Raw genomic sequence first — 72,089 nt, forward strand, 5'->3', positions numbered from 1 at the left:
GTTTCTCTCTTTTTCCAATGTAAAAGGAAGGTAGAAAAAAAACACTCAAGTCTTATTCAATAACCTAATACTATATATTCATCATCATCATCATCAACAATCTATCTATTCTCATCTCTGTTTTCCATTTTTCTTATTACAAGCAAATCTATCTTCGCAATGATGTCAACTCTGATCTGGACTCTTGCGAGGACCGAGATCATCATCATTATTACTATATATATATATATATGCACGCACGCTGCTTATGCTCTTGTCATGTGTTGAATAGTTAATTATTATCGGATTAGATTAACGGCTTTCAATATCTTGGGGATCACATGCTAATGCAATTATGCGGCGCTTCATTCCAATACCCATCATGCATGCATTCATTCATTCATTTTTCAACTGTTATATTCTTTTTAAAGATTTTTTTTATATTTATAAAAACATTAGTCTCTTAATATTCTCCTTCTTTTATGCAACACACATGTACTTCTTAACTGATCTAATCATCTTCGATTATTTGGACAAAGAGAAATGTTAGACCTAACTTTTTAGCAATATTTTAAATTAATATTTTATTTTTATACTATTAAAATTTAGAGTAGATATATATATCTTTTAAAAAATGGTGAATTTGTAGTTAATATATAAACAGAAATAAAGTGTTGTTGGATAGGAAGTCAAATATGTAGGAATTAAGTTTAAGAGATATTGCATTATTATTGAAAAACGGACGTTAGTGAAGAAAGCCATAGCGGTGTGTGGCGGGGCTTAGCTTTGAGAAGAAAAGGGACCGGATAGGGTGAGAGGAGTAGGTTGCCTCCCCAAGCAAGGTCAAATTATTTGGCTGTTCATGTCTTAAGGATCATACCCTCATACACATACATATCCATCTTCGACCGATTAGGCCAGGGAACAACACATACACAACCAACCGATAACTATCTCATTTATTTATTTATTTATCAATAATGTTATGTAACTAACAAAATTTCTTAATTTATTGTGGACAAAGTTTTAAATCTTAAATATTAAATTTTAATAGTATAAAAAAAATATTGGCTAATATTTATAAAAGGTGTCGGCTATTAATATTTTTTAATAACTTAGTAGATAAATATTTGTTAAAAATATAACTATTTTTATATATTTTTTTATATTTGATAGATTTAGAATTTGATCTTTATTAGATTAAAAAAAATTAACGTATGACAAATAAAAAAAAACTATCCATAAATTTAAATATAAACACAACAAATCTTATTTAAAAGAGCGTGTCAATTTAAAGTTTAAAAAAATTAATATTATAACATTATTTACATAAAATTATTTTTATATAAAAATAATAGTTAACTAAACTGTCAAATATATATATGGATGTTAATGGGTTAGGGAAGGGGCGGAAGATTGTCTGCTCTCCGTTCCCGCTCCCAGAATTAATCTCTGTCCCCATTCCATTTTCCGTCATGGGGGATAATTGTCCCCATTCTCATTCTTCGCATTCCTCACGGGACTCCATTCTCCATCTCCCTATGTTTAACATTCATATGAAAATTATAGTAAAAAATATTAAAAAAAAAACCAAAAAATAAACTAAAAAATATTATTACAAATACACAAATATATCTTATCTAAGATTATAAGTAGTCCAGAAATACAACATAGCAAATCATAGTCTATAAAATAAAAATTTTAAAATACAACTTCCATTATAAAGAAAGCAATAAAATAAAGTCTTTAATATCAAATATTTTTTCATTGTCAGCATACAACTTCCAACAAACATTTCCATGTTCTCTGTTAAAATAACAGAGACATAAATATGTTAACATACAGTGACGAGAATGGAAGCAAACACGCAGACGCAGAAGTAGAGAGGGGAAGGACGCCGCGCTTGAAGAGATAGAACGACGCGGTGAAGCTGCCAGGGTGACGACGCAAGAGTGGCCGGTGTCGAGCTGTGAGGGTTTTGAAGTTTGAACAAATTAAAGTGGAGAGTGAGTGACTGGAGTCTGGAGAGTTGGAGTTTGGGTGGGAATAGAGAGTTAGAGAAGGCGCAGCAACAAAGGTGAGAAGGGAAGATAGGGTTAGGGTTTTTTAATGGGTAAAATTACTAAAATACCCCCTATGTTAGAAATAAAGTAAAGATATTTAAGTAAGTTTAACAATTCGGAAAATTACCGGGAATGGGGCGGGGATCCCCGCTCGAGTCCCCGCACCTGTCTCGGGGGAATTTTGCTCCCCATCCTCATCCACACGAAAAAAATTCCCCACCATCGAGACCCCATTCGGGGCGGTTCTCGCGGGGATCCCGCCTCCTAAGAATTTTTTACACCCCTAAATATATATTCAATAAATTTGACTAAATCATTAATTTTTTTTTTGTTTTTCTCTTTTTTTAATACATAATAACGGTTCATAAGATGAACATAAAATGTTACATGTGATACCGTTGTATAAGAGCACTTTTAGTTTAGGGTGTAAAGGTAGAGGAAAATTTTTCATAAATGAGTTTTTTTTTTTTTTTGCTAAAATATAAAGTTGCATATGAAATTCTTAAATAATGCATTATATTAAAAAATTTTACCTCTCAATCTTTTTTATTATTTCTTTATAACGATTAAATGGTAAAACACCCTAAATATTAACTGGGATGTAAAGAAGAATCAAGTTGGTATGAATTGGCATTGTAATTGAAAGTAAACTATTGATCTTTATCTAATTAAGTATAATTAAAACGCTTGCTTACATAGATAAGTATAAAACTAAATAAATTAAATAACCACAAAATATAGATATGTATGAAATGTGATAACGAATTTATAAAATGTTTAAGAAAATGACGTTATACATTTATTTTTGTTAAAAAATAAATAAATAAAACAAAACAAATTAAAATAGAACAATGTGAGAAAAACATGGAGAAGTTATAACGAGTCTAGATAATTCGGCCCATGTGAAATAGTCTACGTAGCAGGTTCTGATCCCGACACAGCCAATGAGAAGATGAGGTTTTTAATTAATTTAATTTTTTATGAGAAAATAAAAATAAAAAATAAAAAAAATATATCAAAGAAACAAACACAGGGCACTCCCTACAATATAATCTGCATATGCATTATCCTTAGCTTCATCATCTTGCCACCTTCTACTTAGTGCGATGTATCCTTCTCTGACACATTACTCCTATCTTTTAATTAGTTCCTTCAATCTTCATATTTAAGGATATTAAAAGTGCCTAATCATTTAAAATAGGTTCACCAGGTCCGAAAAATTTAATGACTAATTCCTCGAATACCAGAGGTAGAAAATAGGCTACTTTTTTAAATAAATAAGTTCTATTTTCATCTTCTAGTTAGTATCAAATCTGAAAAAAATGGTTATTAAAAAACACATACCCTCATCCACTAAAACGATATAAATATTTTGCAAATTTTGATTTATCATTTTTAAGACAAGTTAAATAACAAGTCATGTTTGAGTAGAAAAATTCGTGTATTTATCTAACACATGTAACAATTAAACTACTCTTAAATTTCTTAACTATAATTATGAATTGTTTGCATTATTGTATATATTTGTGGAGAAAAGGATCGGAGAAGGGACGCACTCAGATAGAGATGTTTAAAATGGTTTTTTTTTTAAATATTTTTTATTAATTAAAATTTAACACATATAATCGATTAAATTATGTTATTTTTATTAAAATTAGGTCTGACAAATTAATTTAATCGAAAAAATAGTAAATCAAATCTGAACTGATATAAATTAATATTATTATTTATAAAAAATGACTATAATATACTTATTATAAAAAATGACTAAAATACTAATATTATATATATATATATATATATATATATATATATATTATTAAATTTTGAAAATTCTAAATCCTAACCTACGACGACATAGAAATAAAAGGCTAGAATTTAGGATTCTCAAAATTAATATATATATAATAAAAGTATTTTAGTCACTTTTTATAATAAGAGTATTGTAGTCATTTTTTATAAAAAAAATATTAATATTAATTTAGATCAGTTTAAGATTTGACTATTTTTTCAGTCAAATTAATTTGTGTGGCCTAATTTTGACAAAAATAACACAGTTTAATCGATTATATATATTAAATTTTAATTATTAAAAAATATTTTAAAAAAAAGACGTTTTAAACGTCTTTATTTAAGCGACTCCAAAAAAACGGTTAGAATTTTTCACTTTATTATACTTTTTCCTTTCATTATATTTTATATGTGCATATATACCTTTTTCCTTAATATTACAATAATTTATCTTCTTCATTTTATCTTTGCATATATACCTTTTATATTTAATTCTCCTTGCAAGTCTGTCGGATCATCTCATTCTCCACTATATCCGGTATCCAGGAGTGCTATGCAAAAGGAAAAAGTTCACCGCAAAAAGCAAAACACCTCTCAACTTAATATTATAGAAGAATAAGTATAATAAGAAATTACCTTTTTTAGTTAATAATAACTAATTCTTTATTATAAAATTATTTTTTAATTTAGAGTTTAAAATTTTAGATAAACGGGAATGGCGATGAGTGGTCCCCTTGTGGTGAGAGGTGAAATTGTAGTGGTGGATAAAAAAAAAGAAATAAGAACAAAATAAAGGATAATTATAAAAAAAAATTTGTGAGTGAGTGAGTAAACTTGTTTGGTTGATCTTTATTGGTTTCCTAGTTAGTAGAGTTGATTTTGAAAATAATAAAAAAAAAAAATTATCTAATGAATATCCTAATGAAGACATGCATTGGTTAAAAAAATTAAATTAAAAAAGTATAGATTTTTTCAATACATTAAAGTTCGTAGAAAATTTAAAAGAATTACATTTAACGCGTATGGTATCTATGTAAACTTTTCAATTGTAGTATCTTTAAACAAATCATTGGAATGAATTTTGCCTTGTACCATAAACCATTTTCGTCTTTAACTCTATAAATAATATTCCTTGGCTTTTTGGTGCAAGGTAACTCAATATCTTTCCGAACATTATTAAATAACGTGATGATCATGCAATTAGCATTTCAAAATAATTATCATTTTTATTTTTTAGATTTATTAAAAAATTAATATAATATATTTTAGAAGTAAAGTATTAAATTGGTTATCTACGTTTAGACGTAATTTTATTTTGGTCTTTAAAGTTTAAAATAGTTGAATATAAAAAAATTTCATTTAATTTCAATGTAATCCTACCGTGATATCAAAGTTAAATAAATAACGAATGTCCTATATAATTATGTAGAATATTTTATTAATTATTTAATTTTGATCTCACGGTGGAATTACATTAAAACTAAATAAAACATTTTTAGATTCAAATAGGACACTTTAAACCTTAAGAATCGAAACAGAATTATTCTAAAAAGTAAGAGACCGTACAAATTTAGTACTTTACCCATATTTAGACAATTCGACAATTATTTTTAATGGAGAAGAGTATTATTGTACTTTGAATTAGTCTAAAAACCTTATCTGAAAATAGTGTATTCATCAAGGAATTAGTCTTATGTTTTTATCAAAATGATTTTATGGAAAGAGTTTATGGTATTAATAATTGAAACTGGATATATGAATTGTTTCACCACTACTACTAATATATATATATATATATATATATGGGAATGAACGTTTTGAGGCTTATATATATTAATTGGATCCCGCTAGTGAGATAATGGACTATTTGTACAATGTGTATAATGGGTTATTGAGTTACAAAATGAACATCTCCCATATTATCTAGAATAACAGTACTACTGATTTTGGGGTTCACCAAGACTCGAACTCTTAACCTTTCGTATCTAGCACTCTAATACCATGCATGATACCACTCATCCCAAAAGTTTCAGCTGATGGAAAAAGATAACACTAATGATTATATCTCTAATACTCTCTAAACTTCCATTGTACACATTATATAAATATTCCATTAGCTCCCCATACTTTCCCATATTAATTTTTGTCCAAACCCAACTTTGTAGCGGGGATTGAAGCTGAACTGAATAACGGATATGGAATGTGGTCGGTTGTTAATTAATTAGGGTCTGGAGAACACACAGAAACATAGATATATAGATAGTTGGAATATAATAGGAGTTGCAAGTGTTGAACCTAACACATTTGTGTATTGTGCGCATTCGAGCTGTCTGACTACAATCCACACCAAACAGACCTTCGGTTTGTTTGATTCCATGTATTTCATATAAATACACCAAGTAGTTTAAACTATATATATATTATTGGGATTTGGGAGAACCTACTCCTTTTAAATGGAATGGAAGCCTAGATAACTAGCTTGCATGCCATGGGGACCATTATGATTTATTTCAATTCCAACCATATGATGATTTCAGACTCATACACATCATCATAAGGGAAGAAACTCTCAGCAAACTTGCTGCTTGCTAGTTGCTACCTAGTACCTACATACCTGGCTCTTCATCCCGAACTAAAAGATAATTTGTAACTAAAGGATAATTTTCTATTTTTATTTGGTTTAATTTATTATTTTTGACTATTACTTTAATCATTAATCTAATTTTTTTAAATTTAATAATTTAATAATATAATTTTAATTGACAATTTTAAATATTAATAATTAACTGATGGTAAAAAATAATAAATTTTGTTCTTTAATAATCTTTGTAAAATATTTTTACTTTTTTTTTTAGTTATATAGTGCTTTCAATTAAACTTTTTAATACTATATATACATGTATATATCAACACTGATAAAATCACCGTATATATTGTCATTTCCGCATGAGGAATAAGTACACTAAGATTCTGTGTGGTGAAATATCAATTCTAAAAGTTTAAGAAAATTAAATATCAAATTCTATATCTTTTGGTTATTAAAATTGTAATAGTATATCATAAAATAACTCTCTTAAAATTTTAGAGTATTAAACATAAATCTATAAATAATTTTACATCATCTAATAGACTAATAATAACTGGATAAAAAAGGTCATATCTTTGGCTATATAAGTGTTTTCCTAATTAATTCTTGTTTCTATCTTGTGGCAATCCAACAATAGTTACGGCTTCATTAGAAAATAAATGGGTAGGGTTTGGAAGTAGGTTGCCTCCCGCGACAAGGTCGAATGATTAAGGTGCTGGTTTTTGAAGGGTCATGCCACATATAGTAAATACCCAAATTTAATTATTTCATTATCCTTCCTTCTTTTCATTAAATTAATTAAATGAGGAAAAAATAAAAATAAAAATAAAAAGAAAAGGAAAGAAAGATGATATACAGATATGGACAAGACACGTCCAATGAAATCCGTCCATGTGAGATATTCCACTAAGGTCCCAACACACCCTATGAAATGATGAGATGAGATGAGATGAGATTTTTTAATATTATTTATTTAGAGAATAAAGACGACTAAAGTGCAAAAGAGAGGCAGTATGCTATATTATATGCATGCATGCATTGTATGTATCCTCTCTCTGACAAATTCTTCCTCCCTATACCAATTCATGTAAGCTATCTTTATGCCCAACCACCCAACATTTTACTTTCCTACCCCAACATGATACAAAACCCTTCTTGTTCTTTCTGCCTCTAAAATCCTTCTTAAACATCTCATAATCTATGATATATGTTAAAGGCCATTTGTTTTATCTTCTTCTCTAAACTAAAACTTATTTTGATTTCTAATGTTTAAACATTGTGGGTCATCTGAGTTACTATCTTTGTATTTATTATTTGTGAAGAAACAATAATTTATCTATTTAAAATTTACGTATATGTTATTATATATCTCACAATAATGTCACTATATGTATATATTTTGGATCTTTATGATCTATCTTACTATATTTCTAGTATTATAATAACTTTGTTCTCCATACCATGAATTTAAATACAATAACTTCCAAAATTTAATTAGTGAAATCATGAGTGTGTTTAGTTTTGATTATTAAAAACACTTTTATAATTTTTTATTTTTTTCTAAAAAAATATTTTATAATAAAAAATTTAAATTTTTTATATATTTAGTGTATTGAAAATATAAAAGGAAAATTTCAATAAGTTTTAGAAAAATAATTTATTTTATAGTGTTTTTGAAATATATTTTTAAATAAGTGTTAGCAAAACTTCTATAAAAAATAAAGAAAAATAGAACAACTATTGAAGACTGATTTGCTCCCTTTTTTTTGGTGTGGCAATGGGCCGTGAAGTCCAAGAAAGAAAATTAAATCACAAAAAAAAAATCCCTAATTATGTCTATGGTTACTGTCCAAAAAAAAAGCCTATGCCTATGGTTTCTTTCGATTGTATCGAGGTTCTCGAATTGAATTACCTTTTTTTGAAATAAAAAAGTGAAGGAAAGTAGTGTTTTCAAAATAAGTTTTAGAAAAGGTGAAACTCAGCTAAAGTCAACTTTACATGAAGTTGATATTTGAGAGTTATTAGATAATTTGATTGATTTAACTAAATTTTTATCTGACGATTATCAGGTATCAACTTCACGTGAAGTCGACTTCACTTGAGTTTTCACCTTTAGAAAAATATTTTATGTTATAGTGCTTACGAATTTTTTTTTTTGGTTAGAGAAATGTATTTTTAAAACAAGTGTCGTTAGCAAAACTTCTATAAAAAAAAAGGAAAAAAGAAAAATAGAACAACTACTGGATTTGCTCCTTTTTTTTGTTGGTGTGAGAAGGGGCCGTGACGCCCAAGAAAGGAAAAAGTATCCCTAACTATGTCTATGGCTAATTGGCTACTGTCCAAAAACAATACTATGCCTATGGCTTCTTTTGACGGGTGATTCTAAAAGCGGAAGTTTCGACTATTGTCGGCGCCTAATCTACTAATCTAGTCAGATAGTCTGCTATCCTATCTTAAATTCTTAATCCCTCCTCCCGGTTTTTGGAATCTAAAATCTTTTGGACTCAAAATGATGACAAATAATTGTATCGAAGTTCTCAAACCGAATTACCTTTTTTGAAATAAAAAAGTGAAGGAAAGTAGTGTTTTTGAAATAAATTTTAGGAAAATATTTTATTCTATAGTGTTTTCGAAATATATTTTAAAAATAAGTGTTGTTAGCAAAACTTCTATAAAAAATAAAGAAAAATAGAATTTGCTCCCTGTTTTGTGTGAGAAGGGGCCGTGAGGCCCAAGAAAGAAAAAAACTCATCCCTAACTATGTCTGTGGCTATTGTTCAAAAACAAAAATTGTGTCTATGGCTTCTTTCGGCGGGTGGTTTTACCGTTTTAGAAGTAAAAGTTTCGACTGTCGTCGGCGCCCAATCTAGCCAGATAGTCTGGCTATCCTGTCTTAAATTCTTAATTTTTCCTCACCCTCTTTTTGGAATCTAAAATCTTTTGGACACAGAATACTACGAGGCTCTCATCCTATTAAGCTGGAGGTAAATAATGGTATCGAGGTTCCGAGCCGAATTACCTTTTTTGAAACAAAAAAGTTACGAAAAGTAGTATCCGAAATTGCCCAACAGCTACAGGTTTTACTTTTCACAGACATAATGAGCTAGTGCAAGTTTATCCAAAAGACAAAAAATGCATTTCCAATTGTTGCTGTTATATGTTTTTCTCTCACTCCAAATTTTGGCTACTACTTTATAGCTTTGGGCAGGGGTGTACATGTCCCGGTCCGGTCTGAAAATTCGGCCCGACTGTGAACATTTTAGGAACTAATTTAATGTGATTTCATCGGGTCTAGGATCGGGTAAGGGTTTCAAAAAATAGATCCGGTCATTATTTCGGGTCGGGTCCGGGCCATAGTTCGGCACACCGGAACTCAGTCAGGTGGTCCGGTTATCATACACAATTAATATTTTGTGTTATTAGTAATGGATGATGGCTATTCTTATGTGGATTTTAAATATTATAAACCTTAATATTTTGTATTATTAGTCATTATAAGATTATAAGTTAATGTTTTATGTTTAAAATGCATAAGACTTTCGACTAATGCATAATATTGTGTTATTTGTGTTGATTTAAATATTTGGTGTTATTAGACAATATCAGTATTGATTATGGTTATGTTTTAATTTTAGAGAAGAGTTGGTTCTTGTTATATTTTTTTTAAGTGAATTTAACTATGTGAATTGTGGAATAATAGTTGGAGATTAGGTAATTTTTACATGCTAAAGACCTGATTTTCACTCAGATTTTACCCGGTTTTCACCCGGCGCGAAGGTGCGTAGGTTTCATCAGGTTTAAGATCGGGTTATAGTCTAAAAATTAAGTTCGATCTATATTTCGAGTCGAGTCTGAATTAAGCCAAATCCAATGTGGTTAGGCCCATGTACACCCCCTAGCTTTGGGCATGTTAGATCCTCTCAGTGCCAAAAAGAAAAAAACATGGGGTTAAACTCTATATCTATTAAAAGTTAGGGTTCTTTTACCCAAAAAAAAAAAAGTTAGGGTTCTTGAACAACACACAGTTGCTGAAGTGATCCATATGTTATGTTACAGAATTTCTAATCTCTCACCCAAAAAAAATTTTAACCCAATTTTTATAATTCAGTCTAAATTTATGCGAGACTTCACGTGTTATATTTAATATCTCAACATATGATTCTTAAATTATAAATTAAATTTGCTTCTAAGATTTTTGGATTATTCTTTGTTAATTGATTTTTCTTATTCCCTAATAAAATGAAATTGAATTATTTTAATGGCTAAATGGTTCCTGGTCGCTGATAGTTAGGACTACACGTGAATCGGATCGGATCAAATATAACTTATAATTCTATCCGATCTGCACTGTACTCATCAAATCGGATACAATATTCGCATTTTTTCAAGTCAAATCCGATTCGATTCGATCTGCATACTTGCATGCCGGATCGAATCGGCTATCGGGTATCTCCGCATAATTAAAAAAAAAATGTTTTAAGGTTCTATTTGGTTGTTTTACAAAAAAATCCAAAAATTTCTTTTTTTTTTACTTGTTTAACCCAATTTATTTCTAAAATATTATCAATAAAAAAATTTTTGAATAACAAAAAAAAACATAAGATCTAAGTTTAATTATTCTAAGTTGAAAAATAATATAAAAAATTAAAAAAAAGATATTATAAAATTTATAAAATAATACACAAAAATTCATATCACATTGAAATTTATTTTCTTAAATTATGCTATTTATATGAGACGTATAGATATATACAGATCTGCAGATAATACTGTGCCAAATTCACAATTCAATTCTACCACATAGTACAAATCAAATCTAATCTAAAAATTAGATAATATTCATAAAATTCAGATTGAATATAAATAATTACTACAAATATACGAATATCATCCTATCTATGTGCAGCTGATAGTAGTAGACAGCAGTGCTGATATTTTATGGCAATAATGTCGAATGCTGAAAACTACAAAATTGAGTGGTGATAGTAGGGCTAATATTCAATTACCACTTGATCAGTTGATAGGGACATTTTTGCAATGAGAAGACATTGGGCCACTCTGTTGGACGGATCGGGCACATATATAATGTTAATCGTGCTTTTATTACATGTTGAATTCGAATAACATGATTGATCATCATTGTTACTCTTTATCATGAAACTACTCTTCAAACAACAAAAGCAAATTTAAAACGATAAATAAATAATTATATTTCTAATATATTTTTTAATTATTTTTTTAAATTTGTTTAAACTTTTGCTTAATTTTTTTCCTTTGTCTTATATTTTTTTCTGGCATAATAAATATTAAATTTTAAATTTTTTTATTATCAAAATATTAATACTATGTCAAAAAATTATTTTTTAAATTTAAATTAATAAAAAATATATAAATAATTATATCTTTTAACACTCTTCAACAATAATCATATGAAAGTTGGTATAAGACGATGACATATCTACTTTTAAATTTACTGCTTTTCTTAATAAGTATGAGATATTGCTTAAAAGTTAAAACCACATTTTATTTGCGCACCATTACATTTTTCAGTCGTTGGTGGATGTGTGGACGGTAATCTTAATTTTTATCAATGGCTATTTAATTTGGCGTGTCCTACGTGATCCACCATCACAATTCTTTGGCAATGCCGTATCTTCATTCCAACCAAAAGTAGCCCATTATTTATTAAAAAATATATGTTTAGATAATCTTTAGGCCAATGCTTTATTTTTTATATTCTTAGAATTTAAAATTTCATTTTTAGTATTTAAAATTAGCCAAATTTTAATAAAAAAATAAATTTTATTAGTCATATAATATTATTAATTTTCTGTTCTTAACATATATTATACACAAGTCACTAATTAGTATTTTTTTTTCTTTTCTTTTAACATGTAAGGTAACATAATTGTCCAGTTTTCAGTTTATCAAGAGTGTTTTTGCTTTTTGTGAATAAAGAATGAACAATCACGTCTTTTAATAAACCGTGTTCGGTCCTTATTAACCCTTGTACAAAAAATTAAGTGGTCTAATTTATCCTAAAAATTAATTTAAAAAATTAAAAATATTATTTGTATACTAAAATCAACAATTAAAATTAATTATTAATGTATTTGTGTATAAATACATGTGTGATTTAATTTATTTTTAGTGTATATTTATATTTCAACATATATTTTATACTGGTGACTGACTTTAATAGCTGATTTTAGTATACATGTTGCATAACTTTTAAAAAATAAAGGTTGTTTCATGCATATTTATAATGACTATGATGTTTTTAATTTTAACAAATGTGAGATTTAATTAATACCTGTAAGCTAGCTATCACGTACGATATGTCAATAATAATTTCTTTTTGGGTCATGTGTTTACTCATCAATGTTTCACCTTTCACCAAATCACTTCTGAATTCCGAGTAATAGTTTTGTACCTTCCTATAAATGAATATCAACTCAAAACAGTAGTATATCACTATATCGCCACAAACCCCAAAAGTTTGTTGGATTTTGAAAATAACGCACGTGAATTTTGTGAAAGATAATTAACATAGGGTGTAAATAATGCTTTTGATTGAGGTAGTGACTAGTGAGCCTCATTTATCCAAAAAAACAAAAAAAATATCATTTATACACCAACCAATCTTTACAATTCTATAAAAATAGGATTGTTACTAATTAATCGTATATGATAAAATGTATAATAAAAATATTATATTTTGCTTAATAATTAATTGTTTTAAAAATCATTCAAATAACATTTAAATTAAATATTTAATTACATAGTAAATTAAATTTTTATATGAAAAAAGAGATGATTTATACATGAACCCTAATTAAATTGGTGTCCATAAAATCTTATCCCATTTTTTTTTTTTAAGAAGAATCAGCGAAGAGGCTAGAGAGAGAGAAATTGAAATAATGAGTGAACCAAACCAATTAGACATCACATCAAATAATTCCTCTTTAATAACACTAACTTAAAGAAAATGGTTACCTATCCAATGTAAAGATAATAGAAAATTTATTAAATAATTTAATATATTTAACTAAAATTAATTATTAAAATTAACCACAGTATATTTATGTATAAATATATATACAATTTTTGCTTTTAAATTTTAATATATATTTTATATTTTAATAAAAAAACATTAAAGAGCTATCAGAATTTATTATTTTTAGATATTAATTAGTTATTAATATTTAAAATTATGGGATAAAGTTAATGTTGTAAAATCGAACCAATTATTGAACCGATTAAGTGTAAGGCCTCTAAATTTTTAAAAGTTATTAATTAATTATTTACGATGCATTATATTTATTTAAGATTGTATTTCAGAGATTTTTATATAAAAGTTGAGTGAGCTCTTATTTTTTATTTAGAGTTTTTATAATTAAAAAAATAGTGAATAATTTATATGCCTTAATTTTAAATATTTATATTTTTAACCTTATTTTATAAATGAAGGAGAATTAATTTATTTGTCTCCAATTTTTATTTAATTAGCATTTAATCAAAACTAATTTATAAATTTGTAATTGAAAGGTATTTTAAAGATGGATATTTTATATTTAATTTAATATAATATCTCTTAATTTTATTAAAATTTAACAAAATTTCAATTTGCCCAAAAATCCCTAATTTCACTTTTGTCTCAAATTAAACCCTAATTTGCTAAATATTTCCTAAAATCCTAACCCTAACTTTCCCATTCCCTTTCAGCCACCACACACCCTTCACCCTTCCAAAATCAAACAGAAAAAACCAACACTTTGCAGCAGCAAAAATTAACCGAGAGGAAGAAAAGAGAGGAGAGGGTGCGAATCAGGAGAGGGGAAAGGGGGAGAGTGCGCCGACGAGTCACCACCGCTCGTTGCGCTGCCGTCGTCGCTGATGAGGGAGGAACGAGGAGAGTGTGTCGCGGAGCAGGAGGAGTTATCCGCATACGCCACCGTCGCGCACCACCACCACGTCGCCGACGAAGGGGAGAGAGCGAACCGCGCTGTCCGTGAAGCCTGGCTCGCTGTCGTCCGTGCGCGTCGCCGTCGAGGGTCCATCCACGCCATCGCTGGAGCTTGAACGCCGCTGCAACCACCGTGAGTTATCATCTTCAGATCCGCCGCCGTTTGAGTCGCGAATAGGGGAACGCGCGCGAAGGAAACCATCGTGGAGCTGCCGTCGCCGCCGCGTTGCTGGGCTCGCCGTCGTTCTGCCCGCGCTGTTGCTGCGTTGCCGGAGCTCCTCGCCGCCGTTGCTGGCGCCGGAAACCGCCTTTTAAGTCTGTGTCTGTTGGTAAGCTCTAACCCTGCTTCAACTTCTTTATCCATTAAAGTTTACCTTTATCGTGAGAGTTGTCGCTCAGGTTGTTTGTGCTAGGTTATACGGTCACCGTGAGTCTCTCTGTCGCCGTCCAAGCCGCCATCAGAAGGATCCACCACAGCCTCCTCTATTCTTGTCTTCGGATCAGTACTGCCCTTTTCCAGTTTCAATCCCAATTCTGCTATTTCTGAATATGTAACTCCTCAGTCCTTACTCTGCTTCCATTTTGTTTCTTAGTCTTTTCTATTCTGAATAAGGAAGACCTATATTTCTGTTTAACACTGCTGCTCTGCCTTCCCTGTTTGCTGATGGAATCATCATAGGTAATAGTATTAATGGTACTAACGAGCTATTAGAGTTGCTGCCGCTGCTGAAATTAACAAAAAGAGAAGGAAGTTACCGTGTTTAACCTATGTGAATTCAGCTAGTCGAGGTAGGGTTTTCTTAAAATCTATTTTATATTACAGAATTGTGATAAATAGATATTGATGCAAAAAGATATATTTCTGTGATTATATTTGCCTTGTGGATGTGATGGATTGTTGGACTGGATTATTGGGTGCTTGATTGCTTGAGTGAAGTATGGTTGTTGATAAGACATGGATTTGGAAAGTTATTTACTTGATTATTATGAAAAGTGGTTTTTCTTGGTTTGAGGTTAAATCGGTTTGATTTTGAGTCGGTCAGATTTTATAAATAATTTAATACTTGAGCTAGTTTGACTTTAAAAAGAGTTTTATTATTGGAATTTGTCTGATTTGAAAATACTTTGATACTGGAATTGGTTGAATTTTGGAAAGTGATTGAGATTTGGAAGTGGTTGAGAAAGGATTTGAGAAATGTTGGGATGGGACCCGAAAAAAGTGGCAGTGTCCGAGTTTTAAAGGAAATGCTGCCGAAATTTTATAAAATTGGAAACTTTATTTGAAGTAATTAATTAAAAAGATTTGTTTTTAAACGTTCTACGTTTCAAGATTGATTTATTTATCAAAGAAAGAATTATGTTTTGAATTAGGATTGTTAATGAATGGGATGGAAAGAAGGATGACGAGGATTGATGAGGATTTTCCTTGAAATATGGTTTTTGAATGAGGTTGGGAATGAGATTTGGATTGATGAATGATTATGATGTTGAGAATATTGAGATATGATCTTTGAATTATTTATATGGCTTATGAATTTGAAATATCTGAGATACGAGGTTCCCTGGATTAAGTGCCATGGCTTGCCACCACGTGTACCAGGTTGAAAACTCGATACTCTGTTGACCCTACGATGTAAGTGTGTGACCGGGCACTATATAAATTCCCGGGAATGTTACCCCCATTGAGTAATATTGATTATTTGAGAAAAAGCTATGCATAGACTCTTGGGGATGCACGTCGGGGGATAGTCTAAGTACAATTCAGACTTGTCGGGTTGGCTGGATAACCGACAGATGAGCCTCATCAGGCATAGGACAGGCATGCATCATATGCATTTGTATGCTTTGCTTGAGTTTGAACTTGTTTTGGTCTGCCTAATTGCTAAACTGTTCGTAACTGCTACTTGGACTATTTGCTGTAACTGCTGCCTACTTGTGCTTTCCTTGTCTGCCTTGCCTGTGTTTGTCCTGGCGTGCTACATTTGAGATTGAACTTTGGTGCTATATTAATGATTGTGTTATTTGATTGCGTGGTTGGTTTCTTATTGAAATTTTCTTATAAGAAAGGAAAGGTTTCGGATTTCTGAAAGATTAAACATTGTTTCTTTGAAAAGGTTTTGAACGATTACCTATTAGTTTTTAAAAGATTCATAAGGCAATGATAATCACTAAGCTTGAAAATAGTTTTCTTATAAAATATCTTCTTATGACAACTTTGAAACTCCGTGGTGAGACCGTGTGGTTAGGTTCTCACCCTCCTACAGCTTTACTTTTCAGGAACCGAATGAAGAAGCACTAAGAAGAGTTATACTGCGTTTGGTTTATATGTTGTTGTATTAATTAGATTATTTTCTTCCCTCGTCTGTGTTATTACAATTTTGTAAGAGGGATAGGAGTTGTATGTTATATATATATATATATATATATATATATTATGTAAGCAGTCTTGTATATGAATCTATGCCTGTTTGTTTATTTTAGATGAAGTATGTATTTCCAATTTATAAAGTGATTAGCGATACGGTGTTGAGTCACAGGCTCCTATTTTAATATTTAGTATGTAAAGTTCTTGCTATCAGAGTAGCACAGCCGGAAGCGTGACTTCTAATAGTGAGGGTGTTACATTAAGTGAGTGATTCGATGATTTAATGGTTCAATCGGAATTGAACCGTAATTAAATCAGTTTAATTAAGTATAAAAGACTATTATTAAAAATTCAATATAAAATTTTAAATATTTAAATTTAATAACTTTTAAATTAATAAATTCAAAATTTTTCATAATAATTTATCTATAATTATCAATAAAAATTCACAACTTCAAATATTAAAATTTATGACTAAAGAAAATCAAAACACACATAATTAACAAACACATTATGTTCCAACACTATTTACACAAATTTTTAATTATTGAACCCAAACTTACACAAATTACATTTATGTGTTTGTATATAAATAAATATATTTATGTATAAATAAATATACATTTTGTATTCTATGTATTTTATACTAACGGTTAGTTTTAGTGGCTGATGTTTTGAATTTTAAGAGAAAGTCTAAGGGCAGGGACGGATCCAAGAATTTAGTAGAGAAAGGGCCGAAAATTAAAATATTAGACAATAAAAAATAATATTATATATTTATTAATATATATAATTATAAATAATATTTTTTAATTAAAAAATACTAATAAATATTTGTTATATAAAAAATTTATCTTAATTCTTATATTTTTTATTAGTATATATATTTTGTTGAATATTATTGTAATAATAAGTTATATTTTTATGCTTTATATTATAAAAAAATATACTACAAAATAATATAAATAAGTTGTTCTAATAATTTTATTATATGCATTTAAAACATATTCATGAGTAAAATGTATAAAATATAATTGTTTTAATCAATTTATTTAATATGTATGTTATTCATATAATATCTATGAGAAAAATAAATAAATTTTAAAATAGTTTACTTTCATTATGTATTATAATATATAAAGATTTTTGTAGTTATTATAAATATTAGAGTATTTTTATATGATAATAGGTGAAAAATTAAGAGAAAAAATATTTAAAAAGAAAAAAAAATTTAAATATTTAAAGATTCAAAAATTTATTTAATTAAAAAGTGATTGACAATAATTTTTTTTTAATTTAAGAATTATTACTTGTTTTTGAGTTTATTAATTTAATTATTTATTTAAGATAATTATTTACTCTATTTTTTAAATAAAATTATATAATATATAATAACTTTATATCCTTATAATAGTTAATTTTGTTCAAAAAAGTTGGGAGCAAGGCCTATGCTTGTCCCCTTGGGTTCGTTTCTGTCTAGGGCCAGTATTAAAAACACTAATAATAACCGATTAATAGGTACAAATCACAAATCTTACTGTTACTATCACTGCTCCAATTGTAATATAGACACGTTTAACGTCTAAATTATTGTATTCACGTGAAAATATCTCTCTCTCTAATAAGCCTTTCTAACGAAAAATAGTGATTATAAAAAGAGAATTTGTGAAGACAGAAGCGCAAAACTGCTCTAATTTGCTTCTCTTTGTAGTATTAGGGTAGGGATGGCGTCGAATTGCAACAAGAGCTTCGCGAATAGTTACTTGCTGCTGATGCCAGAAGAGGCGAGTTTGTTGGACTTGGTTCGGATCCTGTTTTCCCAGAACATAGGTCACCGGAAGTGTTTGGAGAGCCACTCGGGGGAGAAGACAGTGGAAAGAAGCTTCAAGCGTCGATTTCTGATAGTTGCGTCCATCCTGCTTCAGAAGTTGTTGATGGCGGTATCCAAGCCACTTGCATTCTTAGGCTCTTTTATTGAGATGTTCATCAACACCCTTAACCTCAACGGTGGCCTCTTCTCCACTCTACTTCACCTTCTTACTGGTTCGTTAATTATTTACTACTTCCAACAACTTTTTATGCATATACTCTTTCTCATCTTTCAATTATTACTTCAAACAATTTAATTTCGCTTGATCGCCTTTCGTACGTGAAAACTTATAATTAAATTATAAAGGTTTAGTGTGACCTGAAAAATATATAAGATCAAAAGCACAAAGAAGAGGTAAAAAAAAAAAGTTAGATCTCGCAGTTTAATTTTGTTACTTCCTTTTTTTTATTGAAGTTATTAGATAATTCTCAAAATTGTGAAATTTTACTTACTCTATGTTGGTCCTAAATAAGAAAAAAAAACCTACTATTTTTTAAATGTCCAATATCCATTAAAAAAAAGATATATATTTTTATAGCCACTAAAACAATTATTTTATCAAAGTAATTTTTTTTAATTAATTATTGGCTAGTTGACAAAAAATTGTTCATGTTTTACCGTTGTTAATTGTCCTTAAAATGTCTATTGACAGTGTCAATATGTAGTTGTTGTGAAAAAAATATCTAATAATATATTTTTACTATTGATGACAATTATTGACAAAGAGAAAATAATAATTGTCCATAAAAATAGCATAAAACAGACTATTTTAAAATATTCATTGTTGTCAATAATATTTATATGAACATATTTATGATAATCCATGATATAATTGTTGATGATTAATAACTATAAATTTAATTTACTAAACAATCATGATATATATACATAAAAAAATCAGTTATTTATGAAAAAATATGAATTAAATTATTATATATAAATTTATAATGTGCGTATAGATTTTTGTTTACTAATAAAATAGTTACTTTTAACACGCTTAAGAGATTTATTTTTTCTTATAACCATATTATATATACACCAAAATTTATCATAAAATTAGTTATATGTTGGTATAAAATATATATTAAAATATAAAATATATTTTAAAAATAAATTAAACAAAATATATATTTATATATAAATATATAATATTAATTTTTTATATGCACGTAATATTTTTATTTTTCTTATAGTGATTCACTTGGATTCAAATATTTGATGGATGTTTGTTTAAAGGTTAAAACTATATTCTAGAAAAATATATTTTAAAAAATATTATGTTTGGAATATCATACTCGAGTATTATATAAAAAAACTTGTTGATTTAGTACTACAAATGGTTGAGAAATATTTTAATATTTTCAAGAATAAGTTTTTAATTTTTAAAATAACAACGATGCTAATAAAAGAAAAAATTATTTGACAATAAATATAATAATTTTATATTTTATATTTTATTTTTTTGATATGAGAATATAAATATCCAATTTCTTGGATAAAAAAGTTATGTTTTAGATAATAAACTATTTTTTTAAAAAATAAATTAATAATAAAAATTAAATTTTAAAATTTCACACGAACATATAAATACTACATTTCTATAAATAAATTTAAAAATAAATTAAAATTATTTGGTACAAACAAACACCCCCCCCTTATATTCATATTTTCTTGGAGGAGAAACTAGAAAGCATGAAAGACTACATAGCTAGGCTAATGTCGTAATATTTGTAGTTGAATTATTTTATTTAACGAAAATATTTAATAACAAAAAAATTTAATTAAAATTTATTTTATTTAATATTTATTAATTATTAAATAAGATAAATTTTAACTATTTTTTTTTGTTTTCTTAATATTATCGGTTGGTGAATATCGTGGTTTATGAAGTAGGTACAATAATTACTTTGCTCAATGCTTTTGTGAGACTCTTTTTTTTCCCTCCACCGACACCAATAATTGTTGTACCTAGTCATGCGTAGTGAGCAGCATTTATGAGAACACTGTTCCTAATAGCACAATTTAGCTCCGCTTCGCAACTAATTAACAATATTAGTTAATGCGATTATTAATTAACTTTAGTATAATATTATTGTTTTTCAAATTTTCACGTAATAATATTTAACCTTGAGCATTAGCCAATTTATAATTAATTTAATAATTTTACAATTTATGTATTTTCGTTGATCTTAACTTATAATGATAGTATAGATGTATAACAAAAATATTTAATGTTTGAAAAATAATAAAAAATTGGTTCAAACAATCCTTTTTTTTTTTGTATTTTTAATTATTACTGAAATAATTAAATAATTTTAGATATAATAAATGTGTGATTATATATATAAAAAATTACAGATATTAAATTAAATAAAATAATTTTAAATTATTATTTTTTAATATTATAAAAAATGTTAGAAAATTGATATTTGTAGTGTAAAAATTAGCTATTATTAGTTATTCAAATGTAAGACAAAAAGGATATTGGCTTTTGAAAGAAAGAACTCAACTAACACAAAAATTGAAGCTTATTACAAAGTAAAAAAAATTCAGATTAAAATACTCAACACAAATAAAAGAAAAATATTGATCACCTATTTTTTTTTATTTAAAAATAATATTCATTTGGACATATAAAATATAATGGTTCTGATCTCTTTATCTTTAACATAAATAGGTAAGTTGGTCGTCCCGGATCGGAAATCATCCAAGTTTTTGTCTTTTATTGGAAATTTGGATTATCGCATGAGATTGGGTACTATGAAGCGTGAAGATTGCAGGTATTATGTTTACTTAGCCATGATGGCTTCAAAAGCATCTTACGAGAATGAAGCTTTCCTTGAAGATATTGTCACAAATAAATGGGAGGTATATATATATAAATTAAAGATTTAATTTATTTAATCATTGAATATATATACTTCAATCAATTCATTTCGTTGGATACATTTAATCCTATTTTGATATATCTTCTCTCTGTTCACTTTTTAGATGGAATATGTGGGATTTTATAACTGCTGGAATGGTAAGGACCAGAAGGATAAATCTACCGTAGAAATTCAAATGTAGTTAACTTCGTATAAAGTTAATAGTTGAGAGAGAATCGTTAAATAATTTGATAAATTTGATTAAATTGTTATTTTAAGTCTCTCAACTATTAACTTCACGTCAAGTTAACTGCACATAAATTTTCACCTAAATAGATATGTGTCGATGAATTACTAAAATTGAAGCTTATTATCATATATTATGTTAATAATTTGCATATGCATTGAATTATTGGTAGATTATCAAGGAAAGAGTACAACCCAAGTGTTGATATTTTTGGAGAAACACGAAGATGGTGACACGTATGTGGTGTCATTTAGAGGAACAGAACCATTTGATGCAGACGCATGGAGCACAGACGTTGACCTATCATGGTATGGGATTCGTGGTGTTGGAAAAATGCATGCTGGCTTTATGAAAGCCTTAGGGTTGCAAAAGAATGTTGGATGGCCAAAGGAGATTAACCAAAACAATGGAGACGAAGAAGAAAGTGTTGATGATCATCCCCCCTTTGCATACTATCTTATTAGGGACATATTAAGAAAAGTTTTGAGTGAAAATGAGAAAACCAAGTATATTGTGACGGGACATAGTTTGGGTGGAGCACTTGCAATACTTTTTCCTACCATATTGTTTATGCATGATGAGAAGTTGTTAATAGAGAGGTTGGAAGGGATCTACACTTTTGGGCAACCGAGAGTTGGAGATGAAGCTTATGCAAATTACATGAAAGCAAAATTCAAAGAGAATTCAATTAGGTATTGCAGGTTTGTGTATTGCAATGACATAGTTCCAAGGTTGCCCTGGGATGATAACAATCTCATGTTCTTCAAGCACTTTGGGGTATGCCTTTACTTCAATAGGGGTTATGAACTTCAGGTACGTATCAATATACAAGGAGTTTACAGTGAAATCTTTTGAAAATTGTATTTGTATTTTTTTTAAATACAAATATTTTATTTTGAATTTAGTAAATAAAAAAATAATATTATATTACTAGTAAAAGTTATTATCTTTGGCCAATATTAAAATAATATTAAGTACTAAATTTTAAATTCTAAATTCTAAATACTAAGTTTTAATAATATAAAAATAAATATGGGCAAAAAATGGGTTAATAATGATAAACAGTGTTAGTCTCTAATATTTTTTATAAAAAAAATCATATACTTATACTTATAGCTTTTAAAAGTCATGGTAATTCTAAATGTACCTAAAGAGGTATTTTTTAAAATAATCACACTATGTATATACTAAAAATCAGCTATTAAATCAGTTATTGGTATAAAATATATATTAAAATATGAATTGTGCATTAAAATAATAAACTAAACAGCATGTATATTGATATACAAATACATGGTAATTGATCTTTTGTATGTACATATCATTTTAAAATATAATTTTAATTATTTTTTAAATTAGTTTATATTTATTAAAATTAAAAATTTTAATATAATTTAAAATATTAATGAATATCTAAATTTACTATTTTAATTTGTTTATATCTGTTAGAGTCTTTTTAAATTTTAAAAGTTGTTTTACTATACAAAAGTATTGTAACTTGTTTTTATTGAAATTTATTTTAAAATTAATTTACTTTTAAGCTTTTAGAAAGTTACCTTCTCAAAATCAACTTTTTAGTAGAAAGGTTTTTGAATGTGGTCCAGTGGTCCAACGTCATAAAGTAATGGCCATATTTTCAGGGAAACAAATTAAAATAGTTTTGTTATCTAGTGTATGTGTATGTAATTTTTGCCAACTAGAAATCGACAAAGTCTAGCAAGCTAGCTATGAAGTGATCAAAAGTGTTAAAGTATCTCCTTATTATTAATTAATGGATGCAGATTGTTGAAGAAGAACCAAATAAAAACTACTTCTCGCCATGGTACATAATACCCATGATATTTAATGCCATTTTGGAAATAATAAGGAGCTTTACAATTGCATACAAACATGGGCCTCGCTATAGAGAAGGATGGTTGTGCTTCTTCTTCAGGTTGATTGGCATCTTGATTCCTGGAGTACCTGCTCACTGTCCTCAGGATTATATTAATTCCACTCTTCTTGGATCAATTGAAAAACACTTCAAAGCAGATTGATCGGTGTGTTATTCTGTATTCTGTAGTTTAAACTTTAAATTAAAGCATACATGTACGTTTAGTGTATCGAATTAATATAATGATTTCACAATAAGCCACACTAAAGTGGTACATAAAAACATTTAATTTATTTGTAACTTTGAACTTTGAAGGGCTTTTCTCTGTTTTCATAAATTTCTTGTATGTCAGTTTATCTATATATCTCTCCATAAATTAAATTTCCATTAGTCAACAAAAAAATTTTTAAATTTCCATTACACTACAAGAAAATTTGACTTTTACGTGCCAAAAAACTGAAAAAAATGTGGCCATAGAAATTGACCACGTTTTTAACCTATTGCCACGATTTATAAAAGATCACGTATTCAACCGTGGCTAATTATCAATGGCTATGGATAATTGTTATTTTTTTAAATTTGTTCATTTAGTTTTTTTTCTCTTTTTGGCATTAATTAATAAATCGGTTTTGTTAGATAGACAATGACCTTTGTAAAGGCTTGGTATGTAAATTAGAGATTGAAGTGTGTTTTTATTCTATTGTGCCAATTTTAAAATCGATTGTTTAAATTAGAATAGAACCTTTTTAGTGATTCTTGTAATTTGTAAAAAGAAAGTTTTATCATAATTAATTGATTAAGTTATCGAACGTATGTTAATTTTTTTTTTTTTACAAAAAATAAGAGACTCGAACTTGCAACCTCTTAATTGAGTATAAGAAAACTATGCGATTTAAGTTATAACTTATTAGCAACATATGTTAAATTAAGAGTTAGTGTAAATAATAATAACATAATTCATTTTATCCAATAATTATTAAATATGTCATAGAAGTAGACGAGTTATTTACCATTATAAATAGCTCAAAATTAAACTCATTTAATGGCGATGATTAAACACTTTTTTATTTTTGATATTGGGTTAGTGGTGGTGTATAACCGCACTATGGGAGTGCAGGGTGCTTGACCGGAGTGTGGCACCTAGAAATCGCTGGGTCCGATTTCATGGCCCCCAAATTTTTTTCCATCTTGTCAAGAAATCGTTGGGTCCGATTTCCTTGTACAAAAGAAAAGTTTGAACGTTAAGCATGAAATCGGTGGGTCCGATTTTCATGCACTGCCCTCCATGAACCACAAATTGGACGGTTCGATTTGTGTCCTTTTTTAACTGTAATAAATCGGACCGTCCGATTACTTCTCTTCACCTGAACGCCGCCACACCGATGTAAAACTTCCCATAGTTCCATAACCCAGCATTACACCACAGTTGGTGTCATATAAAAAAAATTACTAGAAATCCTAAACTAATATGGTCAGTTTTTTTTTTATTTTTTTGGTAATGGACTGAATTTGGTCGTTTTCTCTTTGGACTTAATTTGGGTTAGTTTAATTCAATTATCGGGTTTCGTAGAAGTAGACGAGGGACCGGCCCAATGTGGGATCGGATCCGATTGGGCCCGGTCCGCAGTTCCGAAATGCGAATAGTGGGCATTGGGTGAAAGGAGAAGGGTGCGGAGGGAGAGAAGAGAAAGAGAAGAAAGAACAGAGAAAGACAGAGAGAAGGGAGAGAGAGAAACCGAGCGAGCGAGATCTCTGTATTAGGGTTCCCAAATTCCCCCATGTGCAAGGTCAGTGAGCGCCTAATTCACCCAATTTCTTTCAATTTCTTTGTTATCAATTGTTTCTATTCCTAGAAAAAAAAAAAAAAACAGCGAAACATCTCGAAAAGCTGAAATTTGATTTGGTAAATATGCTGATGATGATGATGAAGGAAACTGTGTGTGAGATAGAAGTGTGGCTGTTGTATGCAGGAGGAGGCGAGTGTGAGGGATTTAGAGAGAGAAGAGAGGTGAGAACGCTGAGTGCTCAGCTGAGAGATTCCATTTCACCCCCAACAGGAGAAGGAGTGCCTAGAATTTCTTTTTTATATTTTTTCATTTTCTTTTCTTGTTCCCCCTCCCTTTCTTTGCTTTCCCCACATTTTGTTAGGCACTTTCCCTCTTTCACTGCCCTACCTTCAAGTCTCTGATGGAGCAGCGAAAGCTTGTGGTGAGTCACGTAAATTCAATTTGTTTCTGTTCAATCCTCTAATCATATGTATTTACAAGTGAATAACAATAATTAAGGTTCTGTCATGTTTTTTGTTGATGAACATTATACTCGGTCAGTTGTTCGCACGTGTAGTTATTTTCCCAATTTCTGTCTTCGTAATTGTTTCCTAGGTTTTGGGTATTCCATGGGACGTGGACACTGAGGGCTTGAGGGAATACATGAGCAAGTACGGTGAATTGGAAGATTGTATTGTCATGAAGGTTAGTCTATCTTTACATTTTTTGTTAAGTGTTGCTATTTCATGTTTAATTCACCATTGGAGAATCCACTTGACATACCATGTCAATTGTAGATTTTCACCATTGATTGACAAGGTGGTTTCTCCATTATCTCTTGTTTTCGGTAAAAAAAAAAAAAATGCTTGTTTATTATGAAATGAAAACATTGCACATGACATGGAGTTTACTTTAATCATTTATCCTATACAATTTACGGGAAGTATACTGTGAAACAACTGCCAGAATTAATGCATATGAATGTCTAATTATTTACCACGTCAGTTGTACATGGTTTCTTAATAAATGCATTGTACCACTTAGCTTTACTCTCTTAGGGTAGTGGACTACTGGTTCTCCCTGAATTATTAGCGATCACATCCCTTGAGGTTTCAGGATATAGCTCTTAACCCCAAACTCGTGCAAATATTGCACTCTGCCCCAAAGTTACAAAAATGTTGCACTGCACCCTTAGCACGTTTTAATCTACTTTCTTTATTTTAGGAGCGATCAACTGGACGATCTCGTGGATTTGGATATGTTACATTTGCTTCAGTGGATGATGCTAAGGTAACTGCTATCTTTATGTAGATGATCTTGTGCACACACTATCATGATCTGACTGACTTTCTGGTTGCAGGATGTTCTATCAGGTGAACATGTTCTTGGCAACAGGATGCTGGAAGTCAAAGTGGCCACACCAAAGGTAGTAATCAAATTCTTGTTAGGACATTAAGTCTGTTCTGTGATCATTGCTGAGTTATACTATCCTGCTGATTTTGTAATGTTTCATTCTAAAGGAGGAGATGAGAGCACCAGCCAAAAAAGTAACCAGAATATTTGTAGCCAGGATTCCACAATCAGTAACAGAAGCATCTTTTAGAAGGTACATGAGCATGTTGCATCTTCATTAAAGATGTGAAGACTTGAGAGTGTTGTTTTCAATGCTAGCATAGTCTTATAGCTTTATGTTATTTTCTCCTTTGGTGGTTTTGCAGTCATTTTGAGAAATATGGTGATATAACAGATCTGTACATGCCAAAGGTACTCCACTCCCTGGCATTGTCATACGCATAGATGTAATTGTAGTTAATATGTATAAATTGTATGCATGTACGTTGTTGACAGTTGCCCAGCAGATTTATGCATGATATGATATTATTGTAGTTGTATGAATGATTTACGATTTATTTCCATTTTTCAACAGGATCAAGGATCAAAAATGCATCGTGGAATTGGTTTTATCACCTTTGCAAGTGCAGGTTGGGTTGTGTGCTCTACTCCTCACTATGTGCATATTTTAAGTGAATGGGGTTTATAGTATGCTAGTTTCCTTTTAATGTAACTTGATAGTTATTTAAGAGCTTGATTGACACCTGTTGTACACACCTTTTCAATGCGTACTATATGTGCCTACAGTTGTTGCTCTATATTTTGGTTTGTAGACTCTTTGAGTTTAGTGCAAATGATGTATAAGTCACTATAAGGGAGATGTTCTGTCTTGCAGATTCTGTCGAGAGTTTGATGGCAGAAACCCATGAACTGGGAGGTTCTACCGTGGTGGTTGATCGAGCTACACCCAAGGCAAGAATTTTCATAAAAATGTCTAACCTAAAAATGTGTGTGTGTATATATATTCAGTGCAATAATACTTTTGGATTTAGTTGCATACACGAGTCTTTTGTTTTTCTACCGAAAGGTATTTTATTTGTTTTGGTTTTTGTTATAATTTTAGTCAAATAATATTGTATATGCCATTTACAGGATGATGACTTCAAGCCAGCAGGCAGAATGCCACAGGGAGGGTATGGTGCATATAATGCTTATATTTCTGCAGCAACTAGATATGCAGCACTTGGTGCTCCTACTTTGTATGATCATCCAGGCCCAGTCTACGGAAGTAAGTGTGGAATAAAAGCTCTGGTGTTGAATAAAGATGACTATTGTTGCTACATACTGATTAGCTTATTCTCTAAATCAGGGGGAGAGCCATCTCGTGGAATTGGTAAAAAGATTTTTGTTGGCCGACTTCCCCCAGAGGCAACTTCTGAGGATCTTCGTCAATATTTTGGAAGATTTGGCCGTATATTAGATGTTTACGTTCCCAGGGTAAGATATTTAAGAACACACGAGTTTTCTAAACTGCTTAGATCAACAGTCTTCTTTGATGTAGGATCCTAAGAGATCAGGTCATAGAGGTTTTGGATTTGTTACTTTTGCTGAAGATGGTGTAGCAGATCGTGTCTCACGAAGGCCTCATGAAATTTGTGGACAACAGGTACATTATTTAGTATTTGTTTGTATCTTGGATTGCCCCATATTTTCACAAGTATCTGTTGCCTTTTCTTTGCAATTGAAATTGAAATATGTATATGTGGTGATAGAAGGGAATATATGTTGATTGATGCTAAATGCCTGTCTTTTGAATGCCCATTTGTTATTTGATGTTTGAAGCATGCTGTTGTTGGAATAACATTGGAACACTTTAGTATCTAAAGTTGGTACTTTATGAAAGAAGAGAATAAGTCGTAATTATGCATTTGTGGTTTTGTTCCTATTTATGGAAAGCTATCATAGTGCATCGCTATATATGTTAATTATATCACATGACAACAAATCTGTACCATAGACCTTTATGATACTTTTTATGACATTACATTTTGGATCTTGCTGTGAATGCAAGCTGAACTCGATGGTAATTGTGTGATTATATACACAGTGGCAGATTTGTACATAATGGTGCACAAATTTGTTCTTCTAGTGTTGTTTGTATTCCTTGTGATGGTAAAATTGTGAGTATAATTTCTTGGTTTTAAATATGATTGTGCTAGCATCTTGCTCCTGCAGGTAGCATTAGATTCAGCCACACCTGTTGATGATGCAAGTCCGAGTGAGAATTTTATGATGAATGGCGTGGGTTCTTTTGGGGGTTATGGAGGTCCTATGCGAACTTATGGGAGGATGTATGGTAGCCTGGACTTCGATGATGTGAGTATATACACAGTAATGATTTGATTGACCATGTGAAGAAAATGGAAATTGGATTAATGTGATTTTGCAAGTGCACCTTGCATGCTAAATAAACATGGGCACTATTTAAGTATATATTAAAGTACCATATAGTTGTACGTATTTGGCTTTTGCTTATAATCTATTTTCTTTTGTAGTGGGGTTATGGAATTCCCAGTGGGAGGCCATCAAGAGCAGATTGGAGGTATAGACCATACTAGGAGAGAGAGAGCACAGTTTCATTGGTATCATCACCGTCCGTCCGAAATGCTAAAATAGATGCCAGCGAACTGTTTCTATATTTAATAATTTTTAAGTTGTAGGCATATGGATTGGATCTGTAAACCAGATAATACTATTTCCCCTCATATGTTTTTATTATCATGTATCTTAGTTGTATTGTATTTGATTCATGTCATAAAGATTTGACGTAGTTTATTGCTCAAAGGTCCAACACAATCTTTCCTCTTTTATCCGAGTTTGCAACCGGTATGTAACAGATGATGAAAAAATGTGTTCCGTGTAGTTTGCAGTGTTGATGCTGATTTATGATTCACCATATAAATGTAGTCTTTTGCCTAACCTATCTGTCAAGAAAACCTAGCTTTGATATCAGTCCTCTTTATGTAGTGGAGTAGCTTTTTGGTTACGTCCGCAAAATGTTTTGAACCGCATGGATGTAGTTCATTTAATTGTAACTAAAAGTTTGAGATAAAAACACTTGTAACGCCAGAAATTATGGAAAGGATTATCGTTATAAGAGTTGTCAGACTATCTATAGTGTTATTTTTTCTTAAAAGTTTGTAACGTTATTTTCAAAGCAAGCTAACTTATTTTATTGAATTTGTTTATTATTTTTATGAACAAGCAAACTAAATGATGGTTATATGATACACAATCTTTTAACCTCGTGCAGGCCGAATGGCTTAGTATAGTTAATAACTATGTCTATGTGCGTCTACATCGTGCTCTTAGCCTGACATGATATAAGGAAAATGGATGAAGGAATGTTAAGTGATGGATATTCTTGGTAAAAAAGGGATTCAGGACAGAGATGTAAGGATCTATGCTTAGGCTTGAACCAGTGCCAAATATGTCAAATCAAATAGCAGCAACAAAATGCAGTATTAACATTTCATATATAAGACGTAATTTTGTATTCTCTATTGTGTATATTACGAGACAAAATCTTAATGACGAGAGAGTGTGAATGAATATAATTATGGGAAAAGTATAGGTAACTAATAACATTGTTGAACAATGTGAATAATAGAGTTAAAAGAGTAAATTAATCGTAAATTTAATTAGTTGCATTAAATAGGATGTAGTGTCTTTTAGTTGAAATGAACTAATTTCAAAGCCCGTTGTTTATGTTGGTCAAATAATGACATGAATTGAAATTGAATAAAAAGATACATTAAAATTGAAATAGAAAATAAAAAAAGATAGATTGAAATTAGATACAAAGAAAATTACTTTATTTTTTATCCAATTTTTTGATGCAACAAAAAAGAGACTCTTCAACCAACAAGAGAGGGACTCATTCAACCTCACTTGTCTACACCATAGTTTCATCACGAAACCAAAAAGTGTTTTGGCATTTGTAATCACTCAATACTACGATTACAATAGTTTATGAGGTATTTATAACCTCTTATTAGATTAAAACAAAAAAATCCTAAGTTCACAAATACAAAGCCCAATTTAGTAACTAAATAAACAAAATTAAAATACATCAAATTAAAGTGAATATTCTAAAAATATAAACTAATAATTTCTAAATAATATTAAACTCTTCATATCACGAACATTTGAAGCACATATCACAATCACCCATAAAATATACGTGTTGCAATAACATTAAACTCTTTTAAATAACATACATTTATCTATTTTTATTTTTTCAAATAATAATTTTATAGATACTAATAAGTTAATTATAATAAGATTTAACGATTTATTAGTTCTTGTAATTTTATTAAACTTTTAATTAAATTTTATAATTTAAAAATTTATAATTAGATCTTTATTAATTGTTATCTTTTAGCATAAAATACAAAATATTAAAATATTTACTTTTATAATATTTCATAATGCATTCTATATTAGACGCAAAAATAAAATTTTTAAAAATATTTTGTATTTTTTAACAAAAATAGTTTGAGGGGATCTAATTTATAATTTTTAACTAATATAAAAATTCAGTTATAAACTTTTACATTATAAAGACTTAATTAAAAATTTAATAAAATTATAAAAATTAATAAAATAATTAAATCACACAAAAAATAGTTAAAAATATTATAATTTTTTTTAAAAAAATTGAGAATAATTATAAAAATTTGGCCCTCTAATATTAAAATTCTGATTCCACTGCTGATTGCAATATAAAATAGACGTTAAAAATAAGTTAAATAATGCATTTATACATAACTACTGATTTGGTGGTTGATTTTTGGTGGTCACCTAGTATTTTTGATATGCATATATGGGTGAATCAATCATCATAAGTGCTAAAGCATCTGCTTGGAGACCATAACTGAACATATTTTGGTAATGAAAAAACCTTGAGAGGCTTGGAATTCTGCTGCCCCTGTTGTCCTTGTTCTTGTTTTTGAGGCATTGCCATTGAGCTTCTCATCTTTTCAGCTTTCATCTGCGCCCTTCTCAGCTTGTTTAGAATCTTATCCATTGATGATGATCTCTTCTTTTCCAGTTTCATCTGTATCAAACCTCTTTATCATTAGGAAGAGAAAAGACCTATCTGCATACATTTTGTGAGCCTTCTCTACACAAATTTTATATTGTGTTGAACTAAGGACACACTATGAGAAAGTTCAACTTCAAAGCAACAGATTTTGATGAACTGAAAAACAAAACCTCGAGTTTGCGTATTGCTGCTTCAGCCTTTGCCTTCTGCTGGCTTTCCCATGCAACGATTTTGGCTTCCTGTTTCTGAATCCTGCAATGAAATAGAAGTTCATAGACAAACACACAATCAGAACAACTAAATTATATGTCTCCAGTTCATTGAATGAAATGAACATAACAAATTAACAATGATGACATACTTGGTTATGTCCATGGTGGACTCTGGAATATCCGAACATGAAGTTTGAATTTCAGTATTACTTTCTTGAAAGGAGTTGAGCTTTGTTGCATGACCTTTAGGCCACCTAATAACAGTGGCCTCACTATCAACCTCAACATCTCTAACCTCTAACTTACCAGAATGTCCATGTTTCTGATCCATGGCTGATATCGGTGATGAATTCGCATCATCCTCGCTCTCCGGAGGGCTCATCTGGGTACCCTGATCACGTCTTGAGAAAGGTGACATTATGGGGGTCTCCTCATTCTTAGGGTTCTCATCTGTAAATAAAAGTAACTGAAAACATTTTAAGTATATGCAGATTCTCAGACATCAATACAAACAAGTGAATAAAACTTGGCAAACAGAATAGCTTTTTGCAATTATAGCTAAGAGCTGGATCCAACAATATGAAATATGCAATTTTGATTGGTAACTAGGCTGCCCAAAAACAAGAAGCACATACCTTGAGAATTAGGCGAAGATGGGTCACATAACAATTGATTCCACATCGGAGCCAGAACACCATTATTGTCATTGAGCACAGAACCAGTAGAATATTGTTGCATAACATTGCCGATGTCGAAACGGGGACCAAAATCATTGTCATGCGCATCAAAATGATGAAGAGAGAGAGCATCTGGTGCCAAGACTCCTGTTGTGAAAGGTGAACCAACCATCAAGTTCCTCACAAGCAAGCCTTGGCGCAGTGGAATTGTAGGTGAATAGTTCGAGTAGTAGGATGATGATGATGTTCCTGGAGGCATAATTGGACCACTCTTTGATTTTGGACGCCTTTGAAGTTGTGATTGTGAATATGAGTTTCTGTTGTTGTTGTTGTTGTTGCTGCTGCTGCTGCCATATCCTGAAACTGGGCTACAAATCCATCTCTCAGCATCATCCCATTTAGAAGGCATTGTTCTTCTTCCACTGTTGAATGATGTCAAACCAGAATGCCTTCTGATTCTGCTCGTTTGATTCAACACTACTCTCTCTGAATTCCATCCCTTTTGGCTCCCACTGCTTCTTTCACTATGATTTTGCATATCTGGGCTTAGAAATGAGCCCAGTTTCATGGAGGAACTAGAGCTATTATTACTACTCTTCATGAGAAAAACTAGGGTCAGTTCTTCACTTTTCCTGAAGCTTCATATTTTTGTTGTTGCCAAGTTCTTAAAGAAGAACCGAGGTAGTACAAATTTGGAATAGGGATTGAGTGAACATGTTTTTGCCTTTTTGGCTCATCAACTACTACTTCATGTACAACTATTTTTACTTGGAGGGTGTTGAAAACAATGTTTGCTTATACCTAGGCCAAAAAGAGAGTGTAATGGATTTTGACCACTCATGACTCCATCACTCGGTAAGGTTAGTCCATTTCACAACAAAACAAAGCAACAGGGGACCTGAATTGAACTGAATGGGAAGAAGCCAAGAAAGTTAGATAGAGAGAGATGTTACTGCTGATTTTGTTGCTTAATGTTAGTTAATGTGGCAGGCCAATATTATTGTGATTGTAGAGCGGTGTATGTGAACACTGAACAGGACTAACCATGATAATAATCTGATATGAGATTCAACAAATAATAATCAAATGATAAAATTTTAAAATAATTAGAGGATCCATATTGCAAGATTATGTAAAATGCTTGATAATGATGGGTAGAAGAAGTATTAGGATAAGTTGAGACTTGAGAGGATTGGATGCACATAACACATAAGTCCAATAATACCAATGAATGAAGCCACTTTGTTAAGATAACATTGCGTTGGAACATTGGGTGTGGAACAAGAAGCAGAACAAGACAAGAAACATTAGCTGTCACCTGTCAGGCATGCTTGATCATGTCCTCTTCCTATTCCCTAAACTGATTTAACTCCCCAAGCTAGTAACATGCAGTGGGCCGTGCTCTAAAATGTGGTAAACTTTTGCATCTGAAGGTGGTAATTATTATTTATTATTATTATTTTAAATGGTACAGATTAGAAACTAGATGACCTTTTCCAATCTATAAATTATATGTTATCTCAATTCACAGACGTCTTCTGTTTTGACTTAACATATATTCATGTATATATAATAAGCTTTTAAGACATGATCATTGCAAAAGCGTAATAAGATCTGTGATAAGGCCAACAATTCACATGGGAGGCTTAGTTTAATTGAAAGAACGAAGTTTGGAGTGATGGGGCCATAAATCCACTGTACATTTCACATTTTCACCTCTCTTTCTATGGCCCCATTTTTTGGGGGGGATACTATATTACTATGGACAAAAATGTCATCTGTCCTTTCATCTTCACAGCCACTGAACCAAATTTCAAATTTCATTAGTAATTTCATTACCTTCTTTCTAGTTGATTTCTTTGCAAATTAAAATAGTATTATTACATTAGCTATAAGTAATTTCATTCATTTGCAAAGGTTAGAGAGAAAGTTCTCGGGAATTCAAGAATTTCACAGCTTTCACTCACAAAGCGGTTAAATAATCTTAATCACTGCTCTTTCAGTGTTTTTTAAATTTTAACCTGAATAGAATCAATTAAGGAGAGTTGACTTTGTGACACGTGGTCAACGTGCAAAGATTTTCGGGCCCACCCAAACTCCAAATAGGCCTGTCAATCAATTCAAGTTCTGGATGACAAATGAAGTAAAGCCCAAATTGAGAGAGCCCACAAGTTTTATAAAACTATGGTTAGGCTTCACTTCACTTTTCATTGAATCAATCATTTCAGACCAAAACCTAAAAGTCTTAATAGCCCAAATTGTTTTGGTCAATATGAAATGAAATGACAAATGAGTGATCATGATAAAAAAAAAAAAATCATGAGTGATGAAAATTGCTTTATTAATTAAAACAAAATATATTTTTTTGTCAATTGAACTATTTTATTTTTTGTTTTGGTTTATTTTTAATTTTATTTTCAATATTTAAAATATTAGTTATGTTAAGTCTATATAAAAAATTAAATAATACATATATATAATATTTTTATTAAATATTTTAATGTTTGAAATATTTTATTCAAAAAAATAATTTAAAAATTAAAAATAAAACGAAATAATTTTTTTAATAAAAATATAAAAACTTTAGGATGAAATTAGGAGTTAAGCCTAAATTACTAAACAACATAAAAGTTTAAAAATATCTTTGAACTTAATTTACTTTCACTATGTCACTCCTCCTTGCCGCTACTGACAACGCCGTGGCACGAGAGTTCGACCGGCCTTTGCAAATAGTGTTTGCTTCGTCATCGCCGACCGTCCTCCGCAGCTACACTTCAGCCACAGTCTTCTCTATTGCAGCTCTGCCTCCGCCTTTGCCAAGTTATTTAGGTTCAATCAGCCACCACAATCCACAAGTGAGAGCTGAGAGGACCCACATTGTTTCAAACCAAACAATGAATGCATGCTATCAAAATTTGATTTGATAAAGAAGGAAAAAAAAAAAAACTATTTATGTATCAAATATTTTTATATTTGTATAAAAATTACGATTATTACTGATTAATTACATTTCAAATTATTGTTTATGACTCTTACAAACCGAAAGCAATTTATTGACAATTTGTACACGACGAATTAGTTGCACGACCAATGAAAGTTTTCCTGTAAATTTCAATGCTTTTAGTATAAAGAAATAGAGAAGTAGTTGGTAGCAATTCGAATACAAACAAAAAGACAAGTGTTAGTCACTATTAAATATAAAAATATAAGGAAGATAAGAATGGTGACAAACAAGAGATTACATGCCAAAGTAGTAATTCAAGGAAGCGGTGCGTGTGTGCGGCTGGGGTGCATCTTCAAATCGGGTAGGAGATCTTGAAATCCATATGGATGAATCTTATAACACGGGAGGGCCTCGCACAGCAGTAGGAATAAAAATATCTATATTAAAATAAATATTATTAAGTATTGTTAATTATACTAAAAATATAATAGAAATATAAAAATTAAAAAAATAATAAATATTTTTATTTTTAAAATATTATTTATTATATATAATTTATGAAAAAATAGTTTTTATTTTTAAAATTTGAACTTAAAATATCTTAATTAAATTATAAATAACTTATCATCTTAATTAATTTATTTTTATTTATTTTTATACACATTTAATAATAAAAAAGTGAATTAGTTGGTACGTTAGTACTTATTGATATATTAGTATTTATAATTTGAAATTAGAATTATATATAAATACCAAGAAGAAAAAATTTAAACTTGTATATAAAAAGTACGTTTATATAAAATATAGAAACTTAATTTATAATAATTTTTTTCTCTTTTTTTTAAAATAATTAAATTTTTATATATTTTTTAATTTAATTTTGATACATGATCAGATTAAAGATTTTATGCATCTATTTAATTATGTATTGTAATTAAAAAAATAACTTTTTACATTCATTACGTAAATAATTATCTAAAAGAACAAATATAATTAAATAACTATGTAAAAAAAATATTTTAATATATCAAAATTAACTTTTATATTTTTAAGTAATTATTTTATTATTCATTATAATTTTCAAATATTAATTATCTTCTATTAAATTCGAAAGTTTATTTGTTATAATATTTATGACATAAAATATTTTTTAATCCAAAATAATTATTACAAGTAAAATTATTTAAGAGATAAAATTAAAAAATATTATATAATTTTAAAATAAAAAATATTAATTAATAAATAGATATTATTTTTTTTATTTCAACTAATTTAAAAAAATATTAATAATTTTATTTATATTTAAAAAATTGAGATTTAACTTGATAATTAACTAATTAATTAATTTTAAAAATTATATTAACACTGTTCATTAATTTTTTATTGAGTTAATTTATTTATTTAATTTTAATTTTTATATTAAATCAAATTAAACAAAATAAATATTATTATATATTAAATTTAATAAAAAATTATTATTAACATAAATTTTAAAACAAAATTTTATAAATTTTTGTTTGCAGAAAATGTAATTATATTAAAAACAAATATATATTTGTATAATTTTTTTTTTTTATTAAAATTTAGTGGGGACAAGTGCCCCTGTCTCATGCACCTAGGCCCGTCCCTGCACACATGGTACTTTAAGGTTCTCAATTCTCAAACACATGAATGTGCCACTCACTTGTCACTGACACATGCCTTGCCTTCTCCATCATTGTTCTCCCACTCTTTTTGTCTTACCGGTTAAACTCAGAACATGCTCATTTAGTCATTTTGTATAGATGATATACTCAAACACCACCATGCAATTAATATTTTAAATATGTTATTTGTTATACTAAAATTAATCATTAAAATTAGTTATAAATATAAAATATATATGAAAATAAATATATTTTAAAAATAAATTAAATTAAATATATATTTATAAATAAATATATTAATAATTAATTTTAATGATGAATTTTAATATATAAATAATATTTGTAAATATTTTATCCTTAAAAACACCTTTGGCTTTCTTTGTTTAATGTTTATTCCCTGTTGACTCTTGTTAATGCTTGCTGCACTTACTCTCTCTCAAGCTTTGTATAATTTAACCATATTATAGTATTAATTTGTTTGGTACAGTGGACTCAACACGCATAAGTTTAGCAACGAAGTATACTTCAAATTACATAATCTTTTTATACTTATCTAAAAATTGGAAATTCGAATCTCTCTGTCTTTTAAAAAAAAAAACACGCATATGCCTGTGCCTTCTGTTGCATCCATATTATAATATACACTTTCTCTGTTTTTGTCTTTTACAATAACAGGCTTGTGTCAACAATGGCTTCTACTTTGTATTACAACACTCTCAACCCTTCCACGGCAGCTATCTCAATTCACCCTAAGCAGGATGTGTCAACTTTTGTCACCTTCAATGGCTATCACCACTTTGGATGCAGAACAAGAACTACAACCATGCATCAGCAGCCCAGGAGGAACAAGAAATTGAGGCCTGTCAAAGCCACGGTGGCCGAGGCAGCACCGAAGCCAAAGCATCAAACTGTGGCTGACAATGGTGGGGATCGAAAGGCTCAGAGCAAGAAGCAGCTTCGGATACTTGTGGCGGGTGGTGGGATTGGAGGGTTGGTTCTTGCTTTGGCTGCAAAGAGAAAGGGGTTTGAGGTGATAGTGTTTGAGAAAGATATGAGTGCTATAAGAGGGGAGGGTCAGTATAGGGGTCCAATTCAGATACAGAGCAATGCTCTTGCTGCTTTAGAAGCCATTGATTTGGATGTTGCTGATCAAGTTATGAGGGTTGGTTGCATCACTGGTGATAGGATCAATGGCCTTGTTGATGGGGTTTCTGGCTCTTGGTAACTCCAACTTTTCTTCATATATAAATATTATGTGATTATGAATCCTTTTTTTCAGCTTTATAAATAAGTGATCAAAACAATTTGAGAGAATTCTCAGTATGGCACAACTAGACAACTTATGCACTTATGACTATCAGCACTGTTAGAGTATTTGGCAAGTTACATGTCAAAAAATGAAAATAGAAAGTAACCTGCAGAAAATTTGCTTATAAATGATTCAGAAACTCTCTGGATTAGTACATCCCTTATTTGTAATCTTCACTTCATGGATAAAAGTAAACATATCATTTCAGTTTCCAGCATATAGACAATTTTACTTCCTTAATATTTGATCTAGAATAAACGTTTTTTCTTTCTGTCGTTTTTACTTACATTTAAATAAAATGTTGGCTTGTGGTATCATAAATTGAAATGATATTTTGTTATCAGGTACATCAAATTTGACACATTCACCCCTGCAGTGGAACGAGGGCTTCCAGTCACTAGAGTTATTAGTCGAATGGCCTTGCAAGAAATCCTTGCTCGCGCAGTTGGGGAAGATTCCATTATGAATGACTGCCATGTTGTTGACTTTATTGATCATGGAAACAAGGTAATTCCTAACAATAACAAAGGCTTTTATTGTGGAAGATCTTCTGAATCTTTTATTTCTTTCTTCAAGTAAATACATTGGCAGTGACTAAATATTTTTTTGTTTATAACTTGTGCATCCACCATTACAGGTAACAGTTCAGCTGGAGAACGGTCAGAAATATGAGGGAGATCTATTGGTTGGAGCAGATGGTATATGGTCCAAGGTCTTATTGAATTTCTTTAATTCCAAGCTTTTTCTTTTGTAAGTAATTTAACACCCCCTCCCCCACTAAACAAAGGCCCCAATAGAAATCAAGGTTTACGGAGGAATTCTACATATTTATGGCCATAATTCTATATCTTATTTTCCCCATAATTCTATATTTTGTTGTTTACGAATGAATAGGTGAGGAAGAAGCTATTTGGGGTGACGGAAGCTAGTTACTCTGGCTACACTTGTTATACTGGTATTGCAGATTTTGTGCCTGCTGATATTGAATCTGTTGGGTAAGAAATCTTGCCTTACATGACAATTTGTTCATTTTCCCTGGCCTTCTAAGAAGCTTACTTCTGCCTCCCTTGCTGGAAAGGTATCGGGTATTTTTAGGACACAAGCAATACTTCGTATCTTCAGATGTTGGTGGTGGAAAGATGCAATGGTATGCATTTCATCAAGAGCCTGCTGGTGGTGTTGATGCCCCTAATGGTATGTGCTCTTAATGTGTTCGGGATTTGGCATTCGGCAGAGAACAGCCTCTGTAGATGATAAAGTTTCTATATGTTCAATTTATAGATATAATTCTTAAACTATTCTGTCCTTCCATAAGCAAAACTAATGCTATCTTTGAGTATACAGAAGATGAAGGAACTGATTCAAAAGTTGTATACCTGGAAAGGAAAATTTTAAACTATTAGGTTTCTCATGATGGATAGTTGTATTTGTATGGATATCATCAATAATATTATCAACTTTATGCTGTAGTTTTACAGATGGATACCAAGACGTTTGAGCTGTAATATTATGGAAAATGGAAAGCAAGACAGAAAAGCTGCAATACCCTTGGTTATTTAAGAAAGCTTGTGTAACACAATTATTTTGAGATTAAATGATGTTTGTATTTTGTTGGACTATTATGTGCACCTGAATGCCATTCAAGACCATTCTTCATTAGACTATATTTCTTCCTTGATTATTGACTTTTTAATCCTCTTTAATTTGTTTACATCAATAGACTAGTGTCAATCATGTTGGCCTTGATATCAGATAAGATGCAGATTAACTGAGTTCCATTCCAGTAATTGCAGCACTGAAGATATTGGATTGAATGACCTTGAAAAATAATAGAATTTTGTTTCTTCTTTTAATCATCTTTTGTGCAAAAATTATATGATCCTAACTTCTTAATTCTTCTGCATGGCAGGAAAAAAGGAAAGGCTGCTTAAGATCTTCGAAGGCTGGTGTGATAATGTAACAGATTTGCTACTTGCCACAGAAGAAGAGGCTATTCTGCGGCGAGATATCTATGACAGGACACCAACAATGACCTGGGGAAAGGGCTGTGTGACTTTGCTTGGTGACTCTATCCATGCTATGCAACCAAATATGGGCCAAGGAGGATGCATGGCTATTGAGGTTTATTTTTCCATCTCTCTCAATGAAATCTGAATTTATCTTCATTTCTCAATTAACGTGAGCAATTTTGCACATTTGCAGATCTTGTAGTTAATGAACTTTTCAAACTGCAAGGTAAAAAGTTCTCTGTCTGGCTTATCTTATTGTTACAGGATGGTTATCAACTTGCTTGGGAGTTGGACAATGCTTGGGAACAAAGTATAAAATCAGGATCTAAGATTGACATTAACTCCTCCTTGAGGAGGTATTGGAAACACTCATCTAATAATATTGAAACACATCATTTTATTGATTTGAATATAAGGCTTTTGAACATAATGGTTAATCGTACAGGAATCAATTCTGAATGTTGATTTGATAATAGATATGTTTTGGCATTGTTGCTTTCAGATACGAGAGAGAAAGGAGGCTACGAGTTGCCATTATTCATGGAATGGCTAGAATGGCAGCTATGATGGCTTCCACCTACAGAGCATACTTGGGAGTTGGTCTTGGCCCTTTAGAGGTAGGAAATTCTTGTTCATAGTTGGCATCATGAAGAAGAAACTGAAGGCGACACTTTAAATTTAAATGCTGCTAAAAATAGCACGATTTCTTTCCTCATGCTGCAGTTTTTGACCAAATATCGGATACCACACCCAGGAAGAGTTGGAGGAAGGTTTTTCATTCAGAAGATGATGCCTATGATGTTGAGTTGGGTCTTAGGTGGCAATAGGTAATAACAAAAGCATACATTTCTTTGCTATATATATCATTTGTCATTAATTTCTTTTCCATCGTTTTACCTGGAGTTGTTCTTTCTCCAATCCAATCCACTCATGCAAGATAAAATGAGACAAATGATTACTTTGAAAAGGGTGGAGGTTGAAGAAATTGATAATACTGAAAAGTAATTTTCAGGTTTTGTTTGGAGACAATAAGAATTGAAAAATGTCTTGCGATTTTTGTTTTATCATTTATTTGCAACATGAAGATGATGCTACTTTTGCAGCTCCAAGCTTGAAGGTAGACCAGTATGTTGCAGGCTCTCAGACAAAGTATGCCACTCAAATACAGTTTCCTTTATACTTTGTTACCAAGAAGAAATTAATGACACACCTGGACTATTCTATTGATTATGTCTATCAGATTGTAATATGGATTCTAATAGGCATTTGATTTGGTTATGTATGAAGGCAAATGACCAGTTACACACATGGTTTGTAGACGATGATGCTCTTGAGCGTACTATTAATGGAGAGTAAGTCTATGACCCCATATGAATTTATTAACTAATATCATGCTTAGCACATTGGTCTCATAACTAAGAACCTGATTCCAGTTATGGTAAATAGATAAGGTAGAAGTCTGTGAAGAATGGAGGATAGGAACAGAGGAACTCATTAATAGATTTTCTCTTCTTAGCTCCCTTTTCATCATTTAGGCAGTTAACAACTGTTACTGATTTATAGGTGGTTTTTATTACCATGCGGAGATGAAGGAGGTCATTTGAATCCCATAAGTTTAATTCAAGATGAGATGAAACCCTGCATAATCGGGTATGCCTTCAATTCCATCTTCCTATAATTTAGAGGCTAACAATTATGAAATTGTACTTACTATGCATTGGATTCTGGACAAAAGAGGAAACAATTAATTAGGATGTGACTGTGTATGTACCTAACACATTTTAGCATGTGGTTTCAAAGATTCAACTAATTCTCTATAATATGTTTTCATGCTTTTAGGAACACACAGAAAGAAGATTACCCGGGAATTTCAATTACAATACCCTTACCTGAGGTAACAGAATTGTTCATGAACTGAATTAATACAATGATCTTGAAAATGACCAGCCAAGCTTCTGTTTATAAGGTTTCTGAGACGCATGCTCAAATTCGCTATAAGGACGGTGCATTTTTCTTGACCGATCTGCATAGTGTTCATGGCACCTGGATCACTAAGTAAGTAAAACAAACTTGAGGTTATTAAGTTTGAAGTTCTTGAAAATCTAAATCCAATTCAATTTGTATAATTGCCATAATAATTTCAGCAATGAAGGAAGGCGATACCGGATACCTCCAAATGATCAAGCTCGTGTGCGCCCATCGGATGTGATTGATTTTGGTTCACAAAAGGTGATCAATAATGATACCTGCGTTCTGTTGTAGACTATACTGTAGTACACACTATAAATAAATGCCTTAAGAAGTAGTTGCATTATTTACACTGAACTATTGAGCTAATAATACTCATACACACTTGATTTTGGTTGCATTGTCCATGCTTCAAATTTTGCAGGCTTCATTTCGGGTTAAGGTGATAAGATCTGCTCCAAGAGCATCCCAGAGGGAAGGGGAGCCAATATACCAAGTATGATTCTGTTTATATACAAATACACATCTATGTTTATATTTCTCAAGTTACAGAAGTTGTGTAGAGCACACAGTTGGAAGTAAATTATAACATGTTCATGTTCATTAATTAGGATATGAACATGAAAATGCTACAAACAACTCTTTTGATTGTCAATTACAGAAATAAATTATATAAAATTACTTGATACAGGAAAGAAAAATTAAGTTGTGATAGATATCTTTTTACTCTTGTGGTGGATTGATTTCTTCGTGTGTTTCAAGTATGCATGGTTCCTCAACTTAATTTTATTGTTTCTTATATCATGAGCAAATCTTGCAAGTTTCACAAACCATAATTGGATAGAGACACATGTAGTATCATGCATGAGATGAGATCTCATTGTTTATTATTCTTTTTTATCGTACTTATTGTAAAATTAAAGCAGGATTATATTTCACTAAACGGGTTGGGTTAAGTTAGGCAGCAAACAGAGACTAATAATTACCATGCTTAAATTTATGTTTGAAAATACAGAATCATGATTATATACTTATTACTAATAAACGAATAAATATAACATTATTGTATTCTTAATTTCTTATTACTTAAATATATGTTTGAAAATACAGAATCATAAGGTTTTTTAATTTTTCTAACAACAATCATTCTCTGATGGTCACAGTCACAGAGTGGGTTGTATGTCAGGTCTCAGGTGAATGTTGAGCCTCCCAAACTCAACTCTTTTCGGTAAATTTGAAGATCTGCAAACCAATTGTGACATGCCCATACCACTTATAATTTCTACTTAGACCAATCCCAACATATGAAGTAAATGTAAACAAAAAAGAAAAAAATAAATAAATTAAGAACAATGTTATCTTAATATATAGTAGTATTGGTGCTTATTTAATGGAATCTCAAATTATTGGGGGTGCCTAACTGCCTATGTGACTATGAAGTGATACCTTGTGTTGCTATAGGAATGGGCGAAGCCGAATGTTTTGGGAAAGCTGTCTAAGGACGCTGTTGATTAATTAATCAATGGCAATGGAATAGGCCCCTCGATGGTTACACATCAAAAGTACTTATAATTCAATAATGTTGATCTACTATGCGTTGACATTGACCAGCATATACCCAAAGCTGCTCCTTCAAATTCAAATTAACATAGAAACAAAACTATAATGTGAAAAATGTGATTAGTAACTACAATCACATACTATTATTACACTAACTAAAATAGTCTAAGTGACAAATTAAACAAAAAAAAACAGCATAGGAAAAGAAGAATGGTGGAAGATTCCACAAACAATTTATGGTCAATGTAAAGAAAATGTATAGTCACAATCCAATGTGCACACACAATTGTCATTCTTGGCGTTTATAAAGAGTTTGCCTCCCTCAGCTTTCTCAAACACCATAAGGCCTCTAAAATATGACAACCTAACATTGATTAACAGAGCTTCAGCCACCACCGTCCATTCCCAATCCCATGCATCTCTCCCATCACATCAATCACCCTTGTCATCATCTTTTGAATCTTAACCCATTTTCAATCAACGGCCACCATTAAATGACCGCAATTGGACCCTACAATTGACAGATGATTAAGTGTTCTATGAGAATTTGCAACGGCTCATTTTAATTTATAATATTTGTAACATGCGAATAATTTGTTCCGCAATGGAAGAGTTTGGATCTGGTGGTGTTGTGTCTGAAATGAATGAGACACACAATGGATGCAATAGCTAAAGCCCATGCCAATTAATGACAGTGCATCAACAATGGAAAGGGGGTACGGGCCCATCTGAATATTTCGTTAATTCGTTCCCATCCATCAGTATCGTTATATTTAATCATTAAAGTTTTTAAGGCATCATTCAAACAATAACTAAAATTACAAAAAAAAAAAAAAAAACTAAATTTCTCCGGCCAAAAACGTTTGGTGTCAGACAAATTATCTCCATTAATTAATAATTAGAGACTTTTTTCCAAAAAAAATACACCCAAACTAGAAGTTATTATGTCGATTTTCAAATTAGTAGTTTAAATAGATTAAGGGTCAGTTTGGCTAAACTTCTTAAATAAGTTCTTTTGAAAAAGGAGTTTAAAATATAAGGACTTTTATTAATATTAACTTTTAAATAAGTTATTTTGAGTTTGAAAAGTTATTATAAAAGTTCTTATTTTAAAGTTGTGCATTAAATAGGAGTGATAAAATAGTTTTTGAAAATAGGAGAAGTCACATTTTTTAACTTCTTCAAAAGCTCTTAAATAACTTTTTGAAAAGTTAAAAATTTATCTAAAAAATTGTATCAAACACATTAATGTAACTTTTTGGTGTTTTCCAAACGGACCCTAAGTATATACTGAAAATTAGTTATTAAATTATTTGTATAAAATATATATTAAAATATAATAATTATATTAAGCGTACATTAAAATTAGTTATTAAATAGAATATATATTATAATATAAAATATATATATTAAAATAAATTAAATTATACATGTATTTATACATATATTTATGATAATGTGTAAATAATATTTTTAAAAATATAAAATACATATTTAAAAGTATAAAATATAATATATTACACACACATATATTAAGTTTTAAAGTAGTTTTTGAGATTACTATTTACACTAAGTTAATTCTTAATATTTCAATTGTATTATTTCAATTAGACAAATTTAAAAATATTTAAGTTAATCTCTCAAAATACGAAGAATAGATTTATTTAGTTTCTCACAGTAAAAAAACTAAGATAGTACAATTGAGATCTCAAGAATTAAATGGATACTAACCGTCAATTTTAGAGACATTTTTAAATTTAACTGGTAACTAATTTGGTTACTATTTTATATATATATATTTATAATATTTTTATAATCATTTGTTGCTTGTTATTGGGGAATGGAGACTTGGCAATAGGCACGAGGAAGTCACGTGGATGAGAAGAAGATGAGGGGTTGGCGGTGGAAGGCACATGACAGTTGACAGAGAGGCCAATAATAGTATTTAGATCAACGGTCGGTTTCATGACTCACTGTGCTACGAAGCTGCCTTTCCACTGACCGTTGGAGCGTAACATTATCACTGCATTTATTCATTGATTCCATTTTCTATTCTAAATGCTACCATTTCTCATTATTTTATCGGATTTTTAAAATTTTGGGGTTTGCATGATTCTGTTTTCAATCTCAACGAGAAATGACATTTCTGCTCATGTATAATGTATGGTAAATTCAAATTTAGCTCCTTCATGAGATTATAAATAATATTTCAATAATTGAGAGCTAATTAATGAGAATTTGAAAGTGGAAATGAAAATGAATGGGTGTTCCGTACCAATGGCATCCACGGTGCATCACATGGAGAGGAGCAGTTATGTAGATGAGATGCTCCCTGAAATGTTTACAAAACAAGCAAAGACAAAATCCTAACCAAAACTATACAAACATGAGCTTCATTATTTTCTCATCACCCAACAAATTATTAGCCTAACACATTGAAAGCTAAATGGACGAAGATGCCAAGAAACTAACAAGTAAAACAACAACACACTCATTTATTTCATGCACACCTTGTGCTCTCTCTACTCCTCTGATCGTACGGAATCATCTGCTTCGTCCCAATCACGTGGCCCCTCCTTCCTTCATCCTCACCGTTATTACTAACGTCATCTAACAATTAACCCAAACTGTAATATAATAATCACTAAATAATCAGTTACCATAAAAAGAATTGTATTTTGATACATGGTGATTTTTCACATATTATTTAATTATATTCATGAATTTAAATATTTTTTAAATAATAATTTTAAAAATTAATTATTTTTATTATATGATAATACATAATTAATTATCTATTGTTCCTGTGTGAGTAACTATTTTTAAGGTATAGCTCATCCTTCTGATGCTCGAACTTACTTTCCTTGAATAAAGAGGGTAATATGTCGGCTTCTCACAAGAGTGGCAGCCATGGGTACCTACAAAGGGACTCCAAGGCTAAAGTAAAAAAGAGTGAGTTTATTCAGAAAAGATCTAGAATGAATTGCCTACCTGTGACTTAGTAGGTCACACGTATATATTGAGTTACATTTAGGAAGTTATTCATATCTTTTTACTAGTTTTACGGAGTCTTTTAGCTAATTCTCCGTTAGTTTTATTTTTAGTGGTTTAGTTGGAGATATTTGTGGGGAGGTTATTTCATTGGACGGTTTCTGAATCCGAGTTTTGTTATTTTAGGCCGATTTTGAGGTAACGGGTCATAGCCCCCAAGTTGGACCTGTTTTGAGCAAACGAGTTATAACAAGTTGAGCTTTCGATGTATAGCTCGAAATCGAAAATAGTAGAAACCCCCAAGGTCGATTTGTTTATTGAGAGTTTTGAAAAAATAGGAAAAGCTTGATGTTTTGGCAGTGAAAATACGAAAAGTTTGTGGAGGAGAGAGAAAGTATTTGAAAAGACATCTGCAGTTAATGCGTCTGGGAAAATGAAACGGTTATCAGTATTGTCCGTTGATTTGTGAGGTGATGTGTTGATCAACGGCGGTGGTTTGTTTGGGAATTTTTACTGGTCTGTTGAAGGTGTGTGTAGTGGGTTAGTGGGTGAGGTTTTGGACTTTTGATTTATCCATTCAAGCTTCGCGTTGTTTGGTTATTTGCTGAAGATGAACAGAAAAGGTTAATGACTTTTGATTTAGTTGCTTTGCTGTTTTCTTTCTTTCTGAGTGTTTTCTAGGATGGAGAAAAAGAAAAAAAGTGTCGAAGAGGAGTGTTAGGGGGTCGAAAGGTTAAAGAGGTTGACAAGGACAGTGACAAGATAGTGGAGGAGGTTTTTGTGTGGGATCCACATGATCCTTTTGCTTGGGTTGCAGATTCAGTAAAGAAATGGATGTCTGTTTTTTATGACGAGCGTAGTGTGTCTCAGTTAGATTTTCCATCTTCGTGGGTTAGGGAGGAATCATGTGTTAGTATTAGATTCTTGGCTTGTACTGCTCATGATCGTGTTTACCATCGTGGAGATAGTTTCGGGTTCTTCTTTATGTATAGTTGTGTGTTTGTAGAGTTAGGCGTTAGGTTCTCTTTTTCAGAGTTTGAATGTGGAGTTTTAATGCAGTTGAAGTGTGCACCTTCGCAGTTACATCCGAATTCCTGGGTGTTTGTTAGGGCCTTTGAGGTGTTGATGGATCGTCTTGAGATGGAACCGTCGTTAGAAGTGTTTTTCGCCTTGTTTCAGTGTAACGGTGTTAAGAGAGGATGTTGGTTGAACCTGGCTAGTGTTCCTAGCCGTGCCATTTTTAGCTTGTATAAGTCTTCTTATAAGGGCTTTAAGTCAATGTTTGTGAAAATTGGTGTTGCTGAAAATGAATTTTTCCTAGTATGTTGATGAAATCCTTCTAGAGAAGTTTCCGTTGTTTTGGGTTCTGAGGCTAAGGCAGATTTTGGGAATGGAAACGATGGAGTATAAGAATGAGATGGTTGTTGAGTTTTTAGTGAATCATATTTCTTCGTCTGACTTGTTGTTTGTTGTTGAAATTCTTGACTTGGAGTCGGATAAAGATGCATTGTCAGGGTATATAGGTATTAGTTTGATGTTTTTTTTTATTTGTTCTATTAGTATGGATTTGATTTATGGCTGTGTTGTTGCAGTTGAGAAAGCTCCAAAGGTGACGTCAAGTAGTCTGCAAACTTTTTTCCGGACTAAAAACGTTGAGAGGCAGTGTTCGAGTAGCCATGCTATGGCAGAGAAAGGCGGCGGAGGTTGATCAACCCTCACCAGTGAAGAAGATTAGTTATAAGTGAAAGAGGGGTAATAGTAAGAAGGAGAAGGTTGTGAATGCGACCGAGGATAAGCTCGGTGGGAAGGATATTGACTTGGAGCAGGTGAAGAAATTTACGGAGAACCAGAAAGTGCTCCATGGGTATAGGGATGATGAGGACTTGACCTCATTGTAGAGTGAGCATTTCCCATTGTCCTTAGTAGCTGATGAGTATGGTCAGAGTCCCGCTGACATTAAGCTTGTTCATGATGTTGGGGATGTTGGCATTTTTCAATATCTGCAAGTACGTTATATTTGATGTATTTGCTATTATTGATAGCCTTAGTTTTAGTTTGTTTGTTTGTTTTGATTTGTTGTATGACTAGGTAATAGGAGCTCAGTTGATGTGCATTGGCCAAACTTAGGAACTTAAATATGCAAGAGATGCCTTTGATAAGGCGACGGTGGATCAGTTGATGCGAGAGAATCTGGAGAAAGGCAATAAGCTTCGGGATGCTCTGGACCTAGTGAACGCTTTGGAAGAAAATTGAATTTGGCTGAGAGTGCTGGGAAGAAATTTGGAGAAGAAAAGGTTGCACTTGAGGCCAGGTTAGTGGCGCTTGGTGTTGAAAAGAAACACTGGAGACTGAGAAGGAGGACCACGGTCTTGAGATGTTTGCTGCTGCTTTTGATAGGGCTACTAAGCAGGCGAAGCTTTTAGCTCCTGAGGTAGATTTGTCTTCTATAGATCCTTGCAAGAGTGTTGTTGGTGGACAATTGGTGGAAGATGAGGAGAATGATGAAGAGGGAGAGGGTGAGAACCCCGATGCGCCATGAACTTTGTAATAAAGTAGTGGTTTTGTTTTTTGTTTATGAATTTGAAACTGTTGGCTTTCAGTGTTTAGCCAAAGATTGTTGATATGGTTGTTTGTGAAATTTGATTGCACTTTTAGTGCATTTTTAGTAAGTATTTGTTTTGTGATTTGCTTGTTGAAAATATTTTTGGATGGTTAAATAACTTTCTTGCGAAATGGTATGTTTTTTGTACTTAGTTGGATGGTATAGGAAACAAATGCGTTAGTGCTAGTAGGAGATAGTATGTATTTATTGAATTGTTACAGTAGGAACCTTTAGTAATTGTAAAGGTCCAGGGGGTATGCCTCGTTAAAACCTCTTCAGCAAAATCCAACTTAGGGATAAAATCTGGTAGTAGAAAAAAGAGTACATCATCGTGTCCGACTCATAGACTAGCTGTGATACAATTTTAGAGATGAGATGTTCCAGTTGTTTGATAGGTTTGCTCCTTCTAGTATCTGGAGTTTGTATGCTCCCAGGCCTACAATTTTAGATATTTGGAATGGGCCTTCCCAGTTAGCACTTAGCTTTCCGTGTCCTACTGGTTTCCGCGCTTCTTCTGTTTTTCTGAATACGAGGTCTCCTTCTTAGAATGACATTGGTTTGATTTTCTTGTTATATTTCCGAGCTATAGCACGTTTTGCTGCAAGTTGTTGGATTGTGGAATTGTCACGTTCTTCTTCGATGAGATCGAGCTCGACTCTTCTGTTTTCAATGTTGTTGTCATCGTTTGTGTCTCGGGTTCGAGTAGATTGAAGAGAGACTTCAATAGGTAGTATGGCATCACGACCATATACCAATCTGACAGGTGTTTCTCTTGTTGATGATTGCTCTGTTGTGTTGTAGCTCCATAGCACTTCTGGAATGAGCTCAGCCCATTCTCCTTTGGAATCTTCAAGCTTTTTTCGAAGTCCCTGTAATATAACCTTATTGGCAGCCTCAGCTAGACCGTTAGTTTGTGGGTGTTCTACTAATGAGAATTGTTGGAGAATTTTGAAATTTTGTAAAAAGTTTGTGAATCTTTGATCTATAAATTGTCTACCATTAATAGTTATAATGGATTGAGGAATACCGAATCTGCATAGCATGTGTTTCCATACAAAGATATCATTTTTTCGGAGGTGATTTTTGCTAATGGTATTGCCTCGATCCATTTTGTGAAATAGTCAATAGCAACAATTAAAAATTTAACCTGCCCTGGAGCTGGTGGAAAAGGTCCGATGATGTCTAGCTCCCACTTATTGAAGGGCCAGCTTACCTCCGATGAATGTATCTGTTCGGCTGGGTTGTGAGTGATTGGTGCATGGCGTTGGTATTGATCGTAGTGTTTGACCTTGTACATGCAGTCTTTTTGTAGTGTAGGCCAATAATAGCCTGCTCTTAGTATTTTCGAAGCTAAGCTTCATCCTCCTATGTGTGTTCCACAGACTCTTTCATGAACTTTGTCCATTGCTACCCTGGCGTCTTCGTTATTGAGACACTTTAGGAGTGGTCTTGTCAAACCTCGTTTGTGTAACTCGGTGCCAAGTAATGTGTAGAAGCTTGATCTTCTTTTGAATTTTCTTTTATTTTGGATGTTGTCAGGTATTTGAACTGTTTGTAAGTATTGTATGAAAGGTGTTCGCCATTCTTCGTCCTGTGAAATACTCAAGATATCTGTTAGAATAATGCTGGGCTCGTCCAGCGTTAGCTGTGATAGGATGGGATTTTTAGTCAAACTTTTGGTCATTGCTAACTTTGAAAGGATATCAACTCTATTGTTTTGTTCCCGAGGTATATAAAAGATTTTGAATTTTTGGAAGCAATTGATGAGGGTATGAACAACAGTATTATATTTTTCTAGAAGTGTGTCTCGTATTTGGAAGTTACCTGTTACCTGTTGTACCACAAGTAGAGAATCACATTTGACGTTTAGTTGTGTTATTACGAGGTTGTTGGGTAGTCTGAGACTTGCTATAAGTGCTTCGTATTCCGCCTGATTGTTGCTTGTATGGAAAGTAAATTGTAGAGATTGTTCTATAGCCGTCCCTTGATTATTTTCAAGTAATATTCCTGCTCTGGAGCCTTGCATGTTGGAAGCTCCGTCGACATATAATGTCTAGTTGTCTTCAGCTGGGTTATTCTCATCCACTGTAAGCTCTGCGATGAAGTCTGTCAGTGCCTGGGATTTTATAGCTACTTGTGATTGATATCGGATGTCGTATTCTGATAATTCTATGGACCATTTGATTAACCTTTCGGCGAGTTCGGGTTTTGTTAGGATTTTCCTGAGAGGTTGTTCTGTGCGAACTATGATGGTATGACTTCGAAAATAATGCCGTAAGCGTCTGGCTGTTGTTACTAGAGCCAGAGCCAATTTCTCCAGCTTTGGGTATCTGACTTCAGCGTTTTATAGGAATTTACTGACGAAGTATAGTAGGTGTTGTTGTGTCCCTGTTTCTATTACCAAGACAAAATTGATAGCATGATTAGTAAAAGATAAATAAAGGTAGAGGGGTTTACCAAGTTCAGGTGTTTGGAGGACAGCAGGCTCTGATAATATGTTCTTGAGTTCAGTAAATACTTTTTCACAATCATCGGACCATGCGAATTCTTCTTGCTTTATTAATGTCTTGAAGAAATGATGTGATCGATGTGCTATTTGAGGCAAGAAGCATGACAGTGCTGCCAACCAGCCAGTAAGTTGTTGGACCTCCTTGACTGTCTTTGGGCTTCGCATGTTTAGTATAGCTTGGCACTTCTCGAGGTTGGCCTCTATACCACGGCAGGTGAGCATGAAGCCGAGAAACTTTCCTCCTTGTACTCCGAAAGCACACTTCTCGGGATTGAGCTTCATGTTATACAGTCGAAGTTGTTGGAAGATTCCTTTCAAGTCATTAATGTGGTTTATGGAAGATTGTGTTTTTGCCACCATATCGTCGACGTATACTTCTATGTTTCGGCCGATCTGGTTTGAGAAGATTTTGTCCATTAGTCTTTGGTACGTTGCACCTGCGTTTTTGAGTCTAAATGGCATGACCTTATAACAAAAATTTCCATTATCATTAATAAAAGCAGTCTTATCCTGGTCAGCCGAATACATTATTATTTGGTTGTAACCGGAATAAGCATCCATAAAAGTTAAGCATTGAAAACCAGAAGAACTGTCAACTAATTTGTTAATACATAAGAGGGGGTATGCGTCCTTCGGACATGCCTTATTAAGGTTTATATAGTTTACACACATCCTCCACTTATCGCTATGCTTCTTAACTATTAACACGTTGGATAGCCAAGTTATGTATCTAAGTTCTTTGATGAACTCAGCATTAAGGAGTTTCTGGGTTTCTTCCAAGGAAGCTGCCCTTTTGTCTGTGCCAAGATGTCGTTTTTTCTGAGCTATAGGTCGGATTGATGGGTCGATGGTTAATTTGTGACAGATGACGTTTGGATCTATTCCTGACATGTCCACTGGTGTCCAAGCAAAGAGGTCAACATTTTGTCTCAATAATCCGGCGAGTTGTTCCTTTTCTTCATCTTTTAGTGCATTCCCTAGATATGTATACTTGCTCTCCTCGGTTGTTAGCTGGACTTTTGTCATGTTGTCTGTTGGCATTGGTCGTTCTTGATTATTGGCCCGAGGGTCTAAGTTTGCCAATGGTGGTAAATGTTCTGAGTTATATACAGCTTGGATGTATTATTGTTCGTGTTGTCTTGAGTACTCAGTTTTTAGGCTTGCATTGTAGCATTTTCTAGCTTCCCTTTGGTCGCCATGGATAGTGACTACTTTGTTATCCTGCGAGAGAAACTTAACACTCAAATGCATAGTGGAGATAATAGCATTAAAAGCATTTAAAGAAGGTCTTCCTAAAATTATATTATAGGGACTCTTGCATTCAACAACTAAATATTGTATATCCATAGTTTTGTAGTCAGGGTGGTTACCAAGTGTAGTTTGTAACCAAATATAACCTCGAATATGAACTCGCTCACTTGAGAAACCTACCAGTTCTCCTGATGATGGTTGGAGGGCTTTGTCACTCAACTTCATTTTTTGGAATGTTGAGTAGAACAGAACGTCTGCGTTGCTCCCTGGATCCATGAGAATCTTCTTTACTAATGGTTCTCCGACTTGTCCGGATATTATGATTGGATCGTTGAGATTTTGGTCGTTTGCCTTGTAAAATGCAGGAAAGAATGAAATTTCTGGTTTGTTTGAATTGATAGTGCGGGACGAGCTCGACCCCAAGACCGACATCATGGTCCTGTAGGATCTTTTTCTGGCCAAGTTGGTACATCCTTCTCCTGCAAAACCACCAGAAATATAATTTATTATTCGATGTGGCGGATTAATATCTTCATCTACCTTTTTCCCTTTTATCACGAGAATTGTCGTTTGTTTTGGAATGTTGGCTGAAGTCTTCCGTGTTCAGTTTTCATCCTCGGCTATCAACGTATTTGTCTAACAGGCCTTGGCATGCCAACTTTTCGAGCAGGTCTTTTGCTATTACGCAGTCATCTATTATATGCCCGTATTTCTGATGGAAGGTACAGTATTTGGATTTGTCCACGTATCGCTAATCTTGGTATGTGCCTGCTTTGTTTGGAGGTTTGATAAGTTTGGAATGCAAGATGTCTCGGATGATGTCTTCCCTTTTTGTGTTAAGGGGAGTGTAACTGTGGAACTTTGGTGTGAGATTGAACGATTTTTGGTCCGTTCTACTGTTTGCCTGCTTGTTTCGTTTTCGTCTTCTCTAGTCGAAACGGGCCTTTCTGCCTTTTGGAGTTGTCGGAGTTCTTCAATTTCAATCTGGCTCGTCGCTTTTTCTCGAAACTTGGCTAGGGTTTTGGGCTTTGTTATGACTATAGTTTCTTAGAACTTCCTAGGACCGAGTCCGCTTTTCAAAGCGTGGAGGTGGACTTCTAGGTTTAAGTTAGGTATTTCCATCATTGCTTTAGCGAACCTTGTCATGTAGTCTTTGAGACTCTCATGTGGACCCTGTTTTATGGTGTTTAAGTAGTCAGAGTTGTGCATATATATTTTGGATGCTAAAAAATTGTTGACGAAAAGGTCGGCCAACTCATCAAAACTGGATATGGAGCCCTCAAGGAGGTTGGAGAACTAGATCAAGGCAGCTCCATCTAAGAAGGTGGGGAAGGTCTGGCATAAGATTGGATCGGATTTCTTCTTCATGACATCATCGTATAGAACTTGGTGACGTGGATGTTGGGATCTCTCATTCCCTCGTAAGGTTTCAGAGTCATTGGTAGGGTGAAGTTCTTGGGCATTTGAAAGCTCATGATCTCCTTTGAAAAGGGGTTGGTTCTTTTTGTTATCGCTTTCGAGGGAGTTGGTATGACATGCTTGGCCTCCGATGTATGTTCATCGTGGTCGTCTTCATTTCCAATATTCTTCTGTTCTCCTTCTTTGCTTTGACTGTGTTGCCTCTGACGTAACAATTCAGCCATCTTTTGATTCTCCACCCGGAGGGCTTCGTTGATAGCCATTAGCTTGGCTGGATTGGGATTCGAAGGTGCGTGACTGTGTTCGTCTGCCATGGACTGCAACCTGCAAGAAAAAAGGAGAAACTACAGCAAGTAACAATAGAGTGTGGGGTTAGATTAATTTTGGCCCCACGGTGGGTGCCAAATGTTCCTGTGTGAGTAACTATTTCTAAGGTATAGCTCGTCCTTCTGATGCTGGAACTTGCTTTCCTTGAATAAAGAGGGTAATACGTCGGCTTCTCACAAGAGTGACGGCGATGGGTACCTACAAAGGGACTCTAACGCTCAACTAAAAAAGAGTGTGAGTTTATTCAAAAAAGATCTAGAATGAATTGCCTACCTGTGACTTAGTACGTCACCTGTATATATTGAGTTACGTTTAGAAAGTTATTTGTATCTTTTTACTAGTTTCACGGAGTCTTTTAGCTAATTCTCTGATAGGGGTTTTTAATGGTTTAGTTGGAGATATTTGTGGGGAGGTTATTTCATTAGACGGTTTCCGATTCCAAGTTTTGTTATTTTAGGCCGATTTTGAGGTAACGGATCACCTGTATAAAAAGTAATTTTTTATAAAAATAGTTAGTCATGTTAAGTGTACATTAAAATCAGTTACTAAAATTAAATATTAATAAAAATATATGTTAAAATATAAAATACACATTGAAAATAAGTTAAATAACACATGTATTCATACAAAAATATATAATAACTGATTTTGGTCTACAAATAAAATTTTTGACAAACACTATATATAAAAGAACGATTATCTATATTAAATCTTTCTAATTTTGTATGCAAAATTTGTCGAATTACTTGGGATGTATATGTGTCATTGGTTAGTCTCTCTAACTAAATATTAGAGTAAACCACTAAAAATGCATCCGAATTATTTTATTGTTGACAAAAATGTTTTTAAATTTTGTTATCGATAAAAATGTCTTTAAATTATTTAAAAATATGACAAAAATTTCATACCTTATATATTAACAAAAAAGAATGATGTGACAAACGAGCTTCTTATGTAACAAGTGAGACTTTAACATTACAAGTGAGTCACACCATATTTTTCCGTTAACAGAGTAGGTCTTTGATCATGGCTAGGTGTTTTTGACATATTTTTAAATTATTTGAGGATATTTTTATCGATAATAAAATTTAAAAGTATTTTTGTTAATGCTAAAATAATTTAGGTGTATTTTTTGTAGTTTGACTAAGTATTATATGTGATTATTCTATTACAATAAATAAAGGCCAATTGTTCAAAGTATTACCATAATTTATATAGGAAATTTATAATAGTAGTACTGGAGAATGGATCTTCTATTTTTAAATTTTTTTTTGTAAAATATAATTTTTTTACTATATATTTTTTAAGTAGGACAAAAAAATATACCAAAAAAATTTTAAAGGATAAAAAATCATACTTTTCAAAAGAAAAAAAGAGTAAATAGCCATATCTGACATGAAAGATTCTAATGCTAACAAAATCGACAATAAAAAATTGAAACTAAAGTTATACTCATATAAGATAAGTGTCGTTTGACAAAAACGACCCATTATTAAATTTTTATTGATAATTTCATAAATACTTCTTTTTTTCCTCTTCCTTCCATAAATACCACTACCTCTTATGCAAAATCCACCATCCTACCAAATCTACTCCCACCAGAAACCCTAATTCACCTTCACTGCGGCCTTCCTTACCCGTAGATACAAAGAGAGATGAGAGAGAGAGAGAGATTCTTCGCCGTAGATAGAGTCAGTGGCGGAGCTTAAGTTAGACAATGAGGACCATGGTTCCCAAAATTTTTTATAAAAAAATTAGTAGTATTTCTTTAAAAAAAAAAAGAAGAATAGTTCAATTGGCTTAATTTTACTTTGACTTAAAGTACAAAAAAAGATAAGAATCAAGAAAGATCATGCATCAACACTCTGCGTGGTTGCCTCTATTCAACACTCAAAACGAGTTCAATTATAAATAAACTAGTGTTAAACCCGTGCGATGCACGGGCTTATATTTAAATTTAGTATAACACTATCATCGTCGTTATATAATAAACGTGTTAAATATGTTGTTTTATCTTTATTTAAAGTAAAATATAAATAGAAGTTTTACATTGTGCCAACCTCAATATTTAAGTTTTACATTCACGTTAATCAAACAATAAGAATTACAATAAATCAATGTTCAAATACAAAAATTATAATATATAACCATATCTTAGTTTGAATTTTAAAACTTGAATACTAAATGATAATTTTTTGTTTATAAAAAGCATAACAATAGTAAATAATAAAGTGCTGATATTGCTACTTCTTAAATTACCTGTATTCTCAGCAACATCGAATATGGCTGGGTATTCAATTTGCACAGAATCATCTAATATAGTCGTATTTTCAGTAATATCCTCAACTTCTTCAAAAATTTTTGAAAGATTTATAGTCAATTCCTTCAAGAATGTTTTTCTTTGTATCAGGTGTCTTTCTTTTTCAGCTATGCACACTTCTAATTCTTTAGTATCTAAATTTGAATTAGATGTACTTGCTCCTGTAATCATTAGAGATAATACATCAAGTACTTTATATTATAAAAAAAGAAAAATGAATATATGTTAAATGTTTGAATAAGATGAATTATGAATATATATTATGAAGATAGTATTAAAGATAAAAGAAGTAAAATTTTAGCTTTGTGATAATTACAATCTATCATGCTTATCTTACCATGTCTCTTTTGAAGTAGCATAGTCTTTCTATTCAGTCTTGCATCCCTTTGCAATCTAATTCGATTTGTGTACTCCAATAAATCTATAATAATTATTTAGCATATACCAAAGATTGTTTTTAATAGATCAATTGAAAAGTTAAATATTTGGTCTTTAAGTAATAAAAGCATATTAACATACGCTGGCTTTGTAACTGGTCGATATTGTTTGATGTTTGTTGAAGATGTTGTTGACTTGTCTGATGACATGGGCTATCATATGCTTCACGTGTGATACCCGAATTACTAATATCACTAATATTGGAATATCGTTCTTTTTCATCTACGGAGTGTAGATTAGTAGTTGGAGTCCTTGATCGATATGGTGTTGGGTTATTACCTAATAAGATAACTCGAGATATTAGTTTTGAACATATTTTCTGTTAAAGTTTATAATTGAATAAATAGTAGGAAAATCAAAATACATAAAGTGCATGTACATTTACATAAGCAAGTTCCAAAAAAAATCATCCAAAAATAAATCTGTATTAATGCTATTTGTAATGTTCGACAACACCGATTGAAAATGCACACCATTGAAACTATCACTCGAATTTTCTATAATTTTTTCATAAACAAATTTAGTAATATATTACGAAGACAATGTAAATTAATAATTTATTACTTGTCAATAGCTAAATAATATATAGAAAATATTGTATTTTATGGGCTTTCATTCGGCCAAAATACTCATGACATGTTAGTTATTTTGTATACCCAATAAAAATTAAATATATAGAACTGACATACTTAAAAATACCAAATAAAAAAATATATTATTCTAACCTAAAAACAAAAATGATAAAATAATTAATTAATTTTTTTATATGAAGTCTACCTTAAATTGTGCTTCGCTTTATATTTTCTTTGTCTTTTAATATCAATTTTTTCTTCAATATAATCTTACTTCTCTTTAGACTTCTTGCATCTTTCAATATATACCTAAAAATATTAAATAAATAATTTTTTTAACCAATTAAAAATATATATACATTATACATAATACATTTTTATTATCAAATTTTTTATATTATTAAAAAAAATAAAGTAGTACACATATGACAGCATTTGTTTTTGGTATACATTTCCATCAAAATATAGACACAGGAGTACATGTATGGTGTTTGTTTACTGAAACAAAAATGATGAAAGACATAGTCATACACAAACACCCGTTAAAAACATGTATTTTGTGTCTCTCTAAAATGCTGAAACACTAATTTTTAACTTGAGACACTAATTTTTTACAATTTTTCTCATGTCTAACTTACCAAATAGAATATAAAATTAGTGTCTTCTTATGTCTATGTAAAATCGCACAGATTTTATTTTCAATGGCTGCTTTAATTTCTTTTTTATTCTCATTTATTTAGTTACGTAAAATATATTTTACGAAAAATAATATATATTTTTTTACAAAAGTATCTTTTTTCAAATAAATATAAGTTTAATCTCACTATCAATAAATTCAACTTATAGTTAAAATATTTTTTTTATTTCCTTAAATAAAGAGATTGAAAATGAATAACTAAGAGAGAAAAAGATGAAAGTACCTCTATTGTTGTGCTGAGATAATCTAAAAAATAACAATGTAAACGAAGTAAATAGAAAAAAATTATAAATGTGACAAATAAAAAAATTTAAATTTAAAAATCAAAATGGTTAAGAAGCTACTTAATTAGGAATTAGTATTAGAATTTTAAATTTCAAATTTTTAAATAGAGTTTCTAAATTAGCTAGTGCAAATTTAAAATTTTTAAATAAACTTTTTTAAGAATATAGGAATTTGTTAATTTAAAAATAATTTTTATTAGTTTCATCATAAATAGTATCAATCCTATTTTTATCGATAAAAATAAATAAAATTAAATACAATCTAAAAATTAATAACCTTATAAATTACGTAAATTTAGAAAAAAATACTTAAAAAGAGAGAAAAAGATGAAAGTACTTCTACAATCTAAAAGATAATAATAAAAATTTATAAATGTGTCAAGTAAAAAAATTTAAATTTAAAAATCGAAATGGTTAAAAACTTAATTAGAAATTAGTATTAGAAATTCAAATTTAAAATTTTTAAATAGAATTTCCTAATTAGCTAGTATAAATTTTAAATTTTTAAATAAAATTTTCTAATCAAACGTCTGTTGTCCATTAGGAATATAGAAATTTGTTAATTTAAAAATAATTTTTTTTAGTTTCATCACAAACAGTATTAACTTTATTATACTTTTTCTAAAATTTAAACATTATTATATTTTTTTTAAATAGTATAAATAACTTCACATCTTAATAAGACTGATAATTCTATTTACTTTATTATAATCCTTTGTAATTAGCATAGTAGCTTATAAATTATATAAATTTTTAAAAAATATTCTCAAACCCAATTGCTTACTTAAAAATTCAAAAAAAAAAATATTTGAATTTAAATTTAAAATTCTAAACATAATACTTTAATTAAAATTATAATTAGATTTTTTTTAAATAAGTACACATTAAAAATTAATAACTAACTTAATTATATCAACAATAATTCAAAGAAGAAATTTATAACTTTATGACATTAAATATTAAATTAAAAATTATCATAATATCAACGGTGAGAATCAAATTAAAAATAAAACCACAAGTAATAACCAAATAACTTCAATTTATATTTAAAAAAATTCTAAATTCCAAACATAAAAATCGAAAAGAACAAAAAGAAAAATAACTCAAGAAAAGACAATGTTTTCACCAAAACAAACATATGCTTGGCATTATTCTATTAGATAGACTCTAAAAGGGATTCCAAAACATGTGCATCTAAATTCTCAAGTTTCTTTCTCAATCTTGATCTTCTTGCAAGTTGAGGTATTTCCTTCCACCTTCGAATCTTCCGACTCCGAGGATAGTCGCTTAGTTGGTATAATAGCATTTTCCAACAATTCGGATTCATCATTGGCCGCAACTTCGTTGGAATTCAAGCAACAAATTCTGTACAAAAAATCACGTTAAATTAAAGACTTCTTTCTAACCTTTGATTTTATCTCACTAATATTTTTTGAATAAAATTAAGATCTAATTTTGAGAGAACAAACAAAAAAAATTATTTTTTGAACAAATACCTTAGCACCTTCTACTTTCTCCCCTTCAATGATTGAGGATGTCTTTGAAATTGGAAGCAAACCACCGGTGTAGTCAACATCTTAAAATTATAATTAATTTTTAATAGAAAGTACACTTATATATACTCACAATTTGAATAGGGTGAGCCTCTTTGAATTTATTTATGAGATCCACATTATCAGTCATCTTCTTAACTTTATAAGAAGGTGAAAAATGTGGATTATCATATATGTGAACTTCAACGATGAAGAGAAAGATCTTATCAATTAGGTTGAGCAAAAGTGTAGGTGTATCCAATAGATTTCCTTTCTGTAGGGTATTACATAATATATTAATAATAAATAATATAAAAAGTACCAATAAAAATATCTTCACTAATATTTTTAGAAATAAATATTGGTTAGATCTTACCAATAGGAGTGGATCAAGTATCTCTACACAACTCTTTCCCAAAACTTGTTTTGCCTCCTTGTCAAAGACTACATTACATGCACAGTCAGAATCATCAATGACACCAAACTTTATTCGATACCTGCTTAAAAAAGAAAATAACATAAAAAAAAGTTAAATATAGACTTATTCAATATCTAATCCAATGTACATAGACTTTAATTTAAAAAAATAAATAAATAACCTTGGAGTCATGGATAAAAGGATATTAGTAGAAAACTCGTGTCTTCATCGAGTCAAACCATCTCAATTGAGTATGGCAATGGAGAATTTTTGTAACTTGATAGTGTTCATAACCGTATCACTCGTATACGTACACACAAATTGTCGATGGTAGGATTGATGTCAGCAATTTTGTGAATACCAGCCATTAGAATAAGTAGGGAGATTTTGGATATATGTAAAGAAAGGGATTGATGTACTTTAAATTGTGGTGCTTTACATCTCTCATAACTTATCCTTTTATAGTTGCATCATAACTAAAATTTTTTAAATTTGGTTGACTTTAATTTAAAATTTAAAAAATAACAAACTAAGTAAAACAACCCAAACTTAAAATTTGAAAATAACAACCTAAACAAATAATAATTTAAAAATTCTAAACTAATGTAAATCTTTATTTATAGTAATATTAGTATGTAACAACCGAAGAATAATTAACGTAATTTTTTTTAAAACTCTAAATTTCTTTAAAAGAATTTATGTAGCTGCAATTTAAAAAAAATCAATAAAATTTTTAAAAATAATGCTAAAAAGAATTAATAGATTTTTAAAAAATAGTGTTAAAATATAAAAAAGAACAATCTAAGTAAAATCTAAATAAAATTTAAAAAATAATAACTTAAATAAAATAATTTGAAATCTAAAAAATAACAACTTAAGTAAAACAACCCAAACAAATAAAATAATTTAAAATTTAAAAAATAACAACCTAAGTAAAACAACACAAACTTAAAATTTGAAAATAACAACCTAAGTAAATAATAATTTATAATTTATAAATATAAATCTAAAAATTTCTAGTGACGACACGTAAGCAAATAAACTCCCAGACTCAACGTATGAGCGCCACGTCAGCAAATGAGCTTCCCATTTGTATACTATAAAGATTAGGTATTTTTTATTTATTTAATTTAATATTATTTTATATTTTATTGTTTATTTATTTTAATTTTTTATATTATGAAAAGATATCAGAATATTTAATAAGTATTGATATCATTGTATTTGTATAAATTGATAAAAAAAAATATCAATATGTATTATAAACTTTAATATTTATTTTTTTAACTTTTTTTTATATATTTTACAAGATATATATTCAAATTTTTGTACAAACATAACAATAAAAAATTAAAGAATTGATACATTTTTTTAAGAGGAAGGCTAATGTTCAAGAAAGAGAAAATATAATTTTTACAATATCAACACTTGTAGATAGTTATTCTACTCAATGAATTACGAAGAAAGTGAGATACGACCTTCAAAGGTTCAAAAAGTTGCATTTGATGAGTTTGACCTTAATTCTTTGGAATGAGATCCTGAAAAAAGGCTTCAAATTTGGCAATATCACACAAACTAAAGATATGAGGTTAGACGAGCTTATCTTAAATGGGGTCCATATCAAAAGCATCTTGATAATTATCTTCTATCTGGTACGAATCATCCAAGACAATTTCAATATGCTTGGTTTGGTATTTTTCTTTTATGGTTAGAGTATTCACCTTTTGAAGATGCTGCATATTGTTTATTTTATTATTTGGTTAGCAAAAAACTCGGTGAACGTAATGGATAAGATGTTTTTATTAGTAAAGGGTTTAGAAGTTGAAAAAAGGTTAATGATGGAAAGAATTGTGCTTTTCTTAAATATATTGGAGATTCTTAGTCACCACACAATAATGCAATTGGAGCATGTCTAGACTTAGTGAATCAGACAAGTCACATCTAAAATGTAATTGAGGATCATACTTCTGAGAAAATTCAAAAGAATCGATTGCGTCTAAAATCCTCCATTGATGTAACTCGTTGGCTTACATTTTAGGTTTGTACTTTCAAAGGCCATGATGAGACTCCAGGATAAAAAAAATCGAGGTAATTTTCTTGAAATGATAAAACTCATAGCATCTTACAATGATGAAATTGCAAAAATTGTGTTGAAAAATGCTCTATATAATGCTAAATATACTTCACATCAAATTCAAAAAGAAATATTGCATATTCTCTCAAACTAGGTGAGAAAACATATTTATGAAGAAATTAAAGATTCTAAGTTTTGCATTGTAATGAATGAAACTCATGATGAATCCAAAAAAGAACAAATGGCACTTGTTTTGAGATTTTTGATATACATGGTTTTATTCAAGAGCATTTTTTTATCTTGTACATGTTAAAGATACTATATTATTAACTCTGAAATAAGAATTGTGCGGCATTCTTTCTCGACATGGTCTTCATGTCTCTAATATTCGTGGTCAAAGATATGATGGCGCCAGCAACATGAGAGGGGAATGGAATGAGTTACAAGTATTATTCTTAAAAAATTTTCTTTATACTTACTATATCCACTGTTTTACTCATCGATTACAACTTGCATTAGTTGCTGCATATAGAGAAGTTATTCTTGTGCATCAGTTTTTTTTCAAAATTGACTTTCATCGTCAACATCATTTGTTTTTCTAGTAAGCCATGATGAGTTACATACTATCAAAATAGATGAAATTGTCCATTTATTAGAGATTGATAAACTTGAAACTGGTAAAGGGGCCAATCAAATTGGTACTTTAAAACGAGGAAATGATACTCAATGGAGTTCTCATTTTTCTTCTTTTTGCACTTTGATAAATATGTATGGTGCAACGTTGACTGTTTTGCAAAAGATTATTGTTGATAAATCAAATTATTCTCAACGTGGTGATACAAATAGTGCTTATAATACCTTGACCTCATTTGAGTTTGTATTGATCTTGCATTTGATGAAAGATATTATAAGAATAACTGATGTTCTTTGTCAAGCTTTACAAAAGCAGTCTCAAGACATAATTAATACTGTGTAACTAGCTCATTCTACAAAAATACTTATTCAAAATATAAGAGATGACAGATAAGAGGAATTATTAAAAATATAAAATCATTTTGTGAGTAACATGATATTCTAATTCTTGATTTAGTTGCTTCTTACGTAGCAAGGCAAGGATGCTCGCGTCACCAAAAAAATCATATTACAGCTGCGCAGTATTTTAGAGTGGAGATATTTTTAGTCACAATTGATAAGCAATTACAAGAGTTAAATAGCAAATTTAATGATCAAGTAATGAATCTACTAAGTTTGAGCTCTACTCTCATACCTAAAGATGCTTACAAAAATTTTCACATTGCTAAGATTTCTACTCTTATTAACAGCTACTATCCCGAAGATTTTATTGAACAAGAGAAGATTAATTTGCCTTTTCAACTTCAACATTTTATTCTTGATGTTCGTCAGCATCCAGAAATAAAGAATTTGTCAACTATTCATGAACTGTATAAATGTTTAGCAAAAAAAAAAGTCAAAACTGTATTAGTTGATTGATAGATTGATTCGTTTGATATTAATTCTTCTAATTTATACAACTATTACAGAGCGATCATTTTCAACAATGAAAATAATGAAGATAAGATTAAGAAACATGATGGAGGGCGACTTTTCGCAAATAGTTTGGTTATTTACATTGAGAAATAAATTGTTGAAAAATTTAGTTCTAATTCAATTATTGAGGATTTCAAGTCACTCAAGACTCAAAGAGTACCATTATAAACTATTTTATATTTTTATCTGTAAAATTCTTTATTTATTATCTTATTAGTAGCAAACTTAAAGAATAATTATATTTATAAATTTCACGGTAACCACGGTGTCTTCGCTAGGACAACATATGGTGATTATGCATATTTTTGAATTACAACGTATGTCCATTCTCTCTATTCTAAATGGTTTTTGGAATCTCCCATCCATTAGTACTTTTAATATTAATTGTGATGCTAGTTATCCTAGTTCAGGTGATAGTGTTGGTTTTGTTTGTGTTATTAGATATTGTAATGGGAATTGGCAAATGGGGTGTTTGTGAATGATTGAGAGTAATAGTATTTTTCAAGGGAAATTGCTATTTGGAGAGGATATCTCTTAGTTTGGGATGTGGGTCAACGAGATATTATTTGTGAGACGGATTGTATGGAAGCGTTTAATCTTGTTACTAATCATCAAGATGGTTTTACGTTTATTGATCCGTTGGTTCTTAAAATAAGAGATATCATGTATTGGAATTGGCGTATTGACTTTCGTTTGATTATGAGAGATTCAAACACGGTGGCAGACACTATGGCAAAGATGCATATGGAGCTTCCTTCACTTTGGGAAGAGTTTAAGAGTAGTATTAAACGGGACTGTCTCCCTATTTAAGCAATTCCTTTATTTTGTTTGTTTTGTTTTTCTTTATTTAGTTTATTTAAATCACCAAAATAATATGGTGATTATGCCATTATTATTAGCCACAATCCCAATAATGATACTACTAGGTATTCGATCTCAGTCACTATTCGATATTGCCATCTCCCGCCATATTGTTCTGCCGATTGTGACAAGTAGGGGTGTGCATGACCTGATTCGGTCCGAAGACCCGGCCCAATCCCGAATACTTTAGGAGCTAATTTGGTGTGATTTCACTAGGTCTAGAGCCGGGTAAGGGTCTCAAAAATAGACCCGGTCATTATTTCGGGTCGGGTCCAGGCCATGGCTTGGGTCACCCGAACTCGACCCGGTGGTCCGGTCATCATACACAATTAATATTTTGTATTATTAGTGATGAATGATGGCTATTCTTATGTGGAATTTAAGTATCGTAAACCTTAATATTTTGTGTTATTAGTTATTATAATACTATAAGTTAATGTTTTATGTTTAAAATGCATAAGATTTTATACTAATACATAATATTGTGTTATTTGTATTGATTTAAATATTTGGTGTTATTAGACAATATTATTATTGATTATGGTTATGCTTTAATTTTAGAGAAGAGTTTGTTCTTGTTATATTTTTCTAAATGAATTTTACGAGTTAATACTCAAAATGGCCCCTGAAATTTTGAGACAAATTCAATTTGACCATCGAAATTTCAATTGACTCAATTTGAACCCCCAAATTTGAATAAGTGACTCACGTTAGCCCTTCTGTTAATCTTCATTAATGGCACGCTTACTTGGAACGTTAAGTGACACGTGGGCTTGACACATGGCCTTATTAAACCTTGCTGACATAGGAAAAAAATTTTTAGACTCAATTTAGCACTCCTTTTAATGAATATAAAACCCTAACAAGTGCCAAATTCTCAAATTGATATCGTTGTTTGGGTATTGGAGAAGATGATGAGGAGCACCAGCCAAGGTTTCGGAAGCTGCAACAGATCTCATTCACATGGATGTTTGGATAGGAATCCAAATCGAGTTAGATCTGGAAAGATTTCACATTGGTGTGGTTGTAGAATGCGTCCCGTTCTTTGTTGGTCTGGAACAGAAGCAAATCTAGAGAGACCATTTTTTGGATGTCTAAACTATAATGTGAGTTCTTGAATTGCTTCCTTCTTGAATTTACATCTTCTTTTTGTAATACATGCATAATTTATTTTGTGGTTCTTGTTGTGATAGACGTCTGGGAATAGATGGTGTGGACTTTTTGTATGAGCAAATGGCATGGAAGAAGAAGATATGACTGGCAGACATGAAACTGAAAATGGCATTGAGTATTGGAAGATGAACGTGGGTTGGAAGATTAGTGCAATAGAAGCTGAAATTAGGATTTTAAAAGTATGGAATATTATTTTGAGTTTTTTTTCTTGTTTTGTTTGTAGTTGTAGCCATTGGCTATGCCTTGAGTGTAAGAAAGTGATGAATAAAATTGAATTAATGTCACTACAATTATTTTTTTAATACAAATCTGTTTTGTAAATTGTAAGTTTTGACTAAACCTACAAATTCAGTGAGGATATTACAAATAGGTATGATTCTGTAAATTAAAAGTTGTGACTAAACCTGTAAAAGTAAAATGGTAAGAATAAATAAGAGACTAATTACAAATCTGCAAATATCAATAATAAACTAACTTGTAATTTATCTACCAAATCTCTAAATTGCAAAATAAATTATAATAATAAACCTTGAATCTGATTTCATAGGTCAACTATAGTCATGACAATAACCACTGACACAAATTTCAGCCACAAAATAACCTCAAAACACACAACTTTGGATTACATTAATCAATTCATCCACAAAAGACAACATAATTTAATCTCTATTTCTTCTTTGGTGCTTTAAAGCCCGGAGTGGGAACAAATTTCATAAATTCTGTAAACTTTGACACTGTCCCAGAACTAGCTCCTTGCATTGGTTCCACACCGGGAGTTGCTCTTCTTTTATGCGGCAGCTTATCCAACCTTGTGAGTGAAGGTGGAGGTGGAGGCACCTACATGTAATTAGAAATATTTGATAGATGATGAATAAACGCATGACATTTTCATAAATGTAATTAATTAATGTGTTATATAATGGGACATGCTCTATAATTTGTGGCTGTGAAACAGTGAGTTGGGTGATGTCAATCTTCGAAGCCTGTGAAGCATCCACGGTTTGTATACCAACAGTTGTTGCAGCATCAACGTGTGCATTTGCATGAGCTCCATCTTGGGATTTGGATTTAGCTACAACAACTGCTACTGCTGCAGCAAGAGCACATGCAATATCATCAACTTTTCTATGAGCACAGCTTCTTTTAGCGTGTCCTTTAACACCGCAGTAGGTACAAGTAAATTCTTTGTAGATTCTCTTTAACTTTGTTGCAGTTTTAGACTTCTTACTGCTCGAAAGCTCCTCGTCAGCATCCTTTCTCCTTTTCTTCTTAAAGTTTCTTGGCCTCTGGTGCACGAAATTGTGATGTCCAGGCTCGAACAATCCCTGGCAACGTGAGCAACTTGGTACGCGTAATCGTGATTACACTTTAATTATGTAAAATTCATGGCTCTTTCTTTCCCTGGCAATGGCGCCAAGAACATGGTGCCAATACCATGGTTCACAACTTCGATACAACTAACCAGCAAGTGCACTGGGTCGTCCAAGTAATACCTTACGTGAGTAAGGGTCGAATCCCACGGAGATTGTTGGTATGAAGCAAGCTATGGTCACCTTGTAAATCTCAGTCAGGCAGATATAAATTGATAATGGTGTTTTCGAATTTAATATAATAAAATAGGGATAGAAATACTTATGTAATTCATTGGTGAGAATTTCAGATAAGCGAATGGAGATGCTTTCGTTCCTCTGAACCTCTGCTTTCCTGCTATCTTCATCCAATCATTCTTACTCCTTTCCATGGCTGGCTTTATGTGATACATCACCACTGTCAATGGCTACTTTCGGTCATCTCTCGGGAAAATGATCCAATGCCCTGTCACGGCACGGCTAATCGTCTGGAGGCATCACCCTTGCCAATGGCTTCATCTTATCCTCTCAGTAAATAATATGCTCACGCACCCTGTCACGGCACGGCTATTCATCTGTCGGTTCTCGATCATGCTGGAATAGGATTTACTATCCTTTTGCGTCTGTCACCAACGCCCTGCAATCGCGAGTTTGGAGCTCGTCACAGTCATTCATTCATTGAATCCTACTCGGAATACCACAGACAAGGTTTAGACTTTCCGGATTCTCTTGAATGCCGCCATCATTCTAGCTTACGCCACGAAGATTCTGGTTAGGAGATCTAAGAGATACTCATTCTAGCTTATTTCATGTAGAACGGAAGTGTTTGTCAGGCACGTGTTCATAGGGGAGATGGTGATGAGCGTCACACATAATCATCACCTTCATCACGTTCTTGGGTGCGAATGGATATCTTAGAAGCGAAATAAGATGAATTGAATAGAAAACAGTAGTACTTTGCATTAATCTTTGAGGAACAGCAGAGCTCCACACCTTAATCTATGGAGTGTAGAAACTCTACCGTGAAAATACATAAGTGAGAGGTCCAGGCATGGCCGAGATGGCCAGCCCCCAAAACGTGATCAAAGGATCATAAGGTAATCCAAAGATGCCTAATACAATAGTAAAAGGTCCTATTTATAATAAACTAGCTACTAGGGTTTACATGAGTAAGTAATTGATGCATAAATCCACTTCCGGGGCCCACTTGGTGTGTGCTTGGACTGGGCTTTGAGTGTTACACGTGTAGAGGTCCTCCTTGGAGTTGAACGCCAGCTTTAGTGCCAGTTTGGGCGTTCAACTCTGGTTTTGGCTCCTTTTCTGGCGCTGGACGCCAGATTTGGGTAGAAAGCTGGCGTTGAACGCCAGTTTACGTCGTCTATTCTTGGCCAAAGTATGGACTATTATATATTTTTGGAAAGCCCTAGATGTCTACTTTCCAACTCAATTGGAAGCGCGCCATTTCGAGTTCTGTAGCTCCAGAAAATCCATTTTGAGTGCAGGGAGGTCAGAATCCAACAGCATCAGCAGTCATTTTTCAACCTCTGAATCTGATTTCTGCTCAAGTCCCTCAATTTCAGTCAGAAAATACCTGAAATCACAGAAAAACACACAAACTCATAGTAAAGTCCAGAAATGTGAATTTAACATAAAAACTAATGAAAATATCCCTAAAAGTGACTAGATCCTACTAAAAACATACTAAAAACAATGTCAAAAAGCGTATAAATTATCCGCTCATCAGCCTCCTCCTAGTTTTAGGTGCTTGCGGTCTATTGTATTCAGATTTTTCCCACAGTTCCTCGCCCGGTATTGGATTTAGGGAATGCATGTATGTAGCCCTATATGCCTCCATGGTCAACCAATGATGACAAAAATCTTCAGAATTTTTATATGAGGAATGCTAGGGGCCAGCAATTTTAGTGTTTTGTAACCATCAATTGGCCATCAATAATATTTTTAATGGTGTGAGATTACATCTAATGGTGGGGAATCACTCACTTTTGTTTTGATGGTTAAGTGCTGGCCAGAAAATACAAAAGTTGCTGGCCCCTAAACTTTTTCTTTTTATTTATCCTTAAAATTGCTGCACATGCATGGACACACGACATGCCTACAGATTCAAATTTTAATTAGTCATAATCTATAACTCTTAAATGCCATATGTTAAAAATATTAATTAAGATATCATGTTGGACCTGTTATCTGCCAGAATCTACAAGTGCAGATGCTTTTGCTTAAATCAACTGCCATGTTAGTAGGCCAACCGTGAATTTCAAACCTTTGGTAGCCATAATCTCCACACCATATAGATGTCCATTTTTGCGAGTCTTTCCTGATCTTCTGCAGTCGACTTTGTTGGATTGGGGGTAGCTTACTAATATGGTAAGACAATTTGACTTTATTTTTGGCAATTGACCTCATTGCAAACATCCGAACCTCCTCTAGTAGTGTTATAATTAGCTTCGCTTTGAACTCTTTGATTCTTGAGTTAAATACCTCACAGCCATTGTTACAAATGTTGTCCATTTTTTGTCCATGACTGAAAAATGCTCTTGTCCATGACTCTTTAGGCCACTTGTCCAAGTATGCCCATGCTTCTTCATTTCTCCTCTTTAGCCTAAGTATCTTCTGTTCAAACCCGTGGCGAATAGTTTTTCTAGCACAGTCCCACAACATTCCTCTCAACTTCAACTCCTTCCATTGTTTATTAAAATTCTTCCATAAACTCCATACGTAAAACCTGTGGTGAATCGTAGGCAACAATTCCTTGACGGCTGGTATCAACCCCTAAACCAAATAGTAAGAACAATTTAATTTTTGTGTCTTATATTGGCCCCTAAAATAATTTTAATGAACTCAAACTGACCCTTGAAGTAATTTTAATGAACTATTATTGAACCCATAAAATAAAAGATTGCATGTTCTATATATTCCAGGTCTATGATAGTGTGTGTAATTAGTAAAATGCTAACGGTAAAACTAAACATCCCAAATTGAAACAAGTTGAATTTGTACTCTTTAAGTACTCTATAGTACATAATTCTAATACTAAGTGCCAGTACTCATAACTCTCCACTACTTGCTAGCATGTTTATTTAAATATGTCGAAAACAAATGATTCAACTCTTCTAAATGATTCAACTCTAATTTATATATGTTTAAACGATAAATAAAAAATTTAAATAACATATATGCTTTCAAACAAGTATGTATAAGTATTTCCTAGAGGGAGAGCAAGCCCTTATGGTATGTTAATAAGTCACGTTTAATTTTGAATATAATAGTATATATTAATATCAAACTCTTAATTAAAACAAGTTAAAAATAATAGTGTAATTAAACCTCTTAAGTACTCTACAGTATATAATTAAAATAAATTAAATTTGTAAACAAGTTATATAAAGCTCAAGTTTAGATTACCTTTTGTATGTCTGATATAAAGTTCCATTTATCTTGTTCATAGTCACCAAGATCTTCAAGAAGCAATTCTAGAAACCACCTCCAGTTCTCCTTATTCTCGACATCTACAATCGCCCAAGCAATCGGATATATATGATTGTTGGCATCCTGTCCCACAGCTGAA

General features: G+C 31.3%; 6 protein-coding genes across 8 annotated transcripts in view; 4 read left to right on the forward strand and 2 right to left on the reverse strand.

The window, feature by feature from the left end:
* The window catches only part of LOC112748646 (uncharacterized), a 1,368-nt gene extending 1,254 nt beyond the window's left edge, over positions 1–114 (forward strand). The window contains exon 1 of the mRNA XM_025796875.3: positions 1–114. This exon is cut by the window's left edge and continues 1,254 nt beyond it. The gene's annotated coding sequence lies outside the window, so the exon portion shown is untranslated.
* Positions 115–18,173: 18,059 nt separating this feature from the next.
* LOC112748648 (triacylglycerol lipase OBL1) lies at positions 18,174–23,945 on the forward strand. Its single transcript, XM_025796877.3, has 5 exons — positions 18,174–18,794; positions 21,299–21,489; positions 21,613–21,646; positions 21,908–22,548; positions 23,517–23,945. Exons 1-5 carry the CDS (start codon positions 18,476–18,478, stop codon positions 23,769–23,771), a joined length of 1,440 nt encoding a protein of 479 aa, XP_025652662.1. The 5' UTR covers positions 18,174–18,475; the 3' UTR covers positions 23,772–23,945.
* Positions 23,946–25,210: 1,265 nt separating this feature from the next.
* LOC112748650 (heterogeneous nuclear ribonucleoprotein 1) lies at positions 25,211–29,685 on the forward strand. 3 transcript variants are annotated; one of them, XM_025796882.3, is made up of 14 exons: positions 25,211–25,395; positions 25,579–25,816; positions 25,990–26,079; positions 26,599–26,664; positions 26,735–26,800; positions 26,895–26,980; positions 27,093–27,138; positions 27,302–27,356; positions 27,602–27,678; positions 27,859–27,994; positions 28,076–28,203; positions 28,268–28,372; positions 28,942–29,082; positions 29,262–29,685. In XM_025796882.3, exons 2-14 carry the CDS (start codon positions 25,796–25,798, stop codon positions 29,322–29,324), a joined length of 1,080 nt encoding a protein of 359 aa, XP_025652667.1. In that variant the 5' UTR covers positions 25,211–25,395; positions 25,579–25,795; the 3' UTR covers positions 29,325–29,685. The 3 variants fall into 3 exon arrangements, with proteins under 3 accessions (XP_025652667.1, XP_025652668.1, XP_025652666.1); XM_025796883.3 differs by having other exon boundaries at positions 25,269–25,395; positions 25,539–25,816; XM_025796881.3 differs by having other exon boundaries at positions 25,279–25,395; positions 25,757–25,816.
* Positions 29,686–31,457: 1,772 nt separating this feature from the next.
* On the reverse strand, positions 31,458–33,775 carry LOC112748651 (uncharacterized). Its single transcript, XM_025796884.3, has 4 exons — positions 32,661–33,775; positions 32,175–32,475; positions 31,984–32,065; positions 31,458–31,825 (listed from the first exon to the last, which is right to left on the reverse strand). The coding sequence occupies exons 1-4, from the start codon at positions 33,301–33,303 to the stop codon at positions 31,601–31,603; spliced, it is 1,251 nt and encodes a 416-aa protein (XP_025652669.1). The 5' UTR covers positions 33,304–33,775; the 3' UTR covers positions 31,458–31,600.
* A 4,016-nt stretch (positions 33,776–37,791) lies between these two features.
* On the forward strand, positions 37,792–44,188 carry LOC112748652 (zeaxanthin epoxidase, chloroplastic). The gene is made up of 17 exons (XM_025796885.3): positions 37,792–38,513; positions 38,946–39,108; positions 39,239–39,313; positions 39,496–39,596; positions 39,680–39,795; positions 40,511–40,722; positions 40,875–40,966; positions 41,113–41,227; positions 41,334–41,437; positions 41,714–41,759; positions 41,898–41,962; positions 42,174–42,260; positions 42,450–42,504; positions 42,577–42,665; positions 42,755–42,839; positions 43,003–43,074; positions 43,742–44,188. The coding sequence occupies exons 1-17, from the start codon at positions 37,981–37,983 to the stop codon at positions 43,808–43,810; spliced, it is 2,079 nt and encodes a 692-aa protein (XP_025652670.1). The 5' UTR covers positions 37,792–37,980; the 3' UTR covers positions 43,811–44,188.
* A 6,085-nt stretch (positions 44,189–50,273) lies between these two features.
* LOC140179086 (uncharacterized) lies at positions 50,274–50,840 on the reverse strand. The gene has a single exon (XM_072217693.1). It carries the CDS (start codon positions 50,838–50,840, stop codon positions 50,274–50,276), a length of 567 nt encoding a protein of 188 aa, XP_072073794.1.
* Between the last annotated feature and the right edge of the window lie 21,249 nt (positions 50,841–72,089).

This window comes from Arachis hypogaea, chromosome 15, assembly GCF_003086295.3.
Source record: "Arachis hypogaea cultivar Tifrunner chromosome 15, arahy.Tifrunner.gnm2.J5K5, whole genome shotgun sequence".
In the NCBI taxonomy this organism is placed as follows: domain Eukaryota; kingdom Viridiplantae; phylum Streptophyta; class Magnoliopsida; order Fabales; family Fabaceae; genus Arachis; species Arachis hypogaea.

What these genes read in the sequence shown, in the direction of transcription:
- LOC112748650 (XM_025796881.3), top strand. An exon ending in TCAAAGTGGCCACACCAAAG is followed by an intron (nt 26,801 to 26,894) that starts GTAGTAATCAAA and finishes TTCATTCTAAAG; the next exon opens with GAGGAGATGAGAGCACCAGC. An exon ending in CAGATCTGTACATGCCAAAG is followed by an intron (nt 27,139 to 27,301) that starts GTACTCCACTCC and finishes ATTTTTCAACAG; the next exon opens with GATCAAGGATCAAAAATGCA.
- LOC140179086 (XM_072217693.1), bottom strand. Translation starts at nt 50,840, where the DNA reads ATGGATCGAGGCAATACCATTAGCAAAAATCACCTCCGAAAAAATGAT.
- LOC112748648 (XM_025796877.3), top strand. Translation starts at nt 18,476, where the DNA reads ATGGCGTCGAATTGCAACAAGAGCTTCGCGAATAGTTACTTGCTGCTG. An exon ending in TCTACTTCACCTTCTTACTG is followed by an intron (nt 18,795 to 21,298) that starts GTTCGTTAATTA and finishes TAACATAAATAG; the next exon opens with GTAAGTTGGTCGTCCCGGAT. An exon ending in ATAGGGGTTATGAACTTCAG is followed by an intron (nt 22,549 to 23,516) that starts GTACGTATCAAT and finishes TAATGGATGCAG; the next exon opens with ATTGTTGAAGAAGAACCAAA.
- LOC112748651 (XM_025796884.3), bottom strand. Translation starts at nt 33,303, where the DNA reads ATGAAGAGTAGTAATAATAGCTCTAGTTCCTCCATGAAACTGGGCTCA. An exon ending in ATCTTCGCCTAATTCTCAAG is followed by an intron (nt 32,476 to 32,660) that starts GTATGTGCTTCT and finishes TTTTATTTACAG; the next exon opens with ATGAGAACCCTAAGAATGAG. An exon ending in TCCACCATGGACATAACCAA is followed by an intron (nt 32,066 to 32,174) that starts GTATGTCATCAT and finishes ATTTCATTGCAG; the next exon opens with GATTCAGAAACAGGAAGCCA.
- LOC112748652 (XM_025796885.3), top strand. Translation starts at nt 37,981, where the DNA reads ATGGCTTCTACTTTGTATTACAACACTCTCAACCCTTCCACGGCAGCT. An exon ending in TGGTGTTGATGCCCCTAATG is followed by an intron (nt 39,796 to 40,510) that starts GTATGTGCTCTT and finishes TCTGCATGGCAG; the next exon opens with GAAAAAAGGAAAGGCTGCTT. An exon ending in GTTGCAGGCTCTCAGACAAA is followed by an intron (nt 41,760 to 41,897) that starts GTATGCCACTCA and finishes TTATGTATGAAG; the next exon opens with GCAAATGACCAGTTACACAC.